Source organism: Trichosurus vulpecula, chromosome X (genome assembly GCF_011100635.1).
Source record: "Trichosurus vulpecula isolate mTriVul1 chromosome X, mTriVul1.pri, whole genome shotgun sequence".
Lineage (NCBI taxonomy): Eukaryota > Metazoa > Chordata > Mammalia > Diprotodontia > Phalangeridae > Trichosurus > Trichosurus vulpecula.
Window position 1 is genome coordinate 24546357 of NC_050582.1, and position 71915 is coordinate 24618271.

Consider the following 71915-nt stretch of genomic DNA (forward strand, 5'->3'; position numbering starts at 1 on the left):
TACTCAGAACATATTATGCACAGCTAAATGCAAATAAAACTGTGAACACAAAATAAATAGAGGCATACCTCAAAAAAATATAAAATACTCAAATTATCAGAAGAGCAGATAAAGATCTTTAATAATTTAATCTCAGAAAAGGAAATAGATATAGCTATAAAGAAACTACCAAAGGAAAAAACTGATTCTGATGGATTCACAGGAGAATTCTATCAAACGTTTAAAGAACAATCAGTACCCATTATTTTACTCTCAAAAACTTCAGAAAGAAAGCACCCTCCCAGAATCCTTTTATGAGATAAAAATAGTCTTAATAACTAAACCAGGGAAAGATAAAACAAGGAAAGAAAATTACAGGTTAATATTAAAACAACTTTAAAGTTCCACCACACACCCAACAGATCAGCAAAAATAATAAAAGAGGAAACTGACAACAGTTGAAGGGGCTGTGGGAAGACAGTAAGGCATACATTGCTGGTGGAGATGTGAATTGATAGAACCTTTCTGGAAAGAAATTTGGAACCATACCCAAAAAGTCAACAGATTGTACATATCCTTTGACCTAGTGATAATACTATAATACAATACTACTAGGTGTATACCACAAGAAGTCAAAGATAAAGGGAAAGTACATATAAATGTATGTGTGTATATACATATATACATGTATGTGTACACATACAGCACTTTCATAGAGGCACTTTTTATTGTAGAAAAGACCTAGAAACATTAATTGGAAAATGGCTGAACAAATTATAGGATACGTGGCTATAGAGAAACCTTGGAAGAAGTGTATGTGCCGACACAGAATGAAGTGAGAACTGGGAGAACAATTTGTACAACAACAACAATAATACAAGGGAAAGCAACATTGAAAGACTAACTCTGGCCAATGCAATAACACCTTTACACTGATGATGAAGTATGCCTTCTATCTCATAGCAGAAAGGTGAAAGGTGCAGAATGCGACACACGTTTTTGGACATGGCCAATGTGTGGGTTTGCTTCACTATGCTTATTTCTTACAAGGAAAGACTGGGGGGGGGGCAGATAGGAGGGGAACAGGTTATAGGGGATGGAAGTCAGTGGGTAGTAGTAATGATGTGATTAAAAAAGGAAGAAAAGAGGGTTAATGAAATGTCAAAAGACATAGTAGAGAACAGAAAAAAAGAATAAAAGGAGATGCAGAAAAGGAGAAAAGTCTTGGTAATACTGTGTTAAATTTAAAATATACTTTAAGAAATAAGTTATACATCACAAAAATTCACAGTTTTGTGTACAATCTTTTTTTCCTGTTCTTTATATGTAGAAGTCTTCATGTTTGTTAAGGTCCTAATTTTTAAAAAAATTCAAAAGAAAAAATTTATTCTTTGACGTTTAACAGCTTGTAGCTTTATAAAGGTCCTCAGAATATTAAAAAAAACCATTTGGCACTGGTTTAAAAAAAGCAGATCAGTGGGACAGACTACCAGATAATGAATAATCAGAAACAACTGAGCTCCATGCAACCCAGTATTCAATAAACTCCAAAATGTAAATTACTGTTTAATAAGAACCCTGAAAAGCAGTTTGAATTAAATTTGGTTGAGATCCACAGCTTACACCATATCCCACAAGAAATTCCAAATGGATACATGACCTGAATATGAAAGGCCATACAATAAAAAAAAAGTAGAAGAAAATGCCACCAGGTACCTTTCACAGCTAGGACAAGAAGAAGAATTCTGTGGGTTTTTTTTTAATAAATTTTATATTTTTAAAAGGTAGAACAGAAAAAGAGGATAATATGCAAAACTGCAAATCTCTATATAATAAATTTAACATGTTATTTTCAAGCTCTCCTGCTTGTCTGTGTCGCCTTCTGAACTTCCTTCTCTTCTGTGCAGTTTTCCAAAATGCTTCAATATCCTCTTTTCTCTTCCCTTTCCCCCACAACATTATTATTCACTATCTTCTCCCACCCAATGAAAACAAACACAAGAACCTTGTAACCAATAGGCACGATTAAGCAAAGCAAAGGTTCACACTTGGCAGTGTCCAGCACACCTCATCACTAGCCCACTGGAATTCTAGCGAGTCACTACACTGACTGGATTCAAAATGTATTTCAAAGGTTTTTTATTTATAATCATGTTATTACTATGTAAACTATTTTCCTAATTCTGCTCACTTGGCTCTGAGTGTGTCCAGACAAGTCTTCTCAGGTCTTCTCCCTGAATCCATGTGTTTTGTCATTACTTCCAATTGCAATAACTACACCACAATTTGTTCAGCCATTCTGGCGTGAAAATTCTTGACCAAACCCAGTATGGAAACGATGACAAAGGAGAAACCAAATAATCTTAATGACATGAAATTTTAAAAGATTTTGTAGGAACAAAATTGACATAACTAGTATAAGAAGGTAAGCTAGCAGATTAGAAAAAAACGATTTTACATCAAATATCTCTGATAGAGGCCTGATTTCCAAGATATATAGTAAAATAATACGGATATGAGACCAAAAGCCATTCCCTAAAACTAGCCTCAGAGTGGTTAAATGACAAGGCAAGGTAGGAGTACACAGCAGATCTGGGATTCTAATTCACTTCCTTCAACATCAAATACAGTATTCTTTCTAATAACTTGAAATTCTCTAGGGCTCTAATGGATATAAAATACTTTTCTTTAAAAAAAAAAAACTCATGCCATAAATGGTATAAATGTCACCCACATTTTCCAGATGAGGAAATTGGGGCTACATAATTTGTGGGCTGTATACCTAGTGAACAGCTTTGCCAGGGTTTGAGTTCAAATTTAGCATGTTTTCCACTACAGAATGCTAAAATGTTTCCTATCCAGGAGCCACCAAAAAAAAAAAGTCCTTTACTTCTCCGTGACTCCAAAGAAAGGCACAGACAATGAGTTAATTGTTGAATCAAGGTGAGTGTTTTAACAGTGTATTGGCACCTAGATGGGTGGGGACTTGGATTCTTATTCTTTAAGCAAATTAGTTATAAGTCACAGGCTTTGATCTCCTTCTAATATGTCATCTTCTAGCATTCCCAGTTTTGTCTAGTTCAAAGTAAATAGAGTTTGATGTTCCCCTAATACTGCCAAACGTATCTTGAGCTCCTCAGAACAGCTCAGAATTGCTTGGGATGTTTTTTTCGATGTGTCAGACATAGATATAACAAGTCAACCACTGTCATAAGTAGCCAACTCATGGCAAATGGTTAACCAGAGCGCAAATGGCCTCAGAGTGTGAGTTATCTGTAAACACTTACCTAGTTGCTGGGTGACTCATGATTTAGGTTCCTCCAGAATCCTCTCAGATTCAGTCTTTCTTCCTCCTCCCTTTTCTGAGAGTGGTAAAATCTTCCATCGGTACCACTTGATCAGCTGGGAGACAAAAATGAAACTGGACTGTTATTTATTTTTTAAACTACATAGCTTTATTTGTATTTTTTCTTACATCATTATAGGACCGTTGTTGCAAATGCACACTTTTTTTTTGGTCTGGACTTTTAATTTCATCAAGGGAGGAAAAGCCTACCAAAGCAACTGTTACATGTTTTCATCCTAGGGAGTTGCCCAAGGCAAGAGGTTGAGAGGTTAAATGATTGGCCCAGGTTCTCACAGTCAATATCACAGGCATGATCTGAACCCAGGTCTTACTATAAAGCTGGCTTTTGATCCAGTGCCTCTTGCCTTGCAGGTTGTTGTTCAGTACTAGTCTTTGTAGGCACCTAATAAGTATTTTTTAAATTGAATTGAATCATAGGATCAAAGAGGGGATAGAGCTTTAGAGATATGAGTTATAGAATTACACAGCTAGAGCTAAGAAATCAGAGGCCATTAGCCTTATACCTTCATTTTACAGAAGAAACAAGAAAAGAATCAATTTCCCTAAGGTCAGTCACACAGCTAATAAGTATCAGAGGCCTCTGACTCCTAATCCAGTGGTTTTTTCCACTACTCTCACCCTGTCTGCTTGTCACCTTGGAAATCCTGAAGTACAAAACTGAGCAACCCTTTAAGCCAGAGAAATGGTGTCAAGGATCAATTAAGACAAGTGGAAGTTGAAGGTTTGTATATTATAATTTATGTCACTTGGTAAATAGTATAGCAAGTAACTTCTTATACTAGAACACGAATTCATGCTTCACCCCCTGCACCTCTCCTCTCCACTTTCAATTCTAGAACCATGATTAAATCAACTTTTCCATTATTCTCAGATGGGGTGTATCAGTCTACACCCCTGTAACCCCACTCACCATTCCTGTAAATTTCCAAAGTACCTCTCTCTGGCATCACTGATTTCCTATGTGTTTTTCCCAATTAGAATATAAACACCTGGAGAGCAGAAACTACCCTTGCTTTTGTATCTGCTGCCCTTATGTGTTTGGCACCTAGCAAGGTTTAATAAATGCTTTTTCTTTTGGTCATTCTTAGTACCCAACTATTCTGGAGCAAACGATGGTACTCAGGAAGACGTCCGCTTCGGCCACATTCACGTCACCCTCGTTTCCTTAAGTTGGGAAACATGAGAGCAAAGTTAAACTTCTTTGCCTTGTCATTGTCATCCCTACAATTTGTCCTGGGCACCAGCTTTTGCCACGTGGAAGGTTGAGAAGACAGAACTATTCCCTCCAACTTTTGTGACATCACCCCCATTTGATGGTGCCTTATGTGTGTTAAGGGTATGGGAGGAAGTGGTGAATGCCAAATATAGAGGAGAGATGCTAGGGGTAGAAAAGCACCTATTCTCTACATATCATAGGTGCCTAATTATTTATTTGTTATCTACCTCATTAGAATGCAAGGTCCTGGGAGATAGGGATTGTTTTTGCCTTTCTTTGTAACCCTAGTGCTTAGTCTAATGCCTATAAGGTAGAAAGTGCTTAATAATGTGTTGATGGACTGCAAATCATGGACTACTAACCATTTCGACAACTATCTACTAATGTGCTAAGAGATCTCTTTCCTTCAATTTAACCAAACAGACTTACAACTAGCAAGAGTATGACAGCTGATGAATGATTTCAAGTTTACTTACTTATTATACAGGGGGTCCCAAACGGTTTTGGGCAGTTTTCAGTTTGGGTTTTGTTTTTTTTTTCCTGTATGAGGACTTGTAGGACACCTTGTATAAAGATCCATCAGGTGTATTCATGTTGTCACTATTATATCACATAAAGCCATCTGCCTTCACTACATATGTGATTAGGGTAGGCAAAAGTCGTATTAGAAAATAAACCTGTTCTTTTAGATTTCCTGAGTAATTTTTTTATCTTCTTTGTTTGCTTGGCTTAGCTACAGTGGGTGTCCCCAAAGTCCTGCTATAGTCATAAGCTTTAATGGCTTCAAAGGGCACTAAGACTTTTGGGACACCTGGTACTATATCTCTATCAAGCTACAGATAAAATGGAAGGAAGATGGGGATGTAGATCAAATAAGATAGAGAGATATTGATTTAAAAAAAAACCCAGGAGCAAATTCAGAAGGAAAGAGACATAAAAGGGTGAATGCTTAATTCAGAATGGCCGAGCTGCTTTATACTAGAAAAGGTGTGGTGGATTTCCAATCAGCCCGCCTCCATTGGGGGTGCAGCTGTTTTTGATCTGAGATGTGCCACGAGCTCTTTTTGTGCAGACTTTGCTTCCAAGGATGGCGTTTATGGAAAGGTGCGCCATGATTTCGGGAGCTCCGCAGTCAGTCTGGGTTATGACGCCTTGTCGCATACAAGATAGCTAGCTAGCTGGCTTCGCCCCCCACCCCCGAGACACACCCCACCCTGGGGAGCGCGAGCCCGCCAGTGCCCCTTCCCACCAGCATCGTCTCCCCTGCCCTACCCCACCCCGGGCTGGGTGAGGGATGCGACCCCAAACCAAGGAGCAGCCAAAGCCCCTGTGGTAAAGCAGGGGTGGGGGGGCCGGGGCCGCTGGGCTTGAGGGCCGCCGGTACGCACCATACTGTCTGACTGGTGGGGGGCGGGAGGGGGGAGAGCGGGCAGGGCCCCCAATGACACGTTCACTTCCTCCATCTCCATCTCCTCCTCCTCCTCCTCCTCCTCCATCTCCTCCTCCTCCATCTCCTCCTCCTCCTCCTCCTCCATCTCCATCTCCTCCTTCTCCTCCTCCTTCTCTTCCTCCTCCTCCTCCTTCTCCTCCTTCTCCTCCTCCTCGGTTTGCCCCATTCAGTTTTGGGGGGCTCCTCTTTGCTTTCAAAAAACTCCCGTTAGGGGAACAGAAGCGCCGCCGCCCCTAAGGTAGAGCCCCCTCCCTTCCGACGGTCTCCACAGCGCCGCCGTGCGTAAACCACAAAACCGCGATCCTCCCCCCTTGGCCCCGCCTCCGTCCCGCCTCCGCCAACAAGCCAGGGGCGGGGCCTATATAAAGAGAGCGCTCCCGTTGCCCGGCACCGGAAGTCTAGCTGTCGAGTACCATGGAGCCGGCTAAGATGGCATCTCCCAAGAGCGGGCCAAAGGATGCTCTGGTAGGTGCGAGCGAGGCGCGCAGCTGGTAGGCTCCGCGCCCGCGGGTAAAAGGGAAAAGAGGGCGAGGGTCCTCTGGCTGCCAAGGCCAGCTGTGGCTATCGCCCCCGGCACCTCGGCTGGGTTTGTCTGCAGCCCCCCCATTCCCCCTGCTCCACCCCCCCCCACCCCCCGCACTGCGGATAGTCCTCCAGCTGTCGGTGTAGCCTTCAGGCTCCTGAGCTTCTGTCGCAGAGGCCTCTCCGCGGCGCCCGCCACACCCTTCTACCCCCCCCACCCCGACTCTCCCGAGGGGCCTGGCAAGGGCTGTAAGCTGTGCCACCCCCCATACCCTCCAGTCCCGCCGCCCCCGCAGAGGCTCCTTTGGCCGTCCGATTCTCTTTGGAATTGGGTTTTGGGGTTTTTTTTCCTTTAACGTTTGACGCCCTCTTTTTCTTTGCATCACTGCCACTACCCGTTGCCCCTCACCCCGCCCACCTCCGCATAGAACCCACCCTTGCACCAAATAATTTCAGTCCAGCAAAGCAAATCGACGCATTGACCGACCAGAAAATGGATGCCACCAATGCGGGAATTTATTTTGCTGGACTATACATGTTGTTATTTTTTTTCCCTTTGCTTTCTCTGTGACGGGGTGGTGGGAGGTGGGGGTGGCGCGGGGGAGGGAGGAGGTGGGCGGGAGAGAAGACGGATTTCGTTGATCGGAAAAAATTAAAATGTCATTAAAAAAATAAAAAGATATTGAAACCATCTAGAAAAAAATAAGAAAAAAGAAGAAAATGAATGTGTACCTCCTTCCAGTCAGTCTGTCAGCAAGCATTGATTAATGGCTGGTTATGCGCTAAGCGCTGCGGATACAAAGAAAAGCAAAAAAAAAAAGAAAAACCAAAACAAAACAACCTGGCTCCCTGCTCGCAAGGAGCCCGTATTCTAACGGGGGGAGACGATATGGAAAAGATCTTGCACAGACAGGCTGCATAGGAGATAAAACGGGAGGTGATGGCCAGAGGGAAGGTGCTAGCATAGAGAATGATCTTTCGAGAAAGGCCTCCTGCAGAAGGTGGGCTTCTAGCTGAGACTTGAAAGACGCCATGATTGGTTCACTGTACTGATTGGTATTCAATCTTTCAAGGTTGTTTTCGTTTACATTACTGAGGTCGTCCTGTAAATTGTTATCCTCGTTTTGCCTACTTCACCATCGTTGTGCCTCTTTCCACAGCCCCTGCGACATTTTTTACCGTTTAGGTCTTTTATCATCTTTGCCAATCAGATGGGTGGGAGATAAAACCGCAGACTTGTTTGGATTTGGATTTCTCTTATTAGTAATTTGGAGTATTCGGTCATATGGTGATCACTTGAATTTCTTTTTTTAAAATACATTTTTATTGCTATCTTTTTTATATAACCAAAATGTCTCCTAGCAACCCTCCTCTTTCCTCTTCCCCCCTCCCTTTTTCCCCCTCCCCCCTTCCAGAGAGCCATCTCATATAATAAATAATATTTTTAAAGGGGAAAAAAAGAATAGAAAAGTAAATCAGCAAAAATGATCAATACATAGAAAAGTCTGGAAAATATATGCAACGTACCACACCCTTGGACCTCCCACCTCTGCAAAGCAGGGAAGGGGGGGGGTCTCCTCATGTTGTTTGAAGACAAAATGAGATAGATAAAGCATTTTGTAAACCTTAAATGTTTTATAGATTCTAGCCAATAATTATTATTGTATAATATTAGCTAGAAACTATATAGCCCTTTAAGAACAAATGAGTTACATTAATAATATTAATATTATTAATACCACTCTATTAATCTTATTATTAACATAGTATTGATAATATTATATTGCTACTTTAGGACCATATTTCCTTGTAATTTTGCAATGTTAATTTTTATTTTCTTATGATTCAATTTACATTGTACTGGGGTTTGGTTTTTTTTTTGGCTGTTTCACTATGCATTAGATCTTATAAATTTTTCTTTGTTTTTCTGGATTAATCAAATTCCTCATTTCTTACAGTCCAGTAATACTCTATTACATTCATGTAGCAAAATCCATTTAATCATTCCCCAATCAGTGGCCATCTACTTTATTTCCAATTCTCTGTTACTTCAAAAGTACTGCTGTAAGTATATTGGTATACATGGGGATTTGTTTCTTATCAGTGACCTCCTTAGGGTACAAATCTAGTCGTGGAATCTCTGGGTCAGATGTACAATATGGACATTTTAGTCATTTTATTTGAGTAATTACAAATTGCTTTTCAAAATGGATGCACTGATTCACAGCTCCACAATGCACTAATGTGCATATTGACCCCTTCAACATAGATGCTTCCCAGCTTTTGTCATCTTTGCCAGTGGGCTGAGTGTGAGATGAAACCTAAAGATTGTTTTGATTTACATATCTCCTATTAGTAATTTTGAATAGTCTTTCATATATTCAAAACACAGAAATATTTTGTTGGCTTTGTACATTGATCTCCAAATATTTTATGCATTTTATAGTTATTTTCAATGGGATTTCCCTTTCTATTTACTATTACTTTTATACCTCCAAAGAGGCCATTGACAAAAAGGTCCTCATATACACCAAAATATTTATAGCAACATTTTTTTGTTATAGAAAAGAATTGAAAACAAAGCAGATGACCATTGATTGGAGAATGGCTAAACAAATTGTGGTGTGAGAATATAATGGAATATTACTGTGCCATAAGAATTGACAAACAGGAAAAAAAAAGAAAAGCAGGGAAAGATCTTCATGAACTGATGCAGAGCAAAGTAAGCAGAGTCAAGAAAACAATATACATAGTGAGTACAATAGGGTAAACAGAAGGAACCACCACAAAAAAATTCAAAAGATAATGTTGCAAAATTACTAAGAACAAGCATAGCCACAAAAAAAAGATCTGAGAAGAAAATCTCACACACCCCTTGGCAGAAGTGGGAGGTCAGTGAATGGGGTACACTGTATATATTTTAGACTTGCCATATCCTGGTCAGTTTTGCCGATGGGAGGGAGGGGTTTTTAAAATGTTATTTGTCATATGGCATGGCTCTTTGGAAGGGGAAGGGATACTGGGGGCAATTTTGGTGATGTAAAAAAGACATCAATAAAAAAAAACTTATTTAAAAAAAAGAAAAAAAGGACTCTCAATTTGATAGGAGAAATTTGGGGAGTTGTGACTTTTTAAGTAAAAGGTCAATCACTGAAAGCCAGGATGCTCTCATGTGGGCCACTGAACTCCAACTACTACAGGGAGAGAGCAGCAGGCGAAGGGCCAGAGAAGACAGCAGCAGCAGAGGAAGAGGAGCCTGAGGAGAAGAAGTGAAGACAGCAGGGGTAGGGTGAAAAGCTGCTCAGTCTGCAGCTCAGAAAGGTAGAGAAGTCAGCTGAGAGAAGGCTTCAGCTGAGTGATTATTGATTGGTTCAGGGAGAACTGATTTCATTGGCCAAGAATACCAGTGATGGGTTTTTTCCTGCAGCGCTACCTACAGTTGGAGAAAAGTGCCCCTTTTCTTAAGGACTTGGTGTTCTTTGCTGCCACCTCTGGCTTGAGAAGGAAAAGCAGGGGTGGGAGTTGTCACTGCTGAGGTATCCAGGATACACAAGGCAGCTGGCTTAAAGAGTGAAATTAAACTCTTGCTAATAAGCCCCATTTTGATTGTATAGTGTAACATCCAATTGGCTGGTCTAGTCTGTATATCTCAGAGATAGCCAGTTTGAGCTTGGCAGTTCTCTGGCCTAAAGAGAACTGCTACTAATATTAAGAGTTAACACTTCCTGGAAATCCTTTTTAGGATGGCTGATGGTTGAGAGTTTATAAAAGATATATCTGAGTAGAGAAGAGGAAAAAGATTTCCCCAATCTTTGATATAAAAAAAATGTTCCTGCATGGACCAATGACATTGAAGCCTGAAATTTAGAGTTGTGAGTTTACCCAGAGTCTATGTGTTTTCTTCCCTCCTCCTCTAAGTGTGAGCCCATTCTTCACCATAGCTATTGAGTGCATTGTTAAAAGAATGTGATGTGGGTTTACATATGTGTTGTGGATTTATTTTATTATTTATGTATTTGAATAAAATAGTATTTGTAATATTTCTTTTGTCTAATTAAGTGATTGTGTTTGAATTCTAAAGAAAAAAGACTATATTTCTTATCCATAGCTGGAAAAAATATATGATCTACTTCTCTTGTAATATGATCTTGAATATTAAGGTCATGTATCCATGTGGAATTTATTGTGGAATGTGGCACAAAATGTTTAGCTAACCCTAATTTCTACCAGACTGCTTTCCTAGGTTTCCCATCAGTCTTTATTAAATAGGGAGTTCTTTCCTGAGTAATTTTATGTTTTCTAGTTTATTGAACACTGGGTTATTGGGTTCTATTTATAAATTCCCTATTTTAAACCAAACACCGAATGGTTTTGATAACTTTTTTATGTTTTGAGGTCTGGGAGTCCTATTTCCCCTTTATCCCAGCCTCTTTGAATTCTCTTAATACTTTTAATCCTTCAAATGAATTATTATTTGAGTTATATAAAGTAGCCCCTTGATAGTTTGATTGGTAGAGCATTAAAACTGCTAGTATTGTTATTTGAGTTATATTGGCATGGCCCAGCCATGAGCATTGTGGATATTCCTCCAGCTATTTACGTTGTTGCCACTTGGGTCTTATTATATAGCAATCTGTTGACTTTTGCAGGTTCATTTTTGTAACCTGCAATAATGCAGCTCTTATCCTAATTAGTATCTTTGCTGATTCCTTAGGATTTCCTAAGAAAACTATGTCATCAGCAAATAGATATAGTTTTATCTCCTCTTTACCTATGTTATATGATCTGCTTCTCTTCTAATTTTTAATGCTATTATCTTTACATAGATTTAGAATTTATTGTGGAATATGCCATAAGATGTTGATCTAAGTCGGTTTCTGCTAGTCTGCTTTACAGCTCTCCCAGTAGTTTTTAATCAGAGTTTTTTCCTAAATAATTTGTTTTCTGACTAACACTGGATTGTAGAGTTCCATGGTTTGTGATTCTCCCTTGTCTAATTTGTTCCCATTGATCTCTCTATTTTTCAACAATACTAAATGGTTTTGATGACTGCTGCTTTATAATGTAATTTGAGATCTGGAAGTTCCATTCCCCATTTATCCCTACCTCTTTTCATTATTTTCCTTGTTATTCTAAATCTTTTAGAATGTGTTTCTTTTGATTCAGTTCTACAAAATATCCCTTTGATAGTTTGATGGGCATAGCATTAAAAGTGTAAATTAACTTTGGTATTGTTATTCTTGTTATATTGGCATGACCCAGCCATGAGCACTGAATATTCCTCTAGCTATTTAAGTTCCTTATTTCTTTAAGTAGTATTTTATAATTGAATCTTTCTCTGATAGATTCCTAAGTGTTTTATACATTTTGTAGCTATTTTGAATGAGATTTTCCTTTCTATTATTGCCTTTAGGACTTTGTTATTATTATATAGATGTACTGTTTTTTTGTGGATTTATTTTGTAGTCTGCAACTTTGCTGAAGCTTGTTTCAATTGATATCTTTACTGATTGCCTAGGATTTTCTAAGTAAATCATCATGTCATTGACTAAGGGTGATAGTTTTCTCTCCTCTTTACCTATCTTTATGCCTTAAATTTCTTTCTCTTGTCTTATTGTTATTGTTAGTATTTCTAGAACCATTATCACATAATAGTGGGGAAAGTGGGGGTCCTTGCTTTACTCCTTTATTTATTGAGAAAGCTTCTACTTGCATTTTTTTTTCTTTTGAAAACTGCCTGTTCATATCTTTTGCTCATTTATTTTGGAAGAATGCCAGCCTCATTCTCCATCCCCAAAATGACAGACTGCTATAACCACTCCTCCAGAAGCAATCTTCCTGGAGGGAAAAAAATTCACACACAGGCTACGTAAATGTTCTCGAGCTCCTATTTCACACCCACCTTTTTTGTTTTTTAACTAAAAAGTTACATATAGAAATTTGGTGAGGTTTTAACCCTCAAAGAAGGAAACTAGTGACTTTGGGAGTTTATACAGGGAAAGAGTGGGAGTTCAATTGGAAGTCTTAAGAATCGGAGACACTAGGTATTCAGAAAAGGTGATGTGTCCGAAATCTAGACACTAAATAAAAATAAAGGGAACGATTTGCTTTCCAGGTGACAGTCGTTGTGACCTTGGACTGCTTTTAGCCAAACTTTTAGAGTTCAGTTTTTAGGCTGTCTGTTTTGGTGAGGATAGCTTACTACTTTATTTAAACCCACAGGTGATGGCACAAATCCTGAAGGATATGGGAATTACAGATTATGAGCCAAAAGTAATCAATCAGATGCTGGAGTTTGCCTTCCGTGAGTGACCCACAAAACAAAATTTCTCTAATTCAGTCAAGTAATTTGATACTAATGTCTTCTATAATTCTAATAGAATTGTATTTTCTACATCAGCCACATAAACCTAATGTTAAAGTACACAAAATGGGCTGAATTCAGAGAGGGCAATTATTATTTTTATTGTGGTAAGTATTTAAATGGATAGTATAAGGCAAACTTTCTCTCTCTCTCTCTCCATATATATATACATATTATATATATATATATATATAAAAGCCATAACATCTCAAATTAATTTTTAAAAATAAGAAATATTTCTATAACATAACCCAAATAAGACTAAGCCTTTCTCATATGTCTAAGAGGAAATTGTCTCCATTCTCAAAGGATATGTAACAACAATTTTGGATGATGCAAAAATTTATTCAAGCCATGCTAAGAAAGCCACTGTTGATGCAGATGATGTGCGATTGGCAATCCAGTGTCGATCTGATCAGTCTTTTACTTCCCCTCCCCCAAGAGATGTGAGTAACTTTTCTTTAAACATCTGTTTTATCTGGGGGGAAGAGGGGGAGAGAGAGAGAACACAGCACTAACTAGGGTTTATTTTTCTCAGTTTCTATTAGATATTGCAAGACAAAAAAATCAAACCCCTTTACCATTGATTAAGCCATATTCAGGACTTAGACTCCCACCCGACAGATACTGTTTAACAGCACCAAACTACAGACTTAAGCCTTTACCAAAAAAGGTGAGTGTTTTGTGATTCTTTTTTAAAAAGAAAACAAGTTTTTCCAGAATAGTACCATTTATCCCACAGTAAAAAAAATTACTAGACATTAGCTAAAATAACTTATTAGTACTTAAAACTATTTTAAAATTCTTTCTAGCCAGCTGTTCTTTTGAAAAGAGGCAGTGTGATGTAGGAGATGGTAAGCTGGCTTCAAAGTCAGGAAGGACTTTGTTCTTGAAGCCCTGGGTTCTAGTCACATCTCTGACCCATCCTGGCTGTGTGACTCTGAACAAGTCACTTTCTCAGGGATCTAGTCAATTTTCTTAGAACTAAAAGTGGCAGAGAAGGTGCCAACCTACCTTGGTAATGGGAATTTCCTCACCCAGGAGTTCTCTAGACTAATGAAACTATCCCTATCCTATTCAAGTATATTGAGATGTATAACATCAGGAGCTGGGCCTACCTCATGCCATTATTGTCATAAGGGCTGAAAGAAAGCTTGCTAAGCTTTCTTTAAATCATGTTAATCATTCAGTCCTGGGAAAATGAGGCCCATGGAGGGGAAGGAACTCACCTGAGGTCACAAAGCTGGCTAGTGAATAGCAAAGATGGGATTTGATCCCACCTCTCTTGATACCATCACCTCAAGATATCTACCTTCCCTGCCTTAAGTGCCATCATTGGAGATGTCTTTCAGATAAGGTGTTCATTGATGAAAATGCAAATACTACCTAACACTGTGAAAATAGAAGCCTGCCTGAAACTCCACTACAGCATCTAAGTGGAGATTCAGTTAAATTCCACAAAGATACATTAGGTGCTTACCAATCAATCAGTAGACATTAAGCACCTACTATGTGCCAGTCACTGTGCTAAGGCTGGGGATACAAAGAGACAAGAGAATCCCAGCATTAAATGTATATATTTGCCTGCAAGACACTAGGGATAAAAAGACAGAAATGAAACATTCCTTGCCCTCAGGGAGCTTATGTTCTACTGAAGTGATAAACATCTGTATAGAAAAGAAAATACCACATAATTTGAGGGAGGGGTACTAACACCTGAGGGGATCACAGAAAATCTCCCCTTAGGTGGGGATGCCTGCCGAGTGAATCTCAGGATGGGGACAGTTTGGACCCATCCAGAGAAGCAGTAGATGGAATGTTGAATTCAGGGAACACACTAGTAATTGAGTTTGGCTGGAACATACAGGTACATGAAAAGGGAGGGAAGGCTAGAAAGGTAGGTTGGAGATTGTAGAGGACCATAAATGCCAGGTGGAAGAATTATTATTGTATCCTAGGAACAATAGGGAGCCACTGAAGGTTTTTGAGGTGGTCAAGGCTGTATATTAGGAGGATTATTCTGCCAGCTATATAGAGAATGGATGGAATATGAGAGGAAATGGAAGCAGGAAGACCAATTAAGCTACTATTGCAATAATGCAAGCAAGTGATGCAGGCATTTTGAGTGGGACCATGATGATGAAGTAGAACAAACAAGATTTAGACCAACTTTGGGATACGGAGGGAAAGAGTAACAAGAATGGCTATGCGGTTACAAAGCAGGGTGACTGGGAGGATAATGTGGAGATTTGGAGGATTTGGGATGTATTGAGTTTGAGATGCCAAGGATGATGCTAAGTTGGAGGCGCCCATGGATTTACCCATCATCTCTAATGCAGTTGACTCAAAGGTCTACATATGCAGCCCAGGTTTGCCCTCTGAGCTGGAGTCCTGCATCACTAAATGTCTGCTGTCTATTGGACACAAACTGCATGGCCTAGAGAAATCTCAAACTCAATGTGTCTGAAACAGAATTCATTGGCTTTTCGCTAAACCCCATCCTCCCAGTGGCTCAGGTTTGTAATCTCGGCATTATCCTTGACGCCTTGCTCTCTCTCACCATATGTACCCAATCAGTTGCCAGATCTTGCCATTTCTATCTTCACCTCTCTCGCATAGGGTCCTTTTCTCCACTCACAGAGCTGCCAGTTGAGTTGAGGCCCTCATCAGCCCTCGCCTCGATTATTGCAATAGTCATTATGAACTGGCCTCCTTGCCTCAGTCTCTTACCACTTCAGTCCATCCTACATACCACTGCCAAAATAATTTTCCTTAAGCACAGATCTGACCATGGGACTCCCCTTTGATTTCCTATGGCCTCTAGAATACAAACTCCTAATCTAGCTTTTAAAGGCCTACACAACCTGGTCCCAACCTACCTTTGTACCCTCATTGGACATACTCCTGTCTACACTCTGCAAGCCACCTTTCTGTTCATCACACATGACGCTCCATGTCTCATCTTCATGCCTTTGCGCTGGCCATCCCACTTGCCTGGAATGCACTCCTTCCTTATCTCTGCCTCCAAATCTCTCTCTTCTTTTAGATTCAGCTCAAGCACCATCTTCATGAAGCCTTTCCTGATCCCCCTGCTAGTGCCTTCCCTCCCAATCTACCTCATATTGAACTACTTTGTATATATTGGTACTTATTCCCTTTATATTTGTGCTGATAGATTTATATGTGTGCTTGTCTCCCCCATTGGAATGTACATTCCCTATGAGAAGGGATTGTTTAATTCTTTGTTCTTGTATCCCCAGCACCTAGGACAGTGCCTGGCATGTAAGTAGGCTTAATAAATTGCTAGTTGGTAAGATTGAGGATGGCCAGACAAGCAGTGGTCAATGTAGGACTGAAGTTCAAGAGAAAACTTAATTCTGGATGTAGATTTAGAGGTCATCTTCACAAGGATGACTGAATCCATAGGAACTGATGAGATCAGCCAGGGAGAACAAGAACAGATAGGGAAGAAGGTCCCCAACAAAGCTTTGTAGGATACCCACAATTAGGGGGGAGGAAATGATTATTGAACCAGAAAAAGAGGTTGAGAAGAAATGGTCACACAGGTAGGAGGAACTCGAGAAGAGAAAAGCTATCCCAGAAGCCATGAGGAGGAGGAGCATGGAAGGGTGTGAGAGGTAGTAAATAGCATTTCTCATGCTGGAAGAGGTCAAGGAGGATGATGACTGAAAAGGGGATGTCATATTTAGCAGTTCAGAGATCACTGAGAACTTTAAGACAGCAGTTTCACTAGAATGGTGATGCTAGAAAGCCACACTCGAGAGGTTGGGAAGTGAGTAGGTACTAAGGAAGTGAATAGAGACTACTCTCTGGGAGTCTAGGAGGAGCTACATATTTAATAGCTGGAGGGCATGACCAGCTCAGATGAAGGATCTTTTAAGGGTAGGAGAGACTTGGACGTGGTTGTAGGTAGGAAGCAGTCAGAAGATGGCAAGACAGCAAAGATGAGAAGGAGGAGCTCACGTTGACTGCCACAGTTTTTGTTTTGTGTGCTTTGGTTTTCTTTTTTTCCCAGTAAGTAGGATGCAAGGCCATCTGCTGAAAGCATATGGACTGAGGGCATTGGTGGTGATGGGGGCTTGAGAAAATTGGAACAGGCCTAGCATGAGAGGCAAAACAAAATTTGCTTACAGCAGGAAGGACTCAGTTGAGAGTAGATCAAAGGAATTTGTAATGGATCGAATGCTAGTTACCAAGTGTAAATAGGCATTTAAAAATACTCCTGGCATATTTGTGACAACTTGAGTTGAATGTTGGGGAAAAAAAGATTAAAACAGGAACATTAAATGAAGGAAAGAGAAAGAGGAAACATAATTTTTAATGTAAATCTTTGTCATACCATGTTGGATTTGTGGATTACGTTCTTCTTTGTAAATTTTGGGGTTTTAAAACCGTCAACAGTCCAAATGGATTTTAAGATGTCAAATCAGAATCAAGAATTGTGGCTTTTCTTTTTTTCCAGGGGCCTGCTCCAGCTGGCAGGATAACCGTGCCCCGCCTGAGTGTTGGTGCTGTTAGCAGCAGACCAAGCACTCCTACTTTGGGTAAGAGAGGAACTCCGAGCTTTTTCTGGATTGTAGCAATCAAGTTCTAATAAAGCATTTTGGAAGAATATTCATAATGCTTGGAATTTATTTTTAGTGTAGGGTGATTCAGAAGCCCCCATGTGCTTATAATGACTTTTAGTAGCTACCGAAGAATTTTTACCCCCCTTTAGTAAAGACAGCAACATATGTCACAAGGAGTGACACGTCATTGGTTTCATGAAGCTGGAGGTGGATGTCGGTGGCCCCTGAACCACAAGGCAATCCCAGCGAAAGGGAGCCCTCTCCTCCCGAGGCAGGCCCCCAGCCCCACTTACAATCTAATTGTTAGGAAGTTCTTCCTGACGTCAAGCCTCAATGTACTTCTTTCCAGTGCTGCCCTAGGAAGTTCTTCCTGACGTCAAGCCTCAATGTACTTCTTTCCAGTGCTGCCCCTAGTTCTGCCCACTGGGCCAAGAAGAACCAGCCTACTCTAATCCTTCCTGCATACTTGAGCTCTCATGCTCCATCTAGACCTTCTCTTCCTTAAGCTCCACATCTTCAGCCTCTCCCCTAAAGACTGTGATCATCCTACGGCCTTTCCCCAGGCCCATAGGACTCTTCTGGGGGTTCTGCAGCTTACCTGTGTCCTCCCTGAAATGCAACACTCAGTATTGATCGACAAAACTAGCTCAGGTCTACTGATTTACTTTATATTCTCAATGCCAGGGCCTCCTGAAAGTTTGCACTATCTAAAAACAAGCTAATAAACAGCAGTATTATGTGTTCTTTTAATGCTACTAATGATCCCTTCCCCAGATTTCTCTTGTTACCTGTGCTTTGAAGTAAGAAAAGAGAAATTGCTATGGAAAGCAATCCTAAGTAATCTAACTAATAGAATATGTTAATTACAGGTACCCCATCTGCACAGACAGTTGCTGTTTCAACTAAAGTTGGGACCCCTGTGTCAGTGCCAGGTCAGAGGTTCACTGTGCAGATACCACCCTCCCAGTCTGCTGCTGCCAAACCAGGTAATGAATCGGTTTGGGTCACCATACCCCAGTTATTCAAGCGCTTTGTATTCATATAAATTCATGGCAGCATGGTGTCTAATATGTCCTATACTTGTTCTGAAATTCTCCCAAATCCCCCAAATGTATAAAGCTTTGAGAAAATGGCTATCACTTGATTTTCCCTGCGAAACAGAGAACTCTTCAGGCATGTTACTAACCTCATAAAAGGATACACACATTTCACATCATAAAAAATTCTTGAAAGAGTAAATGCTTTTTACTAAAAGTTGAATCATTGTGCTACAAAGTGCCTCACTATTCAAAGGGACTCTAGTGTATCCAGTTGTAAAGGAAATAATCACACACACACACACACACACACTCACACTCTCTCTCTCTCTCTCTCTCTCACTCTCGGTGTTTTCTAAGTTAGAGATTTCATCTAGAAGTACTACCGGTTTGCAGCCTAATCCCAAGTGGGTGTTACAGCAATAGGGCAAACCATTCTGTTCCTCCCTGGGTCCCAATTCACTATCACACTCTGCATATCACCCAACCTTGTCACCATCACTCCTCAAGCTTCTCCCAGCACTTCCTCTTTGCTGAGGATCTCACCTCATACTTCCCCCCATGCCCCACCCCTGTCTCACAGAATTCCAGCATCTGCCCCTTCTCTCTTCTCCTTCACTACAGTCTCTGATGAAGAGGTGGCCCTGCGGTACCATCCCTTCCCATCTTCTTCAGCACATTGCCTCCCTTCTCATCTCTGCTCTTTATCTGATCTTCAGTCTCTCCCTAGCCACTGACACTTTCCCTGCTGCCAAAAACCCTGGCCATGTCTCCCCTGTCTTCGAACAACTAGTAAAAAAGGACAGGTTGTTTTTACCTTGAAGTCCTATTCTTCATACATTCGCCTATGTTCTGTTTTGGCATCTCAGTACCTGTTTTTCTTTTCCAGCTGTTCCTGCAGCTCCTGCTGTCCAGAATGTTCTGATTAACCCTTCTCTGATTGGGCCAAAGAACATCCTCATCACTACTAACGTGGTATCACAGAACACCCCTGTGGAGTCACCAAATGCGTTGAAAAGAAAACACGAAGACGACGACGACTATGACAATTTGTAAACGGCATCATCTGACAGCCTTGATGCATTTCTAAAGTATAAATAGTTTGGAACGTAAATGGAACCACGTTAAATTCATAGAAAACAAACAAATAAGTGTTTAAGTAAAAAGTAATGTAGTTGTAAAACTTTTTCTGCTGTTACGATTGTTGGACTTTAGTAGGATCATAAATGTTTTTCATTAGAAGTTGCATGCAATCAATAAAGTTATAATTCATCAATCTGTTCATCATTTCATTGTGTTAGGAACATGGAAGGTGTCTTGAACACTGACTCATTTACAAAGCTAAAGTAGTGTGCAGTGAGTCCAAAATATAATTTCAGTCTCTTGCAATTTTAAGCATGTCACTATTTTAGAAAAAACCTTTGGTCAACATCCTTACTTAGGGATAAGTAATTAAATTGCCCCCCCACACACACAACCCCAACTTAGTAGTCTTTTTCCCGAATTCCTTAGCTCCATTTTTTTAGGCCTCTAATAACTTCTGCATTGGGTTATGGAAACCCAAACCAAACATGGTGCTCAAGGGCTCAGCATGAACAAAGAAGAGTAAAAGGGTTGCATATAATCCAAAGCAGACAGACTTTAGAGTATACCTCAGATTGCAGCATTACATTGAGGACCTGATTTTTAAAAAATAAACCACTATCACTTCACAGTTCTTACCTATCTTTGATAATACATTTTAAGTATCTCTTTTAAGCCACTATTCTAGATGCCTGATAATTGTGTTTCAGAATCACCGAGTAGTCCACTTTGTATGGAGTTCTTTCAGCTCTGTCCGTCTGCATAAAGGCAGTTTCACCAAATCTTACATAGTTTTCAACAGTTTATACAACTTGTACTGAGTCTGAATTCTATCTCCCAAGTTGTGATGCTCACCTAGCTCTGAGTACATAGCATCTCCATTAAGTTTAAGAATGTCCTCAGACATATTAATGAACTTAGGACTGGGGGATAGCTCTAATTCTTCCAGTCTCCTTCCCCCACACCTGGAGCAGTATCTTCCAGGTGGATTATTTACCCACCTGGAAAATCTACCCCAAACCCCATTAGTCATGTGGGATGAAATCAAATTCATGAAATCAAATTCATAAACTACGAGTACATTCTCTTGCTTTGTATTGCCTCTTCACTATCTACAAAGCAAGTAAAAGAAAAAAAAGGCACCCAAATCCACCTCCAATCCATGTCATGCTTCCCAAGAACGAATATATTTTAGTTCTCCATGAATTGAAAATTTTCAATTCAAAAGAATTCAACAGCCTTTGAGATGCAAGACCTCAATTTTTAAATAAAATCCATTCCAACAATTTTTAAAACAATTCTTTTTGTAGGACAAATGATTGGAAACAATCATTTAAAAATCAACCTTGAAGGGCATAGTCAAACGTCTTAAACTCATGGGGAAAAGAAATTTGTTACCATGTAACACAGTTATAGTAGCATAGTTCTAATGTAGCACTAGTTAGTCCTCCCACCCCTTTGATTTATGGCCTAAGGGCCTTCAGGGGAGGCCTAGTAATGCTGAAGAGTAGAAGGGACTAAGAATGATTAATCTGCAGGAACAGCAGTGAACTATGCTATCACAAGGTGTCCCAAGAAGGAATGAGTACATGACAAAGTCGAATGCCACAAAAGAAAAAAAAAAAAGATGGCAGATAAGCTAAGAGGGGAATAATGTGCAGATACATTCTTACCAGCCTTTGTTAGCAGGTGCATTCCATCCCAGGCAAGCAATCAGCATCCCTATATTGGAAGCCATGGTTCCAAAGTACAAATCTCATTCTGTTAGCCCAAAAGCCACATCCCAATGTTTTCTCTTCTGCATCCCTTGCCTTCAGTGGACAACAGTAAAGAAAATACAACCTGCACTCTTAGGGTTCAAAACTTAGTGCCCAAGAGTTCATGATACGTTTTAGGCCCCTTTTGGCAGTATCACTTCTATCCACATTAACCAACAAATGGCTGATACTTGATCCATTTCGCTAAGTCTCATATACAGGGAAGAGCACAGTTGTCTAGATCACCAGATGGTTAAGAACACCAAGGCCAGAATTGCCAACCACCGCTCTGCTTTCGTAGATGACCTCTGCCCCGAGAGTTTCTGTGGCTCTGTTGTATCTTACTTGGAGGACAAATAGCTTCTTCCTCCTCCTCCTCCTCCTCATCCTTGTCCTCACAGTATCCAGTATCCTCCCGCCCCTTAAAAGCCACAAGTCTGTTGTTTAGCTCTTGGTGTGTAGCCATCCTCCTCTTCTCCTTTCTATTAAATGTTTAATATATTTCCATCTTCCAAATTCCTGATAAAGGTCTCTAGTCTCTCCTTGACCACTTCAGTCTCCCCTTTTACCAGGTTAAAGACTTGATTCCATTTCCTTTGATAACAATTCAATGTACCTTACAACTTAGAATGTGGAATCTTTACCTCCTTCCAGGAAGACCAGTCTACACTTGAAACACACCTAAGTCAGTCACTCAACTATAGCAGAAACATTTGAACTCAATACAAAACTGGAAAATACTCCCTACTGCCTAGATGGCTTGAGAATTTCAGCCTAATTTTTAAACTACTCCTGGCTTTATATATCACCCCTATGCACTTAAAATTTTTACAACCAAATATTAAATGTGACCTCACAATTTTGACAGCCTCACTCAACTCTCTGTCCTTAATCTCAACAACTGATCCTCCGCCATACCCTACACACACCTCCATTCAGCCTTGCACCAATGGTTTCACCAGTTTGCCTCACCCACCAATCCACTCATCACTCGGCTTCACTTACCTTTTCTTACCTCACCAGCTGCTTGTCCTCATCTTCCTCTTCAGGTCCTTGATCCTTTCCCCTTTCCCGTCAACGTCTCTCAGAGAAGCTACAAGTAGAATCTGGAGCTGGAACTTGTTCATCGCTTTTTCCTCAATTTCTCTTCCCCAGACTCAATCTCTGGCCTTCTTTATTAGTCCAAATTCCTCCAAATCAACTAAAAAATTTCCTTTTCATTCAATCTAAGTCCTTTTCCTACAGAGGCTAGAAGTGGAAATGTTTCATTTTCTGCAAAATGAGTTTAAAATTTCTAAGGTCCAATTCTAAAATTCAGTGATTTAATAACTAGATAAGACAGGAAGGAACCCCACCCTCCTCAACTCTCCCTCCCTTTTCCTAATTTTTGAAACACTTGACTCCTTACGAGCCACAATTTAGTACATGTGGGGGGGATGGGGGCGGGGGGGGGGGGGGCAAGCAGCATGGCTAGGAAACCATCCTAGGAGCCAGGAAGACCAGGGTTCAAGATCTGCATCTGACACATACTAGCTGTCAAATGACTTACAAGGACTTGGCAACTCTTTCTGAAAACGTGTTAATCTACATTGATGAGAGTTTCTTCCCACAGGAGCTCTCTAAACCAATAAATCACAGATCTAGTGCCTGTCCCCCCCACCTATGTATTAGGCATATTGTCCCATCCAGTCTGGAAGCTATTTGAGAAGGATATACATGGGAAATATGTATGGTCTATAATTTAACACTCAACTTTGAGAGAGATATACATATGTATGCGCACACACATACATATGTATATACATATATATATATATGTATGTAGAGAATTTTCCCCCTTATTGCCTACAGTGGTGAGCATAAGAGGCACTCAGTAAGATTCCCTTTGACTCTTCTGTAGCAAATGAGCAGTTTCATGTCTGGATCTTCTTCCCCTCTGTCATCCAGACTGTTGCCAGCTCTGCTGGTTGGGGGCAAAGGCAGCATGGAAAGAACACTGGATTAGTTATTATATCAACATTAATATGATATCAAATGAGATAATATTTGTAAAAAGTGCTAGCACTGTTCCTGGCACACAGTAGGCGCCATATAAATGCTGCTTCTCCTCTCTTTCCCCTTCCCTCTAGTTCTGACTATGCCACTGTGTGACCTTGGCTTGGTATGTAACTTCTCTGAACCTACTTCTCCATCTGTAAAATGAAAGATTTGAACTCATCACCGTGGTTCTCTTTTAGTTAGATCAAAAATGGGCTTCTATTCCTTTATAGCCTAACCTCCACAAGTTTCCTAGTCATAGAACACCAAAAATTCCAATTTTTCAAATGTGTTTTGTCATTATATTCTGCTGTTTGGTCTAATCCCCTTATCTTCCAGCCACTCCTGCCCCATTAACTTGCCAACTCAGACAGTTCTCAAAATTCATCCCTCTAACTTACCCATCAGCATCCATCCCTTGGGTGGCCCAGGCCTCAGTCTGAGAAAGTAAATGGTAAACCACTGGAAGCTCTGAAAATGTACCTGAATACACTGAACTGTTCTAGTAGAAAATGGCAAAGGCAAATGGGCCCTTCTCCAGATCCCGCATGACAAAAAAGAAAGAAGAAAGCAGTTTAATTGAGCTGGCACTTTTATGAAATGTTTATTTAACAGGTCAACCTTCCCCCCCCACCCCAAACTGGAGTTTCTTCTTGTTTCCATACTGTGTGTGGGTAATGACAAAAACAGCTGCTAACAAAGCTGAACAGAACAAACTATTTCGAGAGTATGGCTAACAGCGGCTTTAGCTTTGATTTTTCTTTCTAAAGGCAAAATATAAATATATATGTATATATGTACTCTACAGATCACAACAATGGTTTAGATGCACTAAAGAAGTTCAAGTGAGATCTGACAACAGGCACACCCAGGAACCATGAAGGTGAGTCGAGCTGCTTCTGGGGCTCTCATAGCCCCATCTTCTGGCCACTGGTTGAGTCTTGAGGGAGAAACTTGCCTAATGCCAAGGAAATGGACAGGAAGCACTGCAGGGTCACGTTGGAAGGGCTGTGCACAGGAACCAGCAGGCAGGAAAGTGGTGTCCATTAGACATTGCTCAGGGCGGCCACCCCAGGGAGGACTTTGCCTGATAGGGAAAACAAGCGCAAGGAAACATTACTCTAGGCCCTGAATCAGCCCTGCCCTCCTCAGCTTTCCCTGGAATGTGTGAGCCTGGAACTGCTCTTTAGTCTGTGCATCGTGACATTGGCCAACTGTTTTCACCTCCAAGTTTCCCCACTATTAAGCTGGATTATGATATAGCAACACCTTTCCTCCACAAAGACTTCACTGTTTCCAAAATCCTTGGAAGCAAGTTCATACAAGTCCCATTTCGGCGGGTGGGGGGCAGGTGCAGAACTCTACATATGATATGGTATAATGAAAAAAGCCCTCGTTTAGGAGGGTTTAGGGAAATTCCACCTTTAGGCCAGCCTCAGAAGATTCTGGCTTTTTCTATGGATACTACAGTCAACCTCTAAACAAAGTGTTGAAAATTCATCATCTCTCAGCCATCCTGACCCAGCAGTACAAACAAAATTCCTAATAAATTACCTAAAAAGAACATCTACAGCTCATTATCTAGGTCACATTAAGTTCCTGCTAGAGCGCTCCTAACAGCTGAGGTAACCCTAACAGGGCCTCAGGTCAACGTAAAATGATCTCAGCTCCCTTCATTTCCCGGACTAAGGGTTAGAAGAAAGGTCACCTTACACATGCCTCTGCTTCCAAGAAGATCTGCACATAAATCCCTGCACCAGATCTCTCGGGAGGTACATAACATCTCAGCCCCTCTCAAATTGTCTATTTGCCTCACTGAACGGGGACAGTTTAAGGACCCCTGAAAAGAGCAGGCTAGCACAGGGGAGTAGGACATTGTGTCCAGCAAAGCATTGAGGAATTATGGCTTTTTGCCAGGATAAACCTATAAGCATAATAATAAGACTACTGAGAGTCTAGCCCAAAATTACAATATTAAGCACAAAATATTGTCGAACTGAATTTTAAAATAAAAGTATCACATGAACTTTCCAGCAACCAGCTGACAGGAACAAATTACAGAACACCTACCTCCTCACATCCAACCCAAACTTCCCCCTCCTTCATTGTGTTCATCATCACCACCCCCCCCCCACCCCCGCCACCAGCCCAGCCCAAGATGGCAGAAGCAAACACCACAGATGACTCACCCTCCAGCAGCTCTAGACTGGCACCACCCCCAGTGCTCACATGGCTGACTTTGTCCTCAGTGTTCCATTTGGCACAGCAAGTGGCAGTATCCCCACCACCTGACAAGTGATGGGCAAGGGAAGAGAAAGAAAGCTGGGCATTAGCTGAGCACTGAGATGAGGCAACATGCTCTTCACACTCAAAAGAAAACTGAAGAATCCTTCCTTGGTTCCACACAAGGGCATCTTAGCTCCAGATACTCATTTGGCTTAAGGGCCCTGAGGAGATTCATCACAGCTCCCCTGGGTGGCAGCTATGCTATTTGGCCTGCATAGTTGGCATGTCAGCTTACATGGCTAAGATTTGGGGGGGTCATTTACCTATGATAGTAATGCAGCCCCTCTTGGTGGCATCCACCACATTGTTCATTAGCTCTTTGGTTCCCCGAGCAAAGGCTTCCCACTCAAATACTCCAACAGGTCCGTTCCACACAATCTGTTTGGCCCGGGCCACAGCTTCCGCGTATTTCTTGCTGCTCTCGGGGCCACAGTCCAAACCCTAAGAAGGAGAGATGAAAGCTGAGCCATGAAGGAAATGTACTTGGACAGATAAAAGCAAAAGCCTTTCACTGGATGCTAAGGAGCCAGGAGACAGAGCCTCTAAAGGACCGAAAGGCAGCCCCAAAAGTAGTGACTTGCTTACCTTGTGCAGAAATTGATACCAGGCCGGCAGAAAAGAATACAGATTTCATTCATTTATTTGCAGTTTGTCTCATTAAGAAATGCCAGGCAGGTTAATTTTATACATAGTTTAAAAGTGTTTGCAGATAGAACCTTGTGACAACACTAGGACCAAAATCAGGAGTTGGTGGCCCCAGTTCTTTAGCTGGCTCAATGTCACCCTTTCCCACAGAGCCTTCTGACAAGGACCTAAGGCTGTTTCAGTACTAGCACCTTCTCTCAAGGGGAGCCCTTCCACACAGGGGAACACTCAGTAAATGATGGCTAAATAAACAAAATTCTGCTTTTGCCTCTTAGTGCCATCTACCAAGGGGTCTCACCATCCATCCAGCAGGGATGCCAGAGGCCAACGTGGCTTGGCCAGTCTTGGCATTCTCATCAAACTTGTCTGCTGTGACAAAGTCAACAGGCAACGTGATCTTGACACCATTCTTCTCAGCCTTGGCCATCAGGTCTTTGACAATCTTGGCCCCCTCTTCATCAAAAAGAGAAGTTCCGATCTGGGGAGCAGGACAAAAGTAATGAGAGGCTATTCGCTGAGGACATCTACACAGGGATGGTGCCCCATGGGACAAATGGGAGCTAATGCACAAATGCATTAATCTCCAAGAAGAATGGAGCAAGAAAGGAGAGGAGCAGACAGAGGGGGTTGTTCACTGGGTTAAAGCAAAGTTTGGGGGATGTGAGGGGAATTGATTCAGGCTTAGATTGGGAGGTTGGGGTTTTCTTTTTCCTTTTAGGCATGCATAAGGACCCATGGGTGCAGTGATTCCCCATCCAACTGCCTTGGTTTCATACCTCCATATTGTTGAGCACCTTGAGGAAGGTGAAACCCATTCCACCGCCAATGATCATCTCGTTGACTTTGTCGAGCATGTTGTTGATCAACTGGATTTTGTCGGCAACTTTAGCTCTGGGGAACAAACAAAGAAGCGCCATCCAAATGAGGACAGTGCCTGCCAACTTGGCGAAGTTGTATCAGAACGTCACTAGGTAAAAGCCGCACACTGGAGGTTCCACAAAGAAGTGGCAACTGCCCAGGCATTAGCGCCCCGATCGACTCTGAACCATGGCGCCACTCCCCTCAAATTCTTTGGTGTGCAGATAGACCACGGACATGGTTCTCTTCTGGGGTAAAATGATCTCAGAGTTCGAGTCGGCCCTAGGCTTTGTGGCCAGGGCTCCAGCTGGATACTCTGGGGGTACTGGGGCAGGAGTATGATCTGGCTGGTGTATCTCAGCCCCAATTTACAACCTTCGGCTTGGATACTTTGTACTAGTCACTGAACTCAGAGCATTTAGTGCTCCACTTGACAATGGAGGTACGTGTACTGCCATTGGAGGAGAACAGATGCAAACTTGAGAAGTCTAGCATTTGCCCACGAAATATCATGCAGAAAACAACTCACTTTCTTCATGTAAACTTAGCTAAATCCCACTCCAGTGGGCAAATTACTTTTTCCCACCATCAGTACGACAAGGAAGGGCCAGGGAGACCTTTTATTTTATAAGCCCAACCAAAGACAACTATCACTTGTCTTCTTCCTATCTTCTAGAGGTGTTTGTGTATCAGAGCACACAGGAAAGCAGTGGAGGAGGAAAAGGGAAAAGAAAGAGAGCAAAGGAGATGGGCACTTTCTATCCCTATGAAATTTTTTTTCTTTTTTTGAAATATTTTCTTTACAAAAATAAAAGGTGGTAGAAGACATCTCCCCCAAACAAGTCTAATCTAAGCAAGGAGATTCAATAGACGAGGATTTCCTTGGAGCTCACTTTTGTCCGGTATTATGTTCGTGTCCCAGGCAGCCAATGCTTTTCTCAAACTCAGAGCTGTAAGCTATACCTCTTAAAAAGACCAATACCACAATTTGATTCAGAGTTTGAAGAAGTCTCCCAGGAGGCTTGGGAAAGCCCATACTATATACACCTCAAAATACTTCACCAGAAGGACAATTTTTTTTTTTTAAAGAATGGGAAAGGGAGACAACTTAGCAGGAGAGAAAGAAGCTAGACTGTGATGCTTTAATGAGCACCTCCAGGCCGGGGACTATCTTTTGCCTTTCTTTGTATCCCCAGTGCTTAGCACAGGGCACACAGTAGGCATTTAATAAATGCTTATTGACTAGAAGACTTGAAACCAAACCAAAACAAACTTTGGTGCTGACTCTGTTTTTAGATCTTTTAGTTTCCAAGAACCTATGAGGCAGCATCAGGTAGTCTCTACCCCAAATAGAAAGGAAGGTGAAGACCAGGGACAGAGCCAAGATGGCGGCTGGAAAGCAGGGACTTGCCTAAAGCTCTCCCCCAGGACCCTCCAAACACCCATAAAAAATGGCTCTGAACAAATTCTAGAACTGCAGAACCTACAAAATAGCAAGAGGGAAGCAGGGCTCTAGCCCAGGACAGCCTGAATGGTCGCTGGGTAAGGTCTATTGCACTGTGCTAGGATCAGAGTGGAGCAGAGCCCAGTGTAGGCCACGCCCGGACCAACCAGACTGGGAGTCAAGCAGAACAGGCCATAGTGCCCTGAATCAGTGAGCTGTGGCAGTTACCAGACTTCTCAACCCCCAAACACCAAAGATAACAGAGAAGGTTAGTGGGAAAAGCTGTGGGGACTGAGTAAAAGGAGTCTGACCACCCTGGGGGGCAGTGGAGGTGGTGCAACTCTGAGGCTGCTTCCAGAGCTGCAGCTCTTTGCTTGTGGCCTCAGGCCCACCTGGTGGGAGGAATTAAGTGGCGGATCAGAGCAGGAGTGCAGAGCCTGCTTAGATCTGAGTCAGGTCCCGGTTAGCGGTTCTTGGGGGAGGAGGGGCGCTGGTGTGGCAGAGCTTGCTGTGTAGAAATAGCTCTGAAAACAACAGAGCAGTCCCTCAAGCTTGGAACAAAGTACTCTCTACTCTACAAGCAGACAAAAAACTCAAGGGTCAAGTAGTTGGCTGGGAACATGGCCAGGCAGTGAAAACAGACTCAGATTCAGACTCAGACTTTGGAATCTTTCTTTGGTGACAAAGAAGACCAAAACAAACAGCCAGAAGAAGTCAACAAAGTCAAAGAGCCTACATCAAAAGCCTCCAAGAAAAACGTGAACTGGTCTCAGGTCATGGAAGAGCTCAAAAAGGATTTGGAAAAGCAAGTTAGAAAAGTAGAGGAAAAATTGGGAAGAGAAATGAGAGTGATGTGAGAAAACCATGAAAAACAAGTCGATAACTTGCTAAAGGAGACCCAAAAAACACTGAAGAAAAAGGAAGGTGAAGACCTAGGTATTTTAAGTCTATCTCAACTTGAGAAAAGCTTCCAGGTAGAACTTCCAGGATATTTTTTCACTGCTTATTTTTTGAGGGGACAAGAATGAGAAAGAGAATAATAACCCATTCCCACTAGAAACCCCCAGGATCCTGAAACTCTGTACCAAGTGGGCTTGGTTCCTGTTGAGTAGAGCTTCTGAGTTATCTGAAACTGGTCCACATTCCCAGGGTCAGTTTACACTAGGAAATGCTGAGTGTTTTCTGTCTCATGGACTCTAACCATTGCCCAGAAAGGTCACAGACTCCCAGCCAAGAGTCTCGAGGCTGGCACACAAATGCCTGTGGCAAGGGTGGGGCCGTTACCTGCTCAGTGAACCCTGACCAGAGGCAGCCTCTTCTAGGTGGTCATTTCCTAGCACTTTTAGGATAAAGCATTAACTAAGTGCCAAGCAGGGAAAAGAGACCATTTAACAAAGCCCCAGGGACTATACACATAAAAATAAATACATTTTCCAGCTTTTTCCACTAGGTATAAGATCTCAGATTTCTGATTTTTACCCAAGAACTCTCCTTGCCCTTCTTCCTTCTTTACCAGGGTATGGTCAAGGGATGAGCAGAAGAAGCACTGAGAAACTAGAGTTTAAGATGGACATTTTTTTCTTAAAATATTTGTAGTTGAAAGGCTCAAGTTATCAAAGGTGAAGAGAAAACAAAAGGACCTTCCTGTGACCTTCAGTCTACTGCAAGAACTTGGAAAGCAACTCTTACCCGCCCAAGATGGCCAGGAAGGGCCTCTCGGGGCTCTCCAGGGCCTTGGCAAAATAAGTCAGCTCCTTTTTCATGAGGAAACCACATGCCTTCTGGGGCAGATTCACTCCCACCATGGAACTAGGAGAGAAAGGACAAAGAAATGGCATTAATATTTCAGACGATGCCAGGCCTGGTAGCAATCCCTTCTGGGATACTGTAGGATTGGAGCTTTCATCCCATAAAATAAGACTGAAGCATGCTTTGAGCCTCTGACTCCTGGTGAAGGCCCAGAGGGACCAGTAACAGAGTATAGGTTCACTTCAGTCATGTTTCCTACCAAGAGCCCACCAGCAATAACAAACTTTTGTGCAAATAACCAGGGACTCCACATTAGGCCTAAACCTAAAAACTATGACATTAGCTTAGATGTGAGCAAGGATTTGGCACAGAAGTGAGGACAGCTTCTCATCGCTACCTAAAGAAAGTGAGACAAAAGTCTTCATGCAAATCTTTCTGGACATCACAAAAAGATGTGAACTTTGAAACTATCCCTGTTTTCTAGGGTTCAACTCCCTAAGTCAACCAAAAGATCTGCTTTTGATACAGCAGGGGATTTGTACCAACAGTGAAAGGACATATGCGTGCACACCTCCTGGACCACCACATTTGTAAATCGCTCAGGAACTGTGCCTGGAATACTTGTTCTCTTCTCCTGACCTGCTCTTTGACAGGTACTACTATGTGTTATGGTTATCTGGGCATGTCATTGTCATCTGGAATCAAATGCTGGAACCTCTGAGTACAAACAAGTCAGCCGCCTTTCTGTGAGCCTCACTTTGCTCATTTATAAAATGGAAGAAAAGGGTAGATGCCCTAGGATGATCTCTAAGTCCTTCCAGGTCTAAAGCCTATGATCCGATCCTCCTATCATTCTTATGCTCAAAACTCTGGACTAGCTCTCAATGGCTTACTGGCTAAAAGTTAGAACTCTTCTGTTCGACATTCATGGCCCTCTACAATCTGGCACCCCCCTCTACGTCTAGTCCCACTTTCCATTACTCCCCTCCAACCCGACACTCCAGCCAGCCTGGACAACTTTCTGTTTCCAGATGTGCCTTCGCTTATGACAATCTCTATGCCTGCAACATCTTCCTTTTCTTCTTTTTACCAACAGCCTTCTCACCCAGCCTCTGAAGGCCAACTCCTTCAGGAACTACCCCCGATCGCCCACTGATAATGACTCTCCCCTCTCAGAATCCAGCACTTTGTTTTGTGTCTAATAATATATTAACATCCAATAATATAATAAATAAGGACAGACTATCATTCATGTTTGTATCTCCTCTGTCTACCAGGCAGGCCGAGACTAGGTTTTCTCTTCCTTAGAACCAAGCAGACCTCTGCACTAACCCTAATTTTTTTTTCTTAATTGAAATGCTCTCCTAGATGGTAGAAGACAAATCAAAGGTCCAAAAAGGAAGGCCCACCACAGGAACAGTCCAGCTAAGTTACCCAACCTATGCTGCTCTACAGGATACAACAGTACAAAGCAGGTCAAAGCTCTCTCCATGATGACTTAATCACTCAAGTGCAATAAATAATTAGCCAGTTGACAACAGAACTGGGAGCGGGGCGGGATTTCTCAATTGGTTTCTTATTAGTGGCATAAGCTTTGAACTCCTGCTACTTCATGTTGGGGAAAACTAGCTTCCTCTTCAGGACTAGCATTCTCTTGTCAGTTAACTCCATGAACGTTAAGCTTTCATTGTTCCCTTGGGTTCAGGAAGACCAAATGTGAACCATGGATGGCTTTATCCACACCTCCCAGCTCTAAGTATCATGTCTTTCAACTTTTCTCTCCTCTCCCATCTTGAAGGCCCTGCCTTGTTGGCAACACTACCAATGGAAGGAACTGGGTACCTGTGGGCACGGTGAGCAGTACCAAAAGCATCATTGACATAGACGTCCCCCAGCTTGGAGAGGGATGCTTGAAAGGCTTCCACTTTGGCTGGCTCAGCTTTGATCTGAAAAAAGAAACACAAGAAACATCAGTACCTCAGAAAGCAACTGAAAAAAACATTTCCTAGTATCATTAAGTGTTTCTTAGAAAGAGAAAAGAACATAGCACAAGTAATTTTATACAACAACTTTAAAGATCTTGGAAATGTGGGTGTCATTTTTTTTTATTTACCAACAAGATCACATGTTCTCTTTCTTCTCCTCTCTCTAAGGCTCTAAGTATCTATGGGATGGTAGAAAGAGCACTAGGCTTGCAGTCAGGAGAAACTTCACTGGGTCAGGCTGTTCCTATCCTTACCTGTCACTCACTAGCTGTGCATCCTGGGAAAAGTCACTGTGTCTCTGTGGGCTTCAATTTCCTCACTCATCCAAAGGAGGGGACTGGACTTTGGTGCAAATTCCTAGAGTTCAGCCTCTGAGGGGGTGGGCCTGAGTGAGCCAACTGTCCCCTTGGATCAGGTGGCTTCCATTCTCATTTGAATACATCTGCCTTTGCAAAAGTCATGATTTCATTGTGCATCCCACAGAAACCACCACGGACTAAGGTACTTTCTGCCTGGTACAGAATCCCTCACACAGGTTCCTCACAGAACTGTGGCTGAGACAAAGTAGAAGACAACAAGGATGGTTTTACCAACTGCAGCTACAGATCACAGAGCTGAGTTAGATATGGTTGTCTATGGGCCAAAAACAGAGACTCAAAACCAAGAAATAAAAGTTAGGACTTGGATACCAGTGAACCATTCAAGACACTCCCCAAAGGAGTAGCATATCCCTTCCTAAAAGGTTACATGGTGACACACAGGATATGTAGTGATAAATTGAGGAAGCAAGATAAAAATATCCAAGAACCAAGGTAGTCACAGGACAGCAAGTGGGGCACCAACATAGAAAGGGTACAGACCAAAGGTGGAATCCAGAGTGTCTGCACCGAAACCTGGCAGGGTTATTTCTCCAAAATGCAACCAAAATGCAAAATGCTGGCTGTGGGTACTTGCAAGAGAACAGAATCCCTGGTTTCAGTTCTGGGGCAGAGAGAACAGCTATAGTTTGCAACCACAAGAGGGACCATAGGGAATAAGATCATTTGCCAGACAGTGTGGCTTTGGGCCCTAACCATGGCTTAGGAGTGGAGAGGAGAGCCCAAAGTTCGGCCCCAAGACCAACCTCAGAAAGTAACAGTAAGAAGGACCTGAGGCCTGGGGCATCATTCCCCCATGCCTCAGGACTACAACTTGATAACACTAATAGCTGCTAAAAACAAACTAAAGCAAAAAAATAAATAAAAATGGGTAAGCAAAGGAGAAAGAACCCAACCATAGACAGTTTACTATGAGGATAGAGAAGATCTGAGTTCATATTCAGGGGAAGATAACTGAGCTAAAAAAGCCACTCCTTTTTCAGTGAGAAAGGTCAAATGGTCCCAATCACAAAAAGAGTTCTTGGAAGAACTTGAAAAGGACTTTAAAAATCAAATAAAAGAGATTGAGGAAAAATTAGAATAAAAAAAGAGCAATCCAAGAAAATCATGAAAAGAGAGTCAACCAACTAGAACTAGAGAATCAAAAACTTAAGGAAGAAAATAATTCCTGGAAAAGTAGAATTGGGCAAGGGGAAGCTAAACAAAATCAAAAGAATGAAAAAAATGGAAGAGAAAGTGAAACATCTCATTAGAAAAAAAACTGCTCTGGAGAACAGATCGAGGAGAAATAACATAAGAATAGTCAAACTACCTGAAAATTGTGATTAAAAAAGAATCTTAATACAATATTACAAGAAATCATCAATGAAAATTGCCCTGAAGTTCTAGAACAAGAAGGCAAAGTAGAAATAGAAAAAAAAAATCACTAACCACCACCAGAAAGAGATCCCAGGAGGAAAACTTACAGGAATATCACAGCCAAGTTTCAAAGTTCCCAGGTTAAAGAGAAAATATTGGAAGCAACAAGAAAAAAAACAATTTAAATATCATGGAGCTACAATAAGGATTACACAAGACCTAGCAGCTACTATGCTGAAGGACTGTAGGTCTTGGAATACTATATGCCATAGAGCAAAAGAGCTGGGGTTGTGACCAAAGGTAACTTACCCAGCAAAGTTAAGTACAATCCTGAATGAAGGAAAAAAATGGACACTTAACAAACTCAAAGACTTTCAGGTTTTGGTAACAAAAATCCCAGAACTTAAGGAGAAATCTGACATAGAACATCCAGGAGAAATATAAGGTAAACGTTAAAGACATATAAGAGACTCAATAACGTCAGATTGTTTACTTTGCATATGTGAAAATATTAGCAGTATTCTTATCATTTGTCATTATTTGGGTAGTTTAAAAGTAAGGCTTGGGCTAAGCTGAGTATGACTGGATAATTCTAAAAAAAGCCAACTGTGTAGGGAGAGATAAAACAATTATCTCATACAAATGAGGCATAAAAGGAAAAATTGATACAGAAGAAGCCAGTAGGGGGAGGGTGGGTAGTGCTGGAACCTTATTCTCATCAGAATGGGTTAAAGAGGGAAATATATATATATATATATATGGGTATAAAAGTCTTCTAAATTCAGAAAGAAGAGGGCAAAGGGATAGGGTAGGGGGAGAGGATAAGGGAGAGACTCATGGATGGGTGCCTAGGTTAAGAAATAGGAGGGCAAGGTACTAGGTAGAAATATAGCAGAGAAGTTAAGAGGGATAGGGTAAATAGGGTGAGAAGGATAGTAAGGAAAAATTGGTAGGAGGAAAATACACAAGTAATTGTAGCTTAGAATGTGAATAGGACAAATTTACCCATAAAATGGAAAGGGATAACAGATTAAAAATGTGAATTCAACATTATGTTGCTTTCAGGAAACATAAAAATGAGAGATACACACAAAGATAAAGAGCAGGAGTAGAATTCAGTATGTAAAAAAAACAAGGTTAGTAAATCATGATCTCAGATAAAGTTAAAGTTAAAACAGATTTAATCAAAAGTGAAAAATAGAGAAACTACACTATGTCATCAATATTATTCAATACTGTTTTAGACCATTTAAAATACCTAGAGAGTATAAAATACCTGAGCATACACCTGCCAAAAGAGACACAGGAACTATATGAACATAAACATAAAACACTTTTTGTACAAATAAACTCAAATCTAAATAACTGAATATTTATTGTTCATGGGTAGGTAAAGCCAATATGATTTTTAAATGACAATTTTACCTAACATTTATTCAACGTCATCCCAATTAAATTACTAAAAAATTATTTTATTGAGTTAGAAAAAATAATAACAAAGTTCACTTGGAAGAACAAAAGGTCAGGAACTTCAAAGAAACCAGGGAAAAAAGATGTAAGGGAAGGACTTTAAACTATATTATAAAGTGAGAGCATTTGTTGAACTGTAAAAAGGATAATTTTGATTATTTTAAATTAAAATTTTCTTGTATAAATAAAACCTATGTAGCCAAGAAGAAGGAATGCAGAAAACTGGGAACAAACTTTCAAAGACAATCTCTCAGATCACATATGAATGGGTTGGAATATTGCTGTGGTATAGGAAATGATGAGCTGGCTGATTTAGGAAAACATGGAAACACTTGGACTTAGGAAGGAAGATGCTATCCACCTTCACAGAAACAGATGACAGGAGGAAATAAGCATAGTCTGGTCTTACATATATGCGTATGTATATATTTATAGATGTAATATGGTCTGACAAATGTGTATATATATATTTATAGATATCTGTGTGTGTGTGTGTGTATCTCTCCACGTTTAATGGTAGCCTTCTTTGAGGGGAGGCGAATAAAGTAAAAAGTGCACAGCAGAGAACAAAAGAAAACCAACAAGGGAGCAAAGTAAAGCTGGACAGCTTTGAAAAGAACGTGTAGTATTTGTTATATAGGTTTTCTCTTACGGTCTGCGGTGTACATTGCCATTTTGTATTTAAGTTTAAAATTTTTTAATTTACCAAAAAAAAAGGAGCTTATATTCCAATGGAGGAGGCAAAAAGCAAACAACTAGGCAGGTACAAAATAGATACAGAGTGGAAGGAACACACTAGGTAAGGGAAAGGAATTATAAGCCGGGGGTCCTGGAGAAGGCAGGATTTGACCTGAGTCTTGAAGGAAATCAGGAAAACTAAGAGGCAGGTGAGGAAGGAGAGCATTCCAGGTAGGGGGCATAGTCAAGGTAAAAGCACAGAGATGGGAGATGAAGTGTCATGTTGGAGAAACTTCAAGTAGGTGAGTATGTGGGGGAAGAGTAAGGTTTAAAAAGACTGGAAACCTAAGAAGGGACCAGATTATGAAGAACTTTAAATGCCAAATAAGAGCTTCTATTTGATCATGGAGCTTGGAAAGATCATCTTGACAGTCGAGTAGAAGATAGATTGGAGATTCAAGTAAGAGGTGATGAGGAAGGGCCCAAATCTGAGTTGTGACTGTGTGAATGAAGAGAAGGGAGCATGTAAGAGAGATGTTCTGAAAGCAGAAGTGCTTCTGATATGGAATAGTCAGAAGGTTTAGGGTCAAAATCCTTCTTCATAACCACCCTCTGTGACATGTAGCTCCAAGAGACAAGCACTGTCACCATTTTTTGGTTAAGGAAATACAGTGTTCAGGAGGTTAGGTGATTTACCCAAGATCACACAGATACTAAGCCTTGGAGGTGGGAAATGAACCCAAGGCTTCTGGTTCTAAGACATGTGCTCTTTTCTCCTCTATGACATGATCTTAATTAAATTCTCCTCCTAAGAAAAAGGCATGGGGATTCCTGCCCACTTGAGACTGTTCAAATAAATGGAACACAAACTTTTAGAAGAAAAGTGCCCCAAAGCAGTGGTGTCAAACTGAAATGGAAACCTGATTGCTGCAGCTGCATATTGATTTAGAAAACCACAAATTAACATTATCTACGTTGTGTTGCATTTGTATTTATTTTGTTAACCATCTCCCAATTACATTTTAACCTGGTTCTGGACACCCCCAAATTTTGTCAGTGGCCTTTGCTCTACAGAGATGGTATGAGCACCTCAAAGCCTTCTTCTAGATGAACTTTTCTTGGCTTTTGGAATGGGAGAGTCTAAAATAGAGGTGAGAAGCCCTGCTGTGCTATGTAACTAGAGAACCAGCTTGTAGATGTCCCCAAAAATCAATGCCCCAAGTTCTTCCTTGGGACTGAAACTTGCCTTCTGCCACTTTCAAACTCTCAAGCTGAGTGTCTTGGGTTTCAGTGGGGAAAGGGCACAGCACTGTAGGTCAGCCTTCTACTACTACTGTAGCAAGATGATGCCAAAGATAGGCGAGGGCAGGACCAGGGCTACTGGTGCTAAGAAAAGAAACTGCTTAACAGCAGGCACTCCCTGTTGACCTTAGGAAAATGTCAGCTGTGCAAAATGAGACCAAGGCACTTAGCCTGGAACTTCTTTCTGCTTGTTCCAACACGTTAAAGGCAGAAACTGCTAAGATCATCTCTGGCTCCTCCTTCTAGCCATCAGGTAAGTAGGAAATGATCCCAAGAGAATCAGCTCTAACCACTGACTTAATCGCCAATGTTTGGCTTTCTGATCATATTGTTCCAATCTGTGTAATAATCTAATAGGCAAAGAATCAGGGGTCTGGACTATTGTTCCAGTAGCAATAAATCTTGCAATAACAGTCAAATTCCTCTACCTCAAGAGACACAAGGTTCTCTTTGCATAAATTGGAGTTAATAGCCACTTCAGCTGACTTCAGAGATATTGAGAAGGAAAATTAATTTGGGCATGAAGGTACTTTGAGCTCTTTAAGAGAAGTGCTATATAGAAACCCTAGGTAATCTGGCCAAGATCACATCATTCACCTGCCTCCTCTGCAACCCAGAGATGGATATACCAGGCAACTCCCCACTTCAGTAATTTTCTCATAAGAACATTCCCAACTACACTAGATTTCATTTACTTTTTCAAATGTCAAGCCCTCCAAGTTTCTCCTCTTTCCAAAGGACAATAAAAAAACACCTTCCCCATTATAGCCCAGCCTTTTGTTTTAGTCTTGCCAGAATTCTTGAAACCTGAATGTGTAAATGATGCTCAGCTCTGCTGAAGGCTTAGCCTCGTCACTTTCCCAATAAGATGCTACACTTGCTCTCCCTTTGCACTCCCCACATCAGAGTAAGCATTATAATATCTAGAGTCATGCCAAAAACTCCCACTTCCCTTCCAGAGTGATTCCTCCATTTAAATCACATGCTGTCAGAAAATAACAGCAGCAAGAAGAATGCTCAGGGTTAAGCTTAAGCCATGGTGTGTTACAAGGCATTTTCTAAAGGGAGCACCTTGGGGCAGCTAGGTGGCACAGTGGATAGAGCAGCAGCCCTGAATTCGGGAGGAGCTGGATTCAAACCTGACCTCATACATACAAACATACATACACGCACACACACACACACATACATACATACATACTAGCTGTGTGACCCTCGGCCAGTCACTTAACCTCAAATTGCCTCCCCAAAACAAAAACAAAGAGAGTACCTTTACTAACAATGTCTGGACCTGAATGGTTTATATGTATTTATCTGTTTTTGAAGCCACATGAGCCTCCACCACTCTGTATAGATGCATCCCTTCACTTTCCACTATCAGATACAATTTTCGAGGTCTAGACCTAAGGATTTACCTTGTTCCCAGAAGCATCTTTGCCTTTTCCTTCTTCTTCTACATGGAAGCGAAGATTCTCCAGCAAAATGATAGAACCGTTAGGTGGGTTAGCACAGGCTTGCTCCACTTCTGGACCCACACAATCCTTCAGGAATAAAACATCTCTGGAAGTTAAGAGAAGGATGCAGAAATCTGAGTGGACTGGAAGCTAGGAAACTGAAGACAAACATACCTGCCAACATAACCCACCCAGGAGCCCTACCCAGCACCCAGACTCCAGCACTTACTTGCCCAGCAAGGATTTGAGCTCTGCAGCCACCGGCTCCAAGGAGTATTTGTCAGGCATGGGGATGCCATCAGGTCGGCCTAAGTGGCTCATCAGAACAACAGACTTGGCTCCATTATCCAAGCAGTAATTGATGCTAGGAAGAGCAGCCTTGATTCTGTAAACCATAAAGGACAGGTAATGGAGATCACTCCTACAAGTTAGTGAGGGCCTTTGCCCTTCTCAAGTCCCTCCATATTTCATGCTATCTCCTAAAATTCTATCTAGACATTACATTTTATCCTGATCCTCTGATTATCAGTAGACTTCTCCATCATGTGTTGATGTGGCAGATATATAAAATATCTGAAATGGATAGATTCAAGATGGTGGGGAAGGGTAGAGAGACATTTTTCCCCTCTTAAGACACATTTTAATTTTAAAAATAAGTGCAAGTCAGAAATATCAAGGAAATTAAAACAATGCTGCTTAAGGTGCCTGTTACTTTATTTGTTTAGTAACTATGCGTAAATTGATATACATAATGTTAGCTCATTTGGTATATTTAAAACCAGGTTTATTTATACAATAATCAAAGTGACCTACAGAATTTACTTTTTGGACATTTAAAATTGTTATACAGTTAGAAGATACCAAGCTTGGAGGAAATTAACTGTAGAACAAAGGAAACCACTAACACTGTTTCCTGGACATTGTACCCCACAGCATCAAAATGGATCCCCAAAGTAAGTATTTCAGAAAAAGGAGCAGGAGAAAAAAGGGGGGGACCAAAATTCATCGGAGTCAGGAATCAGAAGAATATGGCATTTGAATGGATCTTTGGGTCCATCACACTGGTGTCCTCAGGCAGAATTCTATGTCAGACAAAAGGTGAACCATGACTATAAATTAGATTTGTAGGTGGAAGGACAGAGACAGATGGAGGAAGCTGAATGAAAGGTTAAGGAACTAGGGATGTTAAGCCTAGAAAAAAGAAGGGTGGCTCTCTGGAAGACAGACAGGAATTGTTTTAAGTTTGGCCAAACTTAAACCAACAGCAATAAGGGAAAGCAGCAGAGGCAAATTTCAGTTCAATAAAAGGGAAAAGTTCCCAACAAAAGGGTTCTAAAACAGAATGGAGTGCCTCCCTCGTTAGGAAATGAGTGGAGTTGTTTAAGCAAAGGCATGGATAGCCACGTGTAGAGGAGTCCTGCTCAGGTACAGCTGGATCCTCCTGAACCCACTGATAGGCCATGATTCTCTAAATGTAACTTCTGTCAAATGAAACTTGGTCTTCATTTTTTTCTGATTTTCATTTGTATAAATTTCATGGACTTCCGAAAATGGGAGGACTGCCCAGACAAAAACAGATTTTTTAGCCTTTCACATATTAGTTTAGTTCTGAATTTGGTGTTATTTTCAAAACCAGACTTCTTTCACATACTCCAGAAGATGAAGGAATCCAAAGAAGGCAAAAGGAAAAGGGGGTTGGGTGAGGCAAAGGCCTCATCACCTCGGTGCATCCATCCCTGTACCAAAAGCCTCAAGACCATATTCTGCAACATCAGAAAGTATCTTTCCAGCATCAACCTGTCAAATGTAGGATCATTTATATTTATGTCTGAATCTTGGAGCCAAAAGCACAAATCATTCTTACTTTGGAACAAAATTCAGTCAATTTTTTTAAAACAATGAAATGCCCGTAAATAGGTGATTTTTTTCCTTGGGCCATCTAGGGGAAAAAAGCCTGATTTAAGTATACTGACTGATTCAGGTACAGTGACTAGAATACATAACAATTTTCCTACTATGTACTTTTGAGATACTATTTTGGGACAATGATGGCCAGGAAGCAAGACATCTGAAGTATTCAACATTCTAAACAGTTCAAATTTTCCCAATGGGGTGGTAAGGGAGGGAGGAGGTACCTTCATAAAAACAAAGGGGGAAAAAAGTGGCTCCCCCCCAATCTGGAACTGTTTTGGTTATTTTTTTCCACCTCAGACTGTCATATCTCCAGATTATGATACTATAAAGCAAACTGAGAGCAATCGGATGGAAAAGATGAGTTTCTAGTCTAAACAGCTCTCCTAAAGACTCTATAATGCTATTTTTGGGAAATCACCTGATTTTTTACAACAGATGTTCTGAACCTGGGGTCTGCGGAAAGATGGAGGTGGGGGGGGGGGATAGAATCATGAACCTGGCTTGGGAAAAAAAAATTGTTGTTCAGTCATTTCAGTTGCATCTGACTCTTCATGACCCACTAAGGGTTTTCTTGGCAAAGATACTGGAGTGGTGTGCCATTTCCTTCTCCAGTTCATTTTACAAATGAGAAAACTGAAGCAAACAGGCAAACTTGCCCAGGGTCCCACAGCCAGATTTGAACTCAGAAGATGAGTCTTCATGATTCCAAGCCCAGGGCTCTATCCACTGGGCTACTAACCTCCTGTTTCCTCTGCAATTCTCTGCATTTTATTTTATGCAGTGAAAATCATCGCTCATTCATTAAACATTTATTAAGCACCTACAAAGTGCCAGGCACTGTGCTAAGCACTGGGGATACAAAGAGGTCGGAGTTTACAATCTAATGATTCTTATTCCTGTAAGAGACCCACAAACTCACCACATTGCCAAAGGGGTCCATGACACCAAAAGGGTGAAGAGGCCCTGCTTTCCACATTCCCTCACACCCCCAAGGGACCTCTGGAGGGCTCTTACCTCTGGTTGTTAGTTATCTCTTTGTTCTTCATGGGAACGTTAAAATCCACCCTGCAAAGAATGAAAGTTTCAAGATCAGACACCATGAACCACAGGTGAGTCAGGGCCCTTCAGAGAACAATGGAACAATGGAAAGTATCAAAGCCATCTTAATTCCTAAGATGCCAGACTTCGAGGATAAGAAAACTGGAACCATCTTTGCCTAAGTAATATGCATCAATGCATGGCTATAGTATTATTCTGAAGGCAATCGGATACAGAATCAGTTCACAGGGGTGATCAAATCACTCTGCTGCTCTCGAGTCCTTAGAAGTAGGATCACTGAAAAGGAAGGGTCAAGAATTCAGCAGGGAAATTAAGAGCCTGACTAAAAGAATATCACTCCCCTCTGAGAAACCCTGGGATCCTGAAACAAAGGGAGAATGGTACAATGTTCACAAATTAGCCCTCTCCAGTCATATGGCCCTTTCATGTCAAGGGGAGGTACCCGTCTACTTTACAGATAAGAAAGTGATTCTGTAGTGGTCACATACACCAACCCAAAAAACACAACCCTTTCCTGGTGCTTGTCCCTAAAACTGAAATCCCCCCTACCCACTAGACCAGGGCTCTCTGCCAATTTTAAAGAACCATGAATTCTTTTTATTAACAATAATGACCCATTCTGGTAAGGTTAAAATGAGATGGCCTATGGATTTCTCAGGGCTGCTTGGGGCCTCAGCTTACTTCACAGAATAATAGAGCCATAGATGGAAAGGACCTTAGAGACCTGCATTTTACAGATGAGGAAACTGAGACACAGAGATTAAGTGACTTGCCCAGAGTCACACAGCTAATCAGTATCTGGGGTAGGCCTTCCTGACAAGATCTCTATCCACCATACCATGCAGCTTCTCAGGTTTCCATCTGCCTAGTAACAGTAATATGGGATGGTGAGCTTGGGTCCTCCCTCCACTGATGCAGAGTGTAACCCCTCTTGAACTTAGTGGACAATCCCTGAGAATTCCTACAGCCAAAAAATTCACCCAGTCAGGACCTCTGACGCTCAGCTGGTTATCAGGTACCAAGCCTTTCTCTGGCTTGGTAGGCCCTACCAGAACTTAGGAATCCACTACTATAATAGTGATGGCTTACATTTCCATAGGGCACCTCACACGTGATCTCCGTTGATCCTAAGTACCCCATGAGGTGAGTGCTCTTATCTTCATTTTTACAGAAGAAACTGAGGCTGAGACACATTCAGTGGTCACCCCAAAGTGTCTGAGATGGGGCTCTGACTCAGATCTCCTGCCTCAGTCCATTTGAGAACTTAAAAATGGCTGCTCTTTTAAAAATCCAAATCCAACTTCAGGTAACTCAGAGAAGGTAACTCAACCCCAAATAATAATTGGTTTTGCTTAATTCTCTTTCTTTCCTAGTGGGGGAGAGGGATATTAGGAAATGACTGGTGTCAAAGGGCATCATATTAAGAATTTTTCATGAAATCAAGGAAAGAGAGTAGTGATGGAAAGGAGTAGTCTTTTCTTGAAGGCTGAGCTCCATTCCCTAAGGCTAAGACATGCAGAACTACATCAGGGAAAGAGGAATTCTGGATCCAAGTGTATACTAAACAGCAGCCAGAAATTCCAGAATGATTCAAATGAGAAATAAAATTCAAGAAATTAGGAAGGAATTTCGGTCAGAAAATAAAGCTCAATGAAAAATCTAAAATCAAAACTAACAGAGTAGGAAAAAAATCAAGTGACTTGACTTAGGAAACTTTTTTTAAAGACTATATACTGCTGAGGAAAGAGATCTGTATTGCAGCAGGTGGTTTCAAGCAATCTGATCAGATCTCAAGCATCTCCTTTTAAATATCACAGACAAGGCACCTTGCCAGCTTCAGTTCACATTTCAAAGAGGATGAAGAGTAGTCTATTTTAATGATTCATTTTCCCACAAAGCATGTAGAAGGCCCATGATGAAAAAGCTAAGGGCAGGGCATTCCCCCAGAAACAGAGCTACTGTTTTTCTCTCCTCCTCCAATAAAGAACTCCATAGAGGAAAGGAGAGAGAAGTGAATTACTTTCTGAAACACTAGAGGGCCACAGTGTCAAGCAAGAAATTCACGTGGTGGATTCCAACACTCTCCCCGCTTCTAGTTCCCAGCTCCTATAATGGCCCTTCCCCTTTTCCTCATCCACTCCTCCTAACCTTTCACCTATTCATCTCACTTCTACCTCCCAATCTTCTCTCAACCTAAGCCAAATGACTAGAGAAAGCTTCCTTATTCTGTGTCCTCTCTGGCCCAAACTGAAATCTCAATCCTTCTGTGGCATCGGCTTCAGGTATTGGTGGGAAGGGGGGATGGCTTCACTTTTCTATCCTTTTGTCTCCTCCCCTGTAAAATGGTGGTACTTTCTCTACTGTCTACATCATGGGGAAATTGTCAAGAAAGTGATTTTAAAACTGTAAAGCACCGTATTAATGCGAGGTGACCCTATCTAATTGGAAAGCAAGGCTTACAGAGACTTGTTTTACCCAGTGTTTTCAGATTCAGGGGGTAGAGATTTTAGAAGGGAAGGGAGTATAAGAGAAAAGTAGCTGGTTTTAATGGGACAAGCTAGGAAAAATGGTTGTTAGGCAAAGACATTACTTTAGGATGGCTCAAGACAGGCTGTGCAAAGACAAGCCAGCACACTAATGCACTGTTAGCAGAGTCCCAACTGCTTGACCCTTTGACCAACTACTGGGCATCTACTCCAGTAATCACAGAAAGTTTTTTGGGGTAACAAAACCAAAGAAAAACTGGCAACAAAATGGGTGCTCACTGATTAAGGAACAGCTAAATAAATTATGGTATATGAATATAACTGAGTGTTTTATTGTGCCTTCGGAAATGAGGAATTTGAGTAATTCAGAGAAACATGGGAAGACTTAGATGAATCTGATAGAATAAGGTGATATGCATGACTATAATAATGCACATGAAAATAACATCAAAACAATTCAAAATTTCAAATGATATTAATTCCAAATGATATTAATGACCGGTCTTGGCCCTAAGAGCACATGAGGAAATAAAGTATATTTCTCTCCTTTCAATAGAGGTGGGGGACACTACAGATACTAAATGTAGCATGTGCTATCCAACTAAGTTGCTGCCACTCATTGATTTGGCTTAACAGATTTTTTTCTTTTCATTTTTTTGGGGGGAGGTGTGTGATGTTCATTAGGTGAAGGGGCCATAACCAATGATGGTTGTGATGTAAAAAGCAAAAGATACAAATAAAACTTGTTTTTAAAAATAGTAAGATAGGTCCAAACCATGAGTGTGCTGATATTTAACAACCTGCATATGAAGATTAACCTGCATTATTCAAATTTTCTCCATCACTTTCTTCAATCTAAGAGGACAAGAAATCAAACCCTGGTTTTGTAGAGTTGGCCATTAATGATTGGTGCTCTCTTGAGCTGGATCAAGCCCTGTTCCAAACAGTATTCTCTTGCTACCAGTTAAAAACAAGCCAGTTCTGCTTCATTCTCACCCTTGCAGACACTCCTGTAAATGTACAAATGTTTCTCATGGTCAGGGGTCAGAGTTCACCTGTAATACCTAACCAGCAGACTGGGATTAATCATGGTCTCTTTAAAAGACCTATATGCTGTCCAATTTTCTATGTTGAGGCAGGGGCATGTGGGTTGGAACGGAGAACATTGTACTCAAAGGCAGGGAGATTTCATGAAATCAGGTGACTAATACTGTCACATGCCAGTGAGGAACTCAAAAGGGGGACGTACACCAGGTCTCTTGATGGGGACCAAACCCCTGGATCAATCACTTAAACCTGCTTCTTGAAGATTCCTAGGTCTACATAGCAGAGCAGGCCTAGTTTTGCTCTTGGCTCCTGCTGTTCCTCCACCTTCCCCTCTAGACTGCCACAGACAGGTTTCTTACTCATACTCTACACCTCACTTTAAATTACATCTTTCTTCCCTTATCCCAAACAAAACTGGGGCTTGCCTTACATCCAGAGAGGCCTGACATTCATAATCTGAGTTCTCTAACAATATGGTATAGGTGAAGGCCTGGGAGAGAGGAGATTTAGGTTCTATTCTTAACTACTACTAACAAGTCACAACCCTCCCCATCTACAAAATGAAGTTTCACTAAATGATTTCTAAACTCCCCACCAGTTCAAATTGCCTAATTAAGTCTGATTCCTATTTCTATTACCCCACCCAAGCAATAAATTCGCTCACTAGAACCCACACAGCAGACTCAGAAAATTAACAAATGTGCTGCCAAATGAGAAAATGATGAAGATCCTTTTTTCTCCCTTCTAGTCTCAGTTTCTCTCTCTACAGCTTCCACTCTGGCTTCCATTTTCATCCAGAACACATCCTACAGATAGTCTGTCAGGTTATAGCATGCCAGAGGAAAAAAAAAAAAAAGCAAAGAAAATGAGGAAAGAGGTGCTTACAAGCCAGTAAAGAGTTGTGAAGGGAAAGGAAATGACATTGCATAAAAGTGGCAGCAGAAAGTGTACTCAGAGGGTTGGAAAGACTGAAGGGCGTTGTAGTGGCATGGCCAGTGAGTCACTAATTGGCTGCATTTTATTAACCAAATTTTCAGCACAAGTGGTCATGCTATATATCCCAAATATTATTCAGATTTAAGTCAGGGGACCAGAAAGGTGGGCAAACTTCATAGTTCTCTTTGCTGGAGAGGAAAAGCAGGCAGTCAGGAGATCGGGGCTCTGGGCTGCTGCCAGCAACCACCAAAGGAGCAGAAAAGCAAAAGGGAATTGTGCTGGCAGCAAGCACATGGCTGACTGGGCCTACTGAAAAAGTAGGCCCCGTCCCACAATCCCAAGTGTGATTCATTGTTCAAAAGACCTACACGAATTGGCAGAAAACGAAACTTCCACACCTCCTCAGCAGCTCTTTATCACAACCTTTGGCGAATAGAGGCAAGGTCCTGCTGCTTCAACCTACCTAAGAACCAGACAGTCAGGAGACCAGGGAAATAGACCAGCCTCTGCCACCAACTAACAGGGTGACTTTAGACAGGTCACTTCCTATTGGGGCCTGACTAATTCCCCTCCTAAATTAGGAGAAACTTGGAGCCCAGTGGAGGGAGATGCTTATCATATCAGGTCCCAGGGGAAAGATAAACACATTCCACTCTCCTCAACTCCAATCTGGTTAATTCCAGAAATCAAAGTTCCATTTTCATCTATGCAGTGGCTAAAGATCGAATGTCTGATGCTGCAGATAGAGGCTATCTCCTCCAGGCCCCCATCCCACCCCACCCAGCTGCATGCACGAACCAAGAGAAAGTGGAGGTGACCTTGAGAACCCTTGAGCCTAGAGACAGGGTGAGAAGAAAGGAGAAAGGAAATAAGAAAAGCCTCCAAAATGATTGTGCATGACCCTCTACCTTTCTGTGTCTCAGGAAGAAGTCTCCAGTACACTACACAAGCACTTGAAATTCTCCATTATCTAGGAGGGGCCCTTATATAAAACAAAAGCAGCTTACATATGGATTGCATGTCTCCAACTAAGTCAGAGAAATGTGGACATCAGAAAATGTTTCTCAGAGGTTCTAGGCTGCTGGCTGATTCTGATGGTGAATGGCAACACAGGAGAGGTCATGTGTGGCCCAACTTAGCCAGAGCTAAACTAGAAACAGGGACTTGAGCTAAATGACCTCCTTGGGTCTCAGCCAGGATTAAAATCTATCCAATAAATGTCCTGCAATGCTGAAGGGACAGCACATTGAAGGGGACTTTCCCACTGCCTGATGTCTGTTAATACCCAGAAGGTCAAAAGATCTGCCCAAACTGGGAGAGAACCTGGACAACCAATGATCACATACTAACCTGTCAATCAAGCATTTCCCACAAAGGGAAAGAGGGTGCACCACAATGCAATATACATATATGGTCTTCAACCTAGGGACTCTTTTTAGAACATGAGAAATCAAACTGTTCCACAATTCAATGTCTGGTTGCAGTTTGCTCTTTCTTATGAGCCCAGATTTTGGGGGGGGGGGGGGAGTGGCTAAAAAGGGCCTAAGAAGTCATTCTACGCCACCCTCTCATTTTACAAAGGAAGAAACTGAGACTCAGATGTGCCTACCCAAGGTCACACAGGTACTAAGTGGCAGAGGCAGGTTCTCTAATGCTAACTGAAGCTCTCTTCTAAGCCATCATTCTGGTTCGGTTTTTTTCTACCCTAAATGGGGGGGAGGGGGAAAGAGGTGTTCATAAGATTTGAATTCAAGTCCTGCTACCAAGACCCATGGATTAAAAAAAATCACATCACCCTTCAGAGCTTCATATGCAAAGTAGAAATAGTAATACTTGTCTCCATACCTCGCAAGAATGTTATGTAAAACACTTTGTGAGCCGTTGCAGGAGAGAAGAAATGCTTGGCAAAGGAGTAAATGGGGCACAGGAATCTCAACAGAAACAAGAAAAAGCAACTCTGAAACGAGCGCTGCATCTGGAGTCAATGAACCTGGGTTCGATTCGAGGCGCTACCATTTTCTAGCTGGGGGACGTTGGGCAAGTTCCTTTCTTAGTCTGGGAGCCGGAAGTTTGTTCATCAATGAAAGGGGTTAGACTGGATGACCTTTAAGATCTATCCTGACTCTAAAACGATTATGCTAAGATCCTGCATCCAGACTCGGATGGAGGGAAGAGAGTGGACCCAGAAATTCGGGGATAAAGGCTTACCTAAAAATTACCTCGTGTCACACAATCCTCATGCAAATGCATCTGCCCGCCGGCAGCCCAACCCAGCAAGACAGAAGGCTTGTTACACAAGCTTAGTGGAACATTACTGGGTAGCACCCCGCACCCCCCCACCCCCACTTCCATACGTCTTAATTCGAGGAGCTTTGAGGCACTCTTTTCTTCATGCATCCTCAATTTCGATACAGCAGCTGAAAAAAAAAGGTGCCTCCTTTTCTCCCGGGGGTGGGGGGAAGAGGGGCTGGAGGTTGGGGGGGGGAGGGATTCTTTATGTAATACATGGAGCCACGTGGGCCCCGTTTGGGGGCAGGGGCAGGTAGGGGATGACCTTCCAAGGAGTAGGGGTCCCAAATGGCCCGCAGGGTGAGGCCAACGCCCCACAGCGCGAGGGATCCCGACCCCAAGGAGGCTGCACGGGGAGGGGGAAGAGGGGAGGGAGAGACAAGGAGGGTATGAGCCCGGTGAACTTAAGACTTAGCAGGGATGCCCACACCCTGACTCGCCCGCGGGCTCACTCTAGAGTTAGGGGGACTTCTGGGGGCCCCGGAAGGGCGCGGGGTGGGCAGAGGAGGAGGCTCCCCAGAGGAGGAGCCGCCGAGAACTATTACCTCATGATGACCCTTTTCCCCTTCAGGTCCACCTTGTCCAAGGTCAGTTTGCTGGAAAGAGACATGTTGGCGGTGAGGAGATCGCGGGGCGGCGGCGGCTGCGGCTGCGGCTCCGGTTGCGGGTGCAAGGGGAGATCGGGCTACGGCAGGCAGGGAGAGCTCCGCACGGCGAGGTCAGCGCCTACTGCCTAGTGCCCAGAGCCGCGCACCTCGAGGAGCACCCCGAGAGCCCGCCTCCCCTCCCGCGCCCCGCCCAGCCTGCAGAGGCTCCCGAGGCCCCCATTGGTCGGGGCCGCAGGCAGAGGGCCCAGCCATTGGTCTGGCCCGCCTTTCGTAAGGCTGGTGGGGTGAGTGGGAAGGGGTGACGTACGAGGTAAGGCTGTCACGTCCCGCACGCAGCCCACTCCGAGGGAATCCGGCCGGGCGGAATAGGGCGGGGCCGAGAAAAAAAGAAAGTGAAAAGCTTCTTTCTGGGCTGCTGGCGCTGGCCCTGCGGAAGTAGGGCCACGGTGTCAGGCTGCCGCCGGAACCGTGCTCTGGGATACCAGCCTGCCCGGGAGAAGTGGCAGTTTTCAGTCAGTCAACAAGCATTTGTTAAGCGCTTAATAACGTGCTAGTCACGGTGTGTGCAAAGACCAAAACAAGACGGCCCCTGCCCTCCAAAAGTTGGCTCACAACGTGATGCTGGCTAGCTGTCCAGAGCCCTGGAGTGGACAAAGGGCACAAACACAGGCCCTGGTCTGTACAAAGTTACCGGGGACACAGGAGGCTCCGCGAGCTTCCGTCGGCTGAGAAAGGCAACAGAAACATAACAGGGGAAATCAAGTTTCATGTTGGCTCGGGGCCTGACTTGAGTTTGTGTCGATCTAGGGTAGTCCAAGCATAGGAAACTCCTCCACCGAAGATGAAAATGCAGATGAGATTTGGTGCATTAAAAACAGGTCAATCATGGCTCTCACAGTTTTTCTCACCTAGGCGACAAGTCATTGTGAGGAAGAAGGAGGGAAATCAGCAGGGCACATGGGGCACAATAGCTCCTCTGCCTTCCTTCTCTGAGACACCTTTAGTCGGAAATCCTAAGGCAGAAGAATGAAAATCCCAAATCAAGTCTTCTCACTATTGTTTGCTTCCCTCATGCCCAACCCTTCCAGAGACCTTCTGAAATGTATCCTTATGACCCTGCTTCAACCAGTAAGTCTTTTGCCAGATACACTACCTAGTCCACCACTCTATGCCAGCTCCCTATTCAGAGATTCAGGTGCCCAGTTCTCACCATTAACCCAGATCCTCTAAGAAGCTAAACTTGTAAGAAATGATATAAAATAACGAAGGTGGATAAAAAAGAACAGTATATACAATTGTTACTAGATATAAATAAAGATGACACTAAATGGCAACAAAACTCAGGTCGAATACAATGAATAAAGTTAGTATCGATCTATGAAAGCACACTTCCTTTCTGTAAACAATGGATAAACTGAAAAAAGAGTGGCTTCTAACTATCAGTCATAATCACTATTAAGTGGTATTGTTTGATGGGGGGTGGTACGAAGTCTTTGGCTGGTTTGGGGGAAATATTTGGGGTGTCAAAAAACCATACTAATAAAGAACAAATATGCAGATTGCTTTAAAAGGAAAAAAAAAACAGGTTAAAAAAGTTTGCCAAGAAAATGTTGCATTTACATATTTCTAGTTCCAAGCATTTTCCCGTGTTACCAAATCTTATCATCAGGTAAGTTTCATTCCTAAGGAAACCAAGCATACTTTTATACCCATATTGCAGATAAGAAGGTTGTGACTTGCCCAAAGTAATACTCCTAATGTGTGTGAAAACCAGAAACCAGGGTTCTTCACATAAAAACAAAATGCCACCCCAAGCCACCAAGCCTGAAGAATAATTCTATTCACATTTCTGGAGAAATTGACATTTAAAACTTGACAAGTTGGTTGCTGGACCCCTGGAAGGATTATTGCTAAGGGAACAGAGCCTTGCCTTTTGTATATGTCATAGACAACATCTAGAAAGTCACCGGACTTCAATATTTTGCTCAGGCTCCAGAGGGACCCTCCATAAACCTGGATGAATGTGTGTATTTCTGGTCTTGAATAAAACTTTTGCTTCCTACTACTACTAGGCCTATATCCTAGGGAAATCAAAGAGGGAAATACATAGAAATATATGTATTTTGTACATATACGATATATACAAAAATATTTATAGCAGTTCTTTTTGTGGTGGCAAAGACCAGGAAACTAAGAGATGCCCATCAATTGAAAGAATGGCTAAGCAAATTATGGTATATGAATGCAAAGGAATACAATTTTGCTACAAGAAACAGTAAAGGAGTTTGGTTCCTGGTCGTGTGGCCAGCAAGCTGAAGGACATTTTCTCTGATTGTCACAACCCCTCAAACCTCTCCAAAAAAAGGAATTATGTGTAACTTCAGTTGTCTCCCCGATCTAGGACACCAAGACCAAAACCCAAATGAAGTGAAAATCAATGAACACGATAATAATTTCCACCTCTCCCACCGATGTAACAGCAGGGCTGCACAAGCTGACCCACAGCCTGGCAACAGAACTTAATTCTATACCACCATCCCTCCTCTTCCCAGTACGTTGGAAAACCAAAAGACAGAAGCTTGCTGGAGCTGTTCAACAACACCATGGCTAAAATGCAGTTCAGCCAGAGAACTGAGGCACAGAACAAATTGGGACATATTCAGGTGTGTCTGTGTGGAATTCCATTAAACCTGCTGGCAAGAACCTAGCATCCAGCTAAGGGCAGTTCACATACCCCCTCCCCACCACCAAGTCCCTTGGACCAGAGACTGAAGCTAGTGAAATGTGAATTGCCCTGCATGGGAGGAAGCTAAGATGGCTTTGAGAACTAGCCCACGATGAAACCACACTCGAAGGGGTAGGAGTCAGAAAGTGAGCCTTACAAGGAAAAAAAAGGACTAAAATTGTCAAAGATCTCAGGAGGAAATAAAAAACCAGTTCAAGAAATTGAGCATAAGCAAATAAACCAAAAGGGAAAATATAAATAATATAAATGAATATAGCCTCCAGATTAGCTAAAAGGTCCAGACATCTATGGAAAAAATATTGCAAGACCAAGGAAAATGAATCAAACCTGATAACCCAGTAGATTCCCATGACAGCATGGAGTACAAGCTCTGGCAGGCTCTATCCAGCTGGAAAGACTTTCTGTACATACCTGGTAACAAAATGTCATCCAAAGCCCTGCTGAGCTAAATACAGGGCCAGAAGGTTGGCCACCAAGGGATGAGTTTTTTGGCAGTCAACCCAAGAAATCGATATACATAGAGGTATAAAATTTCCAGAATTTTGAAACCATGAGGGAAGACAGAAGGAAGAAACAGGAATTTCTGGGGAAATGGAAATATGTGCAGTAATCAGAATCCTAGTCCCAGTGATGCTGAAGCCCTAGCTTGGTTTGTTATTGTACAAATCCCATCCCTGCCTTCCACTGCCAGCTGCCTCATTCCGATTCCCCTCAACTCCCCCCCAACTAATGTTCCACTCCAGATCTACCCACCCCTTCCACTTTGCTCTCTTGGATGCCTGCTTCAGAGTTAACCAACTTGCTTTTTTTTCCTTTCTCATTCCTTCCATCTTCTGGCACTCACTGAAACTTGGCTCCCTCCTGATGACCTGGCATCATTGACCCCCCTTTCCAGCAGTAGTCACATGACTAGTGAGTGGTGGATAGAAATGAAACTGGAAGGGGTAACCAGGGATGCCAGGTCATTGGGAGGGAGCCAGGTCTCAGTTCGTGCCAGAAGATGGAAGGGCTGAGAAAGGAAAAAAGCAAGTTGGTTAACTCTGAGGTAGGCATCCCAGAGAGCAAAGTGGAAAGAGTGGGTAAATCTGGAGTGGAACATTAGTGAGGGAGGGGCTCAGGTTGAGGGGGATGAGAGCAAAGCATTGGCTAGTGGGGAGATGAAATTTATGCAATAACATCCAGGCATCCAAAATCACTGGGATGGGAAGAGGATAATGGGGTGAAAGCATGCTACCCATTGAGCAATGAGATCAGGCAGATGCTCAGGGACTGGAAACAAGTCCATTGAGGGAGATTCATAATTAGACTATTCAGGAGGCACTATCACTCAGTAATGTCCCCTCCTTTTGTGGAGGTAAAGGGATCTAAATGATACTTGTTCCCCATTGCTACTTCCAGACTCTCCATCCACCACCATCGTTCAGCAACCTTTCTTCCTTTGAAGTTCATTCCATCTATATTCATCACCCGATAAAGATTCTGGTAGCTATTGTCTACAAGCCCCCAGGAGTCTCTCCTTCCTTCCTCAGTGAATTCAATGTCTGTCTCACAACATTTCTCTCCTCCCCAACTTCTTCCCTCATACTAGATGACTTCACCATACCTATTGTACTCCCTCAAACACCTTGACTTCCCAGTTCCTCAATTTACTCATTTTTCATGACTGCCAAACCTTTTTATCCCTCCTCAAACCTTCCATGACTCCCTTTCCCTCAATTCTCTCAATTAAGAACTTTAATTCATATTTTACTGAAAGGGGAGATCTCCCTCTTCTCCCCTCCTCAATTTCACATTCCTCAGGTGCCTCCTGCCACTATCTCCTCCTTCACTCTTGTCTCAAAGAAAGATATGTCCCTTCTCCTTTCCATGGCTAATCTCTTTATAAGTACAAGTAATCCCATTACATCCCTTCTTCTCCAGCAAATTGTCCCCCTCTACCATCTCTACCTTCTCACTAATCTTCAATCTATCTTTCTCTACTGGTGCTTCTTTCCTCCATATAAACATATCCATCGGGGGTGGAGCCAAGATAGTGGCTGGAAAGCAGGGACTTGCTTAAGCTCTCCCCCAAATCCCTCCAAACACCTGTAAAAATGGCTCTGAACAAATTCTAGAGCTGTGGAATCCACAAAATAGCAGAGGGAAACAGATCTCCAGCCCAGGAGAGCCTGGATGGTTGCTGGGAAGGGTCTATCGCACAGTGCTGAGAGCAGAAAGGAGCCCAGCATGGGCCACCCAGGACAGACCAGACCTGGAATCAGCCAGGGGGAACAGGCCTTGGGGCCATGAAACAGTGAGCTGTGGCAGTTACCAGACTTCTCAACCCACAAATACTAAAGAGCAGGCTGGGGGAAACTGCAGGATCAAGTTCAGAGCAGTCTGGCCCACCAGCTCTGGGGGTGGAGGAGGTGGTGCAGCAGTGGTGGTAGCAGCAGCAGGAAGCTCCTGAGGCTGCTTCCAGAACTCCAGCATCAGCTGCTTCATGAGTCCCTGGCTCACATGGTGGGAGGAATCTAGCAGTGGATCAGAGCGGGAGTGCAAGGAGCACTTTGTGGGCACAAAGGCAGATTCTCTTGCTGTGCCCTGCTTGGATCTGCATTGCAGTCCTGGTTGGTGGTTCTTGGGGAGGAGGAGCACTGCTGGGACAGAACCTGGGGTGATGGAGTAGAAGCAGCTCTGAAAACAGCAGTGCTTAGACCCTAAAGCTTGGAACAAAGTACTTTCTACTCTACAAGCAGTCATATCCTGACATAAAGCCCAAGGGTCAAGTAGTTGGCTGGGAACATGAACAGGCAGCGAAAATGAACTCAGACTCAAACTCAAACTCTAGATTCCTTTTTTGGTGACAAAGAAGATTAAAACATACAGCCAGAAGAATTCAACAAAGTCAAAGAGCCTACATCAAAAGCCTCCAAGAAAAATATGAATTGGGCTCAGGCCATGGAAGAGCTCAAAAAGGATTTGGAAAAGCAAGTAAGAGAAGTAGAGGAAAAATTGGGAAGAGAAATGAGAGTGATGCAAGAAAACCATGAAAAACAAGTCAATGACTTGCTAAAGGAGACCCCCCAAAATACTGAAGAAAATAAACATATCCATCTCCACTATCCTCAACAAGTCCTCCCTTGATCCATCCATCACTTCTAGGTATTATCCCATATCTCTTCTCCCTATTGTGGCTAAACTCCTTGAGAAGGTCACCTACAGTCAGTTCCTTTACTTCTCTTCATCTCACTGTCTTAACTCTCTTCAATTTGACTTCCAAGTTCATCATTCAACTGAAACTGCCCTCTCCAAAGACATTAGTGATCTCTTAATTGCCAAATCTAATGGCCTTTTCTCTGTCCTCATCCATTTTGATGTCTCTGCAGTCTCTGATACTATTGACCACGTTCTTCTCCTTGATACCCTTTCTCTAGGTTTACGTGACACTTCTCTCTTCTGGTTTCCCTCCAACCTGGCTGACCACTCCTTCAAAGTCTCCTTTTCTGGCTGTTCATCCAGGTCATGGCCACTAACTGTGGGTGTTCTTCAAGGCTCTGTCTTGGGCTCTCTTCTCTTCTTTCTCTATGCTATCTCCTTTGGTGATCTCATCAGCTCCTATGAATTTAACTATCACCTCTATGCAGACAACTCTCAGATCTATTTGTCTAGTCCTAACCTCTGTCCTAACCCCCAGCATTGTATCTCCTTCTGCCTATTGGACATCTTAAACTGGATGTAACCCAAACATTTTAAACTCAACATGTCCAAAATTGGACTTACTATCTTCCTCCTTGATAATGTTTACCTCTTTCTAATTTTTCTATTACTGCTGAGGGCATCAACATTCTTCTGGTCACCCAGGCTCAAAACCTTGATGTCACCCTCAACTCCTCATTCTGTCTCACTCCCACATCCAATCATTTATCAATGAATCAATCAGCAAGCATTTATTAAGTGCCTACTATGTGCCAGGCACTATGCTAAGTGCTGGGCATACAAAGAAAGACCAAAAAAAATCCTACTCTCAAGGAGCTCACAGTCTAGTAGGAGAAGGAACATGTAAACAACTATGCATGCATGAGATATATACAGGGTAAATTGAAGTAATCTCAGAAGGAAAACTTTAGCATTGAAGGAGATCCAGAAGAGCTTCCTGTAGAAAGTAGGATTTTAGCTGGGACTTGAAGGGAGCCCGGGAAGCTAGGCAACAGAGATGAGGAGAGAGAATAGTCCAAGCATGAGGGATAGTCGCTGAAAATGGGCAGGGTTGGGAGATGGAATGTCTTATGCAAGGAACAGCGAAAAGGCCAGTGTCCCTGGATCACAGAGTACATAAAGGCGAGTAAGGTATAAGACTGGAAAGGTAGGGGGCTGAGGGCTAGGTTCCAAAGGGCTTTGAATGTCAAACAGAGGATTTCATAATTGATCCTGGAGGTGATAGGAAGCTAATGGAGTTTACTGAGTGAGGGGAAGGGAGGTAACATGCTCAGACCTATGTTTTAGGAAGATCACTTTGAGAGCCGAGTAGAGAAAGATGGACTAGATTGGGGAGAGACTTGAGGAGAAATGTAGCAGGCAGCCCCACCAGCAGCAGGCCATTGTAATAGTCCGGGAGTGAGGTGATGAAGGCCTCCACCAGGGTGGTGGTGGTGTCAAAGGACAGAAGGAAATGTATATGGAAAATGTTGCAAAGGACCTGGAAACAGATTGAATATGGGGGGGGGGGAGGGAAGAGGGGTGAGAGTGAGGAGTTGATAACAATTAGGTTTCTAGCCTGAGTGATCGGAAGAATTACTGGTAATACCCTTAAAAGTAAAGGTGAAGTTCAGAAGGGGAATGGTCTAGAGGGCAAAGATCCTTGACTCCTCACTCTCACTCAGTGCCACTTGCCCAAGCCACTGCCAAATCTTGTTGGTTCTATTCATTCCAGCTCAATGGCCAGTCTGCTCCACCTCCTGAGGGGAGCTTTACCACATCAGAATGGATTCCACTCGGAGGCCTGATTGCTGACTGGTGAGTCCCTGCCCTAATCGCTACATCTTGAGGAGCCACAGTTCACTTCAACCAAAACTTCTCTCTCCCAAGTTTCCAGTGATCTCTTCATTTTCAAATCCAATGACCTTTTCTCAGTCTTCACCCCTCTAGACCACTCTGAAGGCTTAGACATGGTTGATCAATCTCTTCTGCTTAATACTCTCAGTTTTCATGACACATCTCTCCTTGCCTTCTAGCTTCGTCTCAGGTATGCTCAACCTCCACCCCAACTTCCTTGCCCCCTCATAAGTGCCCTAACCCCTCCTTTCCAGCTCCCCTTTATGTTTTGTCTTCTCCTATTAGAATATAAGCTCTTCAAGAGGTTGGGCCATTTTGTTTTCTTGTCTTTATATCTCCAGTATTTAGCAATGAGTAAGCACTTTGTATATATCCCTTTCTTTCCACTTGAACGGCCACCAATCTAGCTAAAGACTTTGTCACCTTTAGCCCTGACTATCGCAATAATCTTCTAATTGATCTCCCCAACTCAGGTCTCTTCCCACTCCTGTTTATCCTCCACACAGCTGCCAAAGTGATTTTTCCTAAAGTGTAGGTCTGACCATATAACCTCCTTACTCACGTGACTCCCTCCAGTGACTCCCCATTACCTCTAGACCAAATATAGATTTCCATTTAGCATTTAAAGCTTTTCATAAGCCTCCCCTCCAAGCACCTCACAATCCAGTTTCACTTGCAGCTCCTCACACGGCATTGTACTTCCTATCTCCATGCTTTGCATTGGCCATCCCCCAGGCCTGGAATGCTCTCACTTCCCACCTCTGTTTCTTAGAATCCATGGCTTCTTTCAGTAGCTCAAATGCCACCTCTGCAATAGGCCTTTCTTGGTCCCTATAGATGCCTTGGCCTCTAAGGCTAGCTTCCATTTATGTATATTTGTACTTTATAGGGGGGTGGGAGTGGGAAAGGAAAACAGGCACTTATTAAGCACCTACTTTGTGCCAGGCACTGTACTAAGCACTTTACAGATATTATTTCATTTGTGCCTACTCAGTTATATGGTATTTCCCCATTAGAAGGTAAACTCCTTGAGAGGGGAAGGTCTGGACCAGATGATGACCTCTCAGGTCCCCTTTAGTTCTAAATCTCTGATCTTCTGATCCTTGAAATTTTCAGGGACACACGTGGGTTCTGTTTTTGTTAGTGCAAATATTACAGTTAATTTGAATTCCATGAATGCACAGTGGCTGGGCATACAACTAAGGCAGTCAGGAATGCTCTGGAAGTTGGAGGAAAATAGGTCAGGAATTAACAATTCACCAGAGATAATCAACAAGGCAGATAGCTGTACTGCGGCCAAAGACCAAATAGTAGACAAACTAATTGGCCACATTCATGAATCCTATTTGTATTTAACTTCCCAGTCCCCCAATGGATTATTTGCTTTGATTTTTACTATGAGCTAATAAATATGAATTTGGATTTCAAAGATTTATTTGAACTGAACAAACCTTCCATCATTAAGCCCATGCACTTTTATCCAGGGTCTCATCACCTCTTCATTTATTACAGCAGCCTCTTAATTGGTTTCCCTGTCTCATCTCTCCTCACTCCAGTCTGCTCTATACAGTACGTGACTGCCAATGCCATTGTCCTTAAGTACAGATCTGACCATGTGTTTCCCCTACTCAAACAACAAATGGCTTCCTATTACTTCTAGAATCAAATGTGAAGTCCTCAGTTTAGCTTTTAAAACCCTATACAGCCTGGACCCAACCTCCTTTCCAGTGGATATTACTCCAACTCCACATGCTGAGATCCAGCCAAGCTAGCCTCCTCTCTGCTCCTCCCTCACAACCCTCCATCTCCTGCCTCCATGCCTTTGCTCTGGCCATTCCCCAGGCCTGGAATGCTCTCCCTCTCCACCTCTGCTTCTTAGAATCCATGGCTTCTTTCAGTAGTTCAAATGCTCCCTCTGCAAAAGGCCTTTCTTGGTCCCCTCTAGCTGCCTTCTGTTATGTATGTACCTTGTAAGTGGGGCGAGTCGGAAAGGAAATAAACATTCATGAAGTGCTATGCAATAAATATATATACTTACATGTATGTGTATATATTGTCTCCTCTGTTAGAATATGAGTTTATTCTAATAATGCAAATGTTATTATTTAGACTCTTGGAAATATAATACATAGGGTTTGAAATGTCTGTCCTCTGTAAGGATACAGTCGAATTATATTTTTGTCCTTTTTTGTGGCATTTCTCATGTTTTATTATTTAACATTTTGGTGTTCAACATTGATTTCTATAAGATTTTGAGTTACAAATTTTCTCCCCATTTCTACCCTTCCCCCCCTCCAAGATGGCATATATTCTGATTGCCCCATTCCCCAGTCAACCCTCCCTTTTGTCACCCCACTCCCCCCATCCCCTTTCCCCTTACTTTCTTGTAGGGCAAGATAGAATTCTATGCCTCATTCCCTATATATCTTATTTCCCAGTTGCATGCAAAAACAACTCTTTTTTTGAGCATCTGCTTTTAAAACTTTGAGTTCCAAATTCTCTCCCCTCTTCCCTTCCCACCCACCCTCCCTAAGAATGCAAGCAATTCAACATATGCCATACATGTATTATGCAAAACACTTCCACAACAATCATGTTGTGAAAGAATAACTATATTTCCCTCCATCCTATCCTGTCCCCCTTTATTCTGTTTTTTTAGTTTTTTTATTTTCTTTTAAATTTATTTAATGTATTAAGTTTTCAGCATTTATTTTCACAAGAGTTTGAATTACAAATTTTCTCCCCATTTCTACCCTCCCCCCCACTCCAAGATGGCATATATTCTGGTTGCCCCGTTCCCCAGTCAGCCTCTCTTCTGTCACCCCACTCCCCTCCCATACCCTTTCCCCTTACTTTCTTGTAGGGCAAGATAAATTTCTATGCCCCATTGCCTGTGTATCTTATTTCCTAGTTGCATGCAAAAACTTTTTTTTTGAACATCTGTTTTTAAAACTTTGAGTTCCAAATTCTCTCCCCTCTTCCCTCCCCACCCACCCTCCCTAAGAAGGCAAGCAATTCAACATAGGCCACAAGCTTATCGCTATGTAAAACCCTTCCACAATACTCATGTTCTGAAAGACTAACTAGATTTTGCTCCTTCCTAACCTATCCCCCTTTATTAAATTTTCTCCCTTGACCCTGTCCCTTTTCAAAAGTATTTGTCTTTGATTATCTCCTCCCCCTATCTGCCCTCCCTTTTATCGTCCCCCCCTTTTTTATCTTCTTCCTCCTTCTTTCCTGTGGGGTAAGAAACCCAATTGAGTGTGTATGTTATTCCCTCCTCAGGTCAAATCTGATGAGAGCAAGATTCACTCATTCCCCCCCACCTGCCGCCTCTTCCCTTCCTACAGAACTGCTTTTTCTTGCCACTTTTATGTGAGATGATTTACCCCATTCTATCTTTCCCTTTCTCCCCCTCTCAATATATTCCTCTCTCATTCCTTAATTTGATTTTCTTAGATATCATCTCTTTATATTCAACTCACCCTGTGCCCTCTGTCTATATATATATATATGCACATATATATGTGTATATATATATATATATATATACACACACACACACACATATACATACATACATACATACACATATATGTATATTCCCTTCAGCTACCCTAATACTGAGGTCTCATGAATCATACACATTATCTTTCCATGTAGGAATGTAAACAAAACAGTTCAATTTTAGTAAGTCCCTTGTGATTTCTCTTTCTTGTTTACCTTCTCATGCCTCTCTTGATTCTTGTGTTTGAAAATCAAATTTTCTATTCAGCTCTGGTCTTTTCACTGAGAAAGTTTGAAAGTCCTCTATTTTATTGAAAATCCATATTTTACCTTGGAGCATGATACTCAGTTTTGCTGGGTAGGTGATTCTTGGTTTTAATCCTAGCTCCATTGAACTCCGGAATATCGCATTCCAAGCCCTTCGATCCCTTAATGTAGAAGCTGCTAGATCTCATGTTATCCTGATTGTGTTTCCACAATACTCAAATTGTTTCTTTCTGGCTGCTTGTAATATTTTCTCCTTGGGAGCTCTGGAATTTGGCCACAATATTCCTAGGAGTTTTCTTTTGGGGATCTTTTTGAGGAGGCGATCTGCGAATTCTTTCAATTTCTATTTTACCCTCTGGCTCTAGAATATCAGGGCAGTTCTCCTTGATAATTTCTTGAAAGATGATATCTAAGCTCTTGTTTTGATCATGGCTTTCAGGTAGTCCAATCATTTTTAAATTATCTCTCCCGGATCTATTTTCCAGGTCAGTGGTTTTTCCAATGAGATATTTCACATTGTCTTCCACTTTTTCATTCCTTTGGTTCTGTTTTATAATATCTTGATTTATCAAAAAGTCACTAGCTTCCACTTGCTCCAATCTAATTTTTAAGGTAGTATTTTCTTCAGTGGTCTTTTGGACCTCCTTTTCCATTTGGCTAATTCTGCCTTTCAAGGCATTCTTCTCCTCATTGGCTTTTTGGAGGTCTTTTGACATTTGGGTTAGTCTATTTTTTAAGGTGTTATTTTCTTCAATATTTTTGGGTCTCCTTTAGCAAGTCATTGACTTGTTTTTCATGGTTTTCTTGCATCACTCTCATTTTTCTTCCCAATTTTTCCTCTACTTCTCTAACTTGCTTTTCCAAATCCTTTTTGAGCTCTTCCATGGCCTGAGCCCAATTCATATTTTTCTTGGAGGCTTTTGATGTGGCTCTTTGACTTTGTTGATTTCTTCTAGCTGTATGTTTTGATCTTCTTTGTCACCAAAAAAAGATTCTAGAGTCTGAGCCTGAGTCTGTGGCCTTTTTCTGCTGCCTGTTCATGTTCCCAGTCAACTACTTGACCCTTGAGCTTTCTGTTAGGATATGACTGCTTGTAGAGTAGAGAGTACTTTGTTCCAAGCTTTAGGGTCTGTGCTGTTGTTTTCAGAGCTACTTCTACACAGCAAGCTCTACCACAGCAGTACTTCTCCTCCCCCAAGAACTGCCAACCAGGACCACGACCCAAATCCAAGCAGGGCAAAGCAAGCTCTGCACTCCTGCTCTGATGCATCACTTAATTCCTCCCATGGGGTGGGCCTGGGGCTGGAAGCAACCGCAGCTGGAGCTCTGGAAGCAGCCGCAGGAACTTCCTGCTGCTGTCACCTGCCACTCCTCACAACCTCCGCTGCCCCTGGGGCTGGGGCCAACTTTGCACTCCTTTCACTCCAGTCCAGCAGTTTTTCCACTAACCTGCTCTGTTGTCTTTGGCATTTGTGGGTTGAGAAGTCTGGGAACAACCACAGCTCAATGATTCATGGCCCTCAGGCCTGCTCCGCCCAACTCCCAGTCTGGTTGGTCCTGGTACAGCCCACCCTGGGCTGCGCTCTGCTCCCAGCACCATGCGATAGACCCTTCCCAGCAACCATCCAGGCTGTCCTGGGCTGAAGACCTGCTTCCCTCTGCTATTTTGTGGGTTCTGCAGCTCTAGAATTTGTTCAGAGCCCTTTTTTACAGGTGTTTGAAGTGACCTGGGGGAGAGCTTAAGCAAGTCCCTGCTTTCCAGCCTCCATCTTGGCTCCACCCATCAGGAGGTTGCCATCTTACTTTTCAAGAGATACTGTATGAAATCGTAACGTTCTTCATCTAGGATCATCTTGGATACCATAATTAAGTGCTACCAAAAAGTGAGGTCCTTAATGAGTGTAATGATTCTAGTCATCTACAAATGAGTCCCTGATCCACTGTCTACAACGACTTAAAGCTAAGCTGTATATAAAAGAGGCCCTAATTTTCATATGTAGATGAAATTCAGATTATGGTTATTAAGAAAACTGACTGTTTTTTGAGTTAAAGAGCATATTCAGATAGCAGAATTTTAGGTTTTTCTTAAGCTTCCAGAATTCAGTATAGGTTATAATATGTATATGACTAATCCAAGATCACTTAACTTCCCATAAGTCATCATTACTCCTATGAATGCGTCCCTAAAAGTGGTTATTCAAAAGCTATATCAAAGAATAGCTATCTCACAAACAAGTACATATATAAGGGGGAAGAAAAAACCCAGTTCAGGTCTGGTTCCCCCCATTTCTCCCCTCCTTAAGGTTTAATCTGAAAGCTCTCATAACAGAAAGTTTTGAGGGAAAGTAAAGGGCAGTAATGGTCACAGGACTAGTATTGATACTAAATTTGTCCACTGAGGAAGAGGGTAATATGAGAGGAAAGAAAGTGAAGAATGGCTCATGTCTCAGTGAGGTCAAAAGGAAACTGAAATAAAGAGTCCAGTATGGAACAATTATTTGGGTATGTAGTAAAATTTTGTTACCTCTGGTGTTTTAGGAAAGGAGGAATTCCATTAATTGGAAGACCACAAGAGAAAATATCCATTAGTGCTTTAACAGTTAAAAATTTATATAGGATCTTAATCAACAAAGTTTCCAGGGGGAAGAGCATGCAAAGAAAATCTATTCAAATAATAACATTCATCCAGATGGAGGTTGTCTGTAGGGGAAATTGTTCTCAAATTTTCCCAGCAGCTTGGTCACCAGTTGAAACACTGAAGAATATGTTGTCCGTACACAGAAATACCAGGAAACTGTGCTGTGGGGCAGCGGGAAAGAAAAGCTCCCTCATTTTGGGGAGGGAATAACTTTTTAAAGATACTTAAGTGGCTGAGTTTACTTGGTGCAGTTAAGGATCAAATCTGTCAATTTTAACACAACATTGCTGTTACATCTGAAATAAACTTAAGTGATGTTTTGTTCTGGTAAAAAAAAAAAAAGAATTGGGGCAGCTAGGTGGCACAGTGAATAGAGCACCAGCCCTGGAGTCAGGAGGACCTGAGTTCAAATCCAGCCTCAGACACTTGACATATTTACGAGCTGTGTGATGTTGGGCAAGTCACTTAACCCCACTTGCCCTGCCTTCCCCCCTCCAAAAAAAAAAGAATATAAGTTCATTAGAATATAAGCTCATTGAGAATCCAGATTTTTAAATATTTTGTACCCCTAGAGCCTGGCAAAAGGTCTGGTACACAGTAGGGGCCTCATACTTGTTTTGCTCCAGACCCCCACCTCCCTCAGTCTATACACCCTTCTATCAGCCTCTCCCTTCTCTTACCCCCCTCCCCTCCTACTTTCTTGTAGGATAAGATAGATTTCTAGACCTAAATGAGCGTGTATCTTATTCCCTCTCTGAGGCAATTCTGATGACAGTGAGGTTAAAGTGTTGTCTGCTATCACCCCCCTCCATTGTACAAGCTCTTTTGCACCTCTTTTATGTGAAATAATTTACCCCATTTTACCTCCCCCTTCTCCCACTGCATCCCTCTGTCTCACCCCTTAATTTTATTTTTTTAGACATCATCCCATCATAGTCAATTCACACCTGTGCCCTGTATGTATACTTCTAACTGCCCTAATAATGATGAGGTTCTTAGAAGTTACAGGTATCCTCTTCCCATGTAGGAATGTAAACAGTATAACCTTATTGAGTCTCTTATGATTTCTCTTTCCTGTTTATCTTTTTATGGTTCTCTTGAGTCATATTTGAAAGTCAAATTTTCTATCAATAACAAGGAAAACCCACCAATCCATACAGAGGTACCCTCTTCCACAAATTCCCATACCACCAGCAGGAGAATGAACTCTCATGAGAAAAGACACAAGCATAGGAAACATGTGTAACCTGTTTACAAAGTAACAGGGAGTCACTAGTTACATAGTAATAGTAACTCACAAGTAATAGTAACTCTTGTTTCTAAGACTACTATGAAGTCCTAGCTGGAACTCCTCTCTGTCTTGTGCTACCACTTGCTGCTTTCTCTTCTGCACTGATGTCTTCTGGTGTCCTTGTCTCTTATGTTGCCGCCTCCTGCTTTTCTGCTGACCTGTTCTCTCCTGGTTCTCCATTTAACTGCAATTGCTCTGAGACCCATTCCCCATGGGGGAATGGTTTCCATCTTTTAGTTCATAGCTAAAGGGGCTACTTGAGCTTTTTTCAGAGCCAGGACCACAAGCTAGGCTATCAAAAGACCTGGTATTAGGTTAGGTCTCTCTTTTTAATTAATTTGCTTCTGCCTCAGCTGCCACTCCCTGAACTGAGTCTGCTATTTGATTTGGGGTGAGCATATTTCCTTCAGCTTCCATCATGCCCCTGATGGATAGGCTGGGTCCATGCAAATCACCTTTGGAGCTTCACTGAGCAAGACTGAAAGGGTGCATATGTAACAGTAAACACCCAGGAGAGACTGAAAACAAATTTGTAGTAGGTACAATCAATACAGCTGTGTGTCTTCGTACAACAGTGTTTACAAGAAGAGAGAATGTAGACAGGCAAGAGTAATCCAGTTTGAAAAGATGGATGAGCGGCCCATCAATTGGGGAATGGCTGAACAAGTTATGGTATATGAATGTAATGGAATACTATTGTGCTATAAGAAATGACGAGCAGGTGGACTTTGGGAAAACCTGGAAAGACTTATGTGAACTGATGCTGAGTGAAGTGAGCGGAACCAGGAGGACATTGTACACACAGCCACAGTGTGTGAGGACTGATTTTGATAGACTTAGTTAGCCCTTCTCAGCAATGCAAGGACCTAAAACTTTTCCGAGGTACTCGTGATGGGAAATGCCATCCACATCCAGAGAAAGAACTATGGAGTCAGAATGCAGAGTGAAGCAGACTCTTTTCTTTTTTGTTTTGTTTTGTTTTCTTTCTTAGTTTCTCCCATTCATTATAATTCTTCTATGCAACATGACTAATATGAAAATGTGTTTAATAGGAATGTATTTGTAGAGCCCATATCGGATTATGTGCCATCTTGGGGAGGGAGGGGGAAAAATTTAAAACTTATGGAAGTGGATGTTGAAAACAAAATAAATAAATTAAATATATATTTTAAAAACCCCAAGATGTACAACAGGTAGTTGGAAATGTGAGTCTGGAGGTTAGGAGACAGGTTAGTATTAAAGAAGCAGATCTGAGAATCATCAGCATAGAAATGATCATTAAAACCATGAGAGATGATGGCATCACCAAGTGAAATAGTACAGAGGGAGAAGAGAAGAGAGCCCTGGATAGAGCCCTAAGAGACACTCATGGTTAGTGGACACGACCCAGATGATGATCCAGCAAAGGACACTGACATGGAGAGATTTGACACAGGGGAGGGAAACCGGAGACAATGGTGTCACAAAAACCTCGAAAGAAGAGAATATCCTGGAGAAGAGGGTAATTGACAGTGTCAAAGACTGCAGAGATGTCAAGGATGAGGATGATAAAAGGCCATTAAATTTGGCAATTAAGAGATCATTAGTAACTTCGATGTTCTACTATGTTATTTCATTAAATGCCTTTGCTTTGAACTGTGTCCTCTGGATGACTATTAAAAATAAACATGTTGATGGAGACTTGTGGGCTGTGGGTTTTTAGTACGTGTGGGCCCACAGAATGAATACCTTGAATCTGTGATAGTTTTTTTTGGGGGGGGGGAAGCACATGTGAGGGGGGGTGCCCAGGGTGCTACAATTGATTAATGTAGTAGATAAGAATACTGGGCTTGTAGTGAAACTCAACTTCAAATCTCCTGCCTCAGACGCCTACAGCTATTACCCTGGGAAAGTTAAATTTTCTCAGTCTTGGTTTCCTCATCTGTAAAATGGGGGCTCAGAGCACCTGCCTCACAAGGTTGTTGTGAAGATGAAATGAGGTAACATGTAAAGCTCTTTGCAAACCCTAAAGTGCGTAAAAGCTAGCTACTAGTAGTATGCCTCATAGTGTACTACATCTCTTCAGGATTATCAAATTGAATCATAGACATGAAAGCAATTTGAAAATTAGGAGGCCTCATACAAATACAATGCGTGACCACTGTTTTAAAAGAAGACCACAGGGAGAACCCAAAGCAATGAATTTCTAATATGACTCTAATCAGGCATAGCGACGTGTAAGTAGGACTTTTTAAATTGAGGGTAGCTTCCTGGTACTTTTAAAACTCTACTCACATAGGATAACTCTAGATAAGGCCAGCTCTTTCCCAGCAAGATATAGTAGGAAACATTTGACGTAAGCCCGTAACACTTAGGTTTGAATCCAAGCCCTACTGTTTATAGTTTGATTTTTGGCAGACTGCTTCACTGCTCTTAGCCTGTTTCCTCATATATAAGAAAAGTTTGCTAGAAATGCATAAGCATTATTATTTGGTTCACATGCCAAAGAACCACAAAGCTGTCTATGATGGGAGGAGGGGTAGGAAGAATGTGTAGCTGCAAAATAATGAATATCCACCAGATGGAGCCATTGGCCATTCCTCAGCGATAGAGGACTTGGCAGCTCTGACGTAGAACCAATGATCTGGAGAAAAGGGATCTTGGGAAGTCTGTCATGTAGTCTAGCCATCCATAGCAAGTAGCTCAGCCAGGTTTCTATCCTTTTCTTAAACATTTGTAGGGAAAGGGATCTCAGAGGATCCCTCAGCAAACTGGTCAGTGATAATTCTCATGGTCAGGAATATCTCCTTCTCCACGTGAAAATGCCTCCCATTACAATTTAAAGTCTAACACTCTTCTTTGATCCTCAGGGATTTCTAAGGCTATGCCAATGAAATATAAGCTCTGACAATTGTCCCATCCTGGAAAAGCTTTGAGCATGAGCCCTGGGATGAATTGTATAGTTGTCATCCAGGGGCAAACCCATCTAAGTTTGGAGAGGCTCATCACCAGGTTGGCCTGCAGGACTAAGAATGTGTCAGCCACCACAACTACCCAGGATCATCTGCTATGGCATCAAGGGGCTGGAAATTGGTAGAAGACCTGCCTGATGAGATTGAAGATTCTAGGTACACTGTCCAGATGAAAACATTGTCTCCACACTGGGGATGGTTGGAAAATCACCTATGTGATCATTCCTAGGGGGCTTTATTCTTCATTAGAAATTTAAAAAAAAATAAAAACAGAAAAAACATAAAACTCACCTTTACACGATGGACGGCCTTTGAATTGCAGCACATTTCTCTTATACAAATAAAAGAAATCATCACCATTATGCACACAAACTAAACAAAATCACAGATTCAATTGGGTTTAATAAGCATTTACTGTGCACCTGCTATATGCCAAGTATTGGGGCTACAAAGACAGCAAATGAAACAATCCCTGCCCTCAAGCTTCCGTTTGACATGTATGTCCCTTCATACACACCCTGTCCCAGTCCTGCCCCGTGCATGTTCCCTAGGCATGTCCAATCTTCTCACTCATGGTGAATGAATAGAAAAATGTTTCCTGGGTTTATAGGTGAAATGATCTGTTCCCCTGATCCTGTGGCCCCTGGAGGCACACCATCATTACTTTGCAGTAGTACTGTGTACCACAATCCATGTTTCTTCAGAGAATTTCCAGTGCTGTTAGCTTCATTCATCCAAGGATTGGCTGCTTGCTTAGCTGGATTGATCAGAGGAAAATGCACTATTTCCCAAACTGCACTGCAGATTCTGAATGTGGTTGGAGGGTTTATCGACCTGGCTGGTATTCCTGCAAGTGAGTCCCACAGCTTTGTCCACTTGATTTCATCAAACACATATGTAGAATTTATATATGTAGTGCCCTCCAGCAGGGCTGCTGCCACGGAGAAATAAAGCATCATCTTATCTAAAGAGTTCTCTGTGTCCATGCAACTTCTGCCCAAGAAAGAATTTGTTCAACCAGTACTAATAAAGAGCCTACTGTCTGCAGAGCTCTGTGCTAAAAGCTGAGGATAATACAAACTTAAGAAGAAGTTCTTGTCGTCAAAGAGCTTACAGCCTAGAAGGGGGATAAGACACAGACAATTCTAATACAGACAGTTTTCACTTTATGTAAGTGGACCATTCTACAGACCTTTACGTAAAGCAATTTTTATGTAACATGAATTTGCCCCTACCCACCCACTTCACTTAGCCTATATAACAAAGGCACACACAAAATAATACCTTTATGCAAGTCATAAAATGTGCTAAAATACAGACACATTAAATACTGTTCTATGATTATAAAGAGAATTATGAAATGAAAGGGAAAGTTAATGATAAAGTATGCACACTTCTGTACAATAAAGTTAACATAAGTGTACAGTCTGTTGCTCCTTCCCGGCCCACCGCACCCAGTCTTTATCCGTGGGGGTTAGCTGCACACCTTTTTTTATGAACCTATGGAGGGATGTTTGGACAGTGGCTCTCTTTTTTTTCCCTCATCTATCTGATGATAGCAAGCAATATTATCCTCAACTAGTCTTTGAACTTTTAAAAATCTTGAATTGTTTGGATCCATCTTTTCAATATGTGAAAAATTCACTCAAATGATGAAATGCTTCTGCCAACTGTTTCATCGTGAACGTTTTCAGTTTGATCCTGGATTCTGAAGCTTCCCTTTCTCTACAATTCAATCAGATCCTCATTGTGTAATTCTTCTCCACAAGACTCAATCCCCTTCTCCACTTTGCTGTCATCCACTTCTAGCTGCAATTCTTTGGGCTAACTTTACAATCTTGTTACTCACTTCTTTGAACATTTCATCTTTGTCAAAGCCACAAAAATCAGGAGTGAACTTCAGGTTTCCCAAACTCTCTTCATACATGTTTCATTATGTCTTCATCTATATGCCTTTCAGAATTCTTTACATAAAGTCAAATTTGTGTAATGTGAATGTACATAAAGTGAGAACTAGCTATATATATATATATATATACATATATATATATATATATATGTATATATATAACACAATAAGTGCAGAAAGGCAAGGTGGCAAAGGGGGCAGAGGGCCAGCCATGGAAGTCAGGAAGACCTGGGTTCAAGTCCTGTCTCTGATACTTGCTATGTGACTTCGGACAAGTCATTTAACTTTTCTGTGCCCCCAAGATGATAAATTATAAAGGAGTTGTTGATCTATACCTAGCAGAGGGGAGGGAGTGTCCACATTGGGAGGCCTCTAGACCAATGATATCCTAGATCTTGAATGGACCAAAAATATGTATTCATACTACCATTAGCACCGTGGAGGGGTGGGAGTGGGGGATGTCCTACATGGGGCCTGGTGGGGGAGCTTAGAGGCCTGGAAGAGGTTGCACAAGGGAATCATGGAAGGCTACTTGAAGAAAATGGAAGTCAAGTTATTGCATAAAATGATAGAATTTAGAAAAAAGAACCTTAGAGGTTATCTAGTGTTAACCCATTATTCTCCAGTTGAGGAAACAGAGGCCCAAGGTGGCTTCTTTTAGAATTCTTTTTCACTATCTCAAGGAAGAACAGAAAGGAACAGACTTTCTTTGGGGTCTAAATATCTTACCCATGATCACAGACACATCAGATTCAGAATGACTTCCTTTCCATAGGCAGATCAACTATGCTGCTCTAGAACACACACATACACTTATACCCAGAGAAACTTAGTACCTTTCTTACATACACATATGCATAAGCTTATCTTATGAGAGCTATATCCATCTACTGCTTTAAAAATAATAATGATAATGATAATAGTTCCCATTTATAAAGCACTTTAAGGTTTGCAAAGTGCTTTACATATGTTATCACAAATGAGGTAGGTGCTATATTATCTCCATTTGTAGATACAGAAACTGAGGTTAAAAGAGATCAAGTGACTTGCCCAAGGTCACACAGCTAGTGGGTATCACTTAAAGTCAGGTCTTCCTGATTCCAAGTGTAGCACTCTATCCACTATGTCACCTAGCTGCCCACCAAATACTCATTGTTGTGTTATCTGGATCCAAAGAATCAGTACTTTTAGATGGTCTCATGCTCATATTGAACACTGTTTTGCACAAGAGTTTCAGTCTCCCAGAGGTTCAGTCAAAATCAGCTGTGTATTCTCCTCCCCAATGTTCCTGTTGCCTAGCACATTTCTATTGCAGGCCCAGAACAGGGGCCTCTCCTGGGAATTCTCAGGCCAGGTGATACATGTTTGCTTTTTCACAAGTTTCCAGAGTTGATGGTAGCTGGACAGTCGGTAGTTGGGGATCTCCTCCAGGAAAATCAAGATGACCACATCCTGGTAGTCATAGAACATCCTGAGACTGGCCCGTTGCATTTCTAGCCAGCACCACTCACTTTTGAGATAGTCGTTGCTGATGATACAGAGTCTTCCAACTGGTGTTAATGGCATTCTAACATTCTCAAAGATGTCCATTCCTGGTTCAAAGTCCCGATGGTGCAGGCAGAGCTTAAAAGTAGGCCGGCCACCCCTTTCTAGGGCAGGCATGAGCTCCTTATAAACCTGCTGCTCATTGGCAGCACTGAAGGAGACAAAAGCATCATAGATGAACTCTCTTTTTGTCCGATGCCACTTAGCCAGGTACAAGAACTTAAACATATAGATCCCATATCGCATAGATGAGATCATCTTGATACCAAACCAAGACAAGACCATAGTTGCAAGCACAAGGCTGAAGGAGCTGAAGAAGTAGATTTGACCTGCATCAAAACTGCATATGGCAGTATCAAAAGCCACTAGTAGGTTCTATGTATTTGGCTGCTGACAATGAAAGCTCCCTAGGTAGGGGACGTGGATACTAGGTGTAGTGACCAGTTCTTGAACCACTCGTTATCATGGGTGCATTCAAGCTTATTCCCATAGACATCAAAGTACATCAGGGAGTTTGGGTTTTGCAAGAGACTTTGATGAATGATTTTCAGGTTATTGAACCTCAAAGAAAAGACCTGAAGGTATTCCAAACCAAAAAACATCTCAGGAGCTAAGAATTCCAAGTTGTTGTTCTCTAGTCACAATATTTTCAGTTGTTTGAGCTTTAGGAATAAGGAGGT

At 42.1% G+C, this 71915-nt stretch overlaps 2 protein-coding genes and 1 pseudogene across 2 annotated transcripts; 1 reads left to right on the forward strand and 2 right to left on the reverse strand.

Annotated features, from left to right (window-relative positions):
• The first annotated feature begins 6372 nt into the window (after positions 1-6372).
• Positions 6373-19800, forward strand: TAF9B (TATA-box binding protein associated factor 9b). The gene is made up of 7 exons (XM_036740048.1): positions 6373-6477; positions 12757-12838; positions 13208-13344; positions 13437-13571; positions 17382-17463; positions 18357-18473; positions 19414-19800. Exons 1-7 carry the CDS (start codon positions 6427-6429, stop codon positions 19578-19580), a joined length of 771 nt encoding a protein of 256 aa, XP_036595943.1. The 5' UTR covers positions 6373-6426; the 3' UTR covers positions 19581-19800.
• Positions 19801-23975: 4175 nt separating this feature from the next.
• On the reverse strand, positions 23976-49530 carry PGK1 (phosphoglycerate kinase 1). The gene is made up of 11 exons (XM_036740243.1): positions 49285-49530; positions 41937-41987; positions 39238-39393; positions 38970-39114; positions 32226-32329; positions 30324-30443; positions 27109-27223; positions 26631-26810; positions 25951-26128; positions 25591-25689; positions 23976-24488 (listed from the first exon to the last, which is right to left on the reverse strand). The coding sequence occupies exons 1-11, from the start codon at positions 49347-49349 to the stop codon at positions 24448-24450; spliced, it is 1254 nt and encodes a 417-aa protein (XP_036596138.1). The 5' UTR covers positions 49350-49530; the 3' UTR covers positions 23976-24447.
• A 21393-nt stretch (positions 49531-70923) lies between these two features.
• LOC118832475 overlaps positions 70924-71915 on the reverse strand; it is a 2628-nt pseudogene continuing 1636 nt past the window's right edge.

What these genes read in the sequence shown, in the direction of transcription:
- TAF9B (XM_036740048.1), top strand. Translation starts at nt 6,427, where the DNA reads ATGGAGCCGGCTAAGATGGCATCTCCCAAGAGCGGGCCAAAGGATGCT. An exon ending in GCGGGCCAAAGGATGCTCTG is followed by an intron (nt 6,478 to 12,756) that starts GTAGGTGCGAGC and finishes TTAAACCCACAG; the next exon opens with GTGATGGCACAAATCCTGAA. An exon ending in TTAAGCCTTTACCAAAAAAG is followed by an intron (nt 13,572 to 17,381) that starts GTGAGTGTTTTG and finishes CTTTTTTTCCAG; the next exon opens with GGGCCTGCTCCAGCTGGCAG.
- PGK1 (XM_036740243.1), bottom strand. Translation starts at nt 49,349, where the DNA reads ATGTCTCTTTCCAGCAAACTGACCTTGGACAAGGTGGACCTGAAGGGG. An exon ending in TTCCTGGCCATCTTGGGCGG is followed by an intron (nt 27,224 to 30,323) that starts GTAAGAGTTGCT and finishes TTTGTTCCCCAG; the next exon opens with AGCTAAAGTTGCCGACAAAA. An exon ending in AGGTGCTCAACAATATGGAG is followed by an intron (nt 26,811 to 27,108) that starts GTATGAAACCAA and finishes CCTGCTCCCCAG; the next exon opens with ATCGGAACTTCTCTTTTTGA.